Below are 69,359 nucleotides of genomic sequence, written 5' to 3'. Positions count from 1 at the left end.
AAAGAGAAAGGAAAGGAAATAGGAAAAAAAAAAATAGTTTGTAAAAAATTATGATAGTGATTATTATTTGTTGTATATCAATTGGAATTCCAACTAGGACGCGGGTGATTCTGAACTGTCGATTGCATTACGACTTGAAATTCTAAATATCTAACTATAAGATTTCCAGACTTCTCTACAATTTGTGTTTTCGATTTGTATGGTTAAATTAGGGTTTTGGTATTGACTATTGATTATGACAGCATATTTAATTGTAAGTAACTTCATAAAAAAAAACAATTTACTAATTAAATTTAACATTTTTAAATGTACCTTTCCTGTCAAAAGAAGCCAGAGAAGACCTTCGGGAATTGGTTCGCCTCCCTCAATAGCTGCCGGTAACACCTTTTGGCATTCAGGAATTGACAATCCTCTAAATCTAATACCCTTTTCTCACAGAATAAAGAAAAATTAGAGAGTCTTTTCCGCAAAAAAAAAAATGGCCTCAATTTTAACCAGAAAAAAAAAATTATGAACAAGATAGATACCTCCTCGGGGTCGAGCAAAGATGTCTCCCAAAGCAATCCAATCATTCCCCTCATTCCACCTATTACCTTCAAAAAATAATATGTTTTGTTAGGAAATAGCCGTAGATCTATGAAAGTAAAAAAAATATAAAAAATTTCTACTTTGGATTTACCATATCAGTAGTGATGTTGCCAAGTTGGACCTTGCCATATTCTGATTTTATTTTCTTCAACCGATCCTAGAAAAAAATAATGAAAAATTTTATGACATCCATTGCACAGAGAGAGAGAGCAACACCTTGGCAGCCACTGCCAAGTTATTCAAAAAAAAGAGAGAGAGAGAGTAAAAGAGACCTGTTGTTCAGGAATGAGTTCCTTCAATTGAGACTTCAAATCCTGGATTGAATCATATGTGTTAATTTTTTCAAACTATGACAAACATCAACCAAATCCTAAGCTGGTATTTTATTTTTCAAAAATTTGAGAATTTAAACACAAACCAGCTCCGAGGAACTCTGCATTTGCAGCCATCTGACAGAACCCAATGATGTAGTTTGTTCAGCCTATATTGCAAAAGCAAAATCATTAAATTTAAATTTAAATTTAAATTAAGACCAAGGGAAACAATGTTACACTTATGGCAACTTAACTATTATTTACTGAAAATCTGCCAGCTATAATACCTAATTTGCTTGAAGAAATTTACACAGATTTAAGAATTAAAAATAGTTATCATGGTACAAGTTTCATTTATTTTCAACTATGATTAAAGCAAAAATACCTAGGCAAAAACAACTACTCTTTAGTATACAGGATACAGCTATAATACATAAAAGTTCAGTTAATATTTCTAGCATCTTCATTTTTTTTTTTCCTGTTTTATCTGTGTGTGTGTGTGCATATTTTCATCATTTAATTTAGTTCTAGAACCTTATGGAAACCTTTTAATTATAGAGAAATATTGAAGATTCATCCCAATAGACCTATAAATTTTCAGTATCTAAAGACCAAAATAGTAAAAGTTCATGCAATTTTCACTAAAATTCTTCATTTTTTTCCGATTTTAAAAGTTTTGCTGAAATAGATCACTTACAAGGCGGGAGCGATACTTGGAGATAGTAGACAAAGATCGAAAGAACGCCATAGAAGTTCAGTCAAGCCCAATCAAACCCTAAACGAAAAGATTCAAACAAATTTCAACTAAAAAATCAAATTGGAGCAAACATTTGGGGTTAATTTATTATTTCTCACCTAGATTTGAGATGAGTAGAGAGAGAGAGAAAACGCAGAGCAGAGCAGCTTTTGCTGAAATTAGAGATGCCAACGGTATTTGCCTCAATTAATCAAATTTTATTGGAAGAGGTTAGAGAAGGGAAAGAAAGACGATGCAAAATTCGCTAATGGCTCTTCTTATGTGACCCTTGAATTGTATCACATAAGGTACCTTAAATTATAAGTTTAAATCAAGACCGTCTGATCTGTTTCCGCACGAATATTAAAGAATCCGGATATTATCCAACGGCAGCGGATTAGTTCGGATCAAAACGCAGAAATTGGATTACTTTAGGGATAATGGACTCTTACTTATTTGACCCTTGAATTAATAGCTCCTGAAGCCTAAGGGCATTTCAACTAAAAAAAAATTAATATTACCTAAGGTAACATAAATCCTATGTTTAGATCTGGACCGTACGATCTGTTTTGACACAAATATTAAAGAGATTATTCCATCTGATCTAAACTCAAAATTTGAGATACCACAGAGGATTGGATCTTGACCCTTTGACTATTTTCTTGGAAAGTTCATAAAAGACCTCCAAAAAGTTGGAGTTTTATTCGGGAATAGTAGGTTTACTTGGCGGCTAGATCCGGAGTACCACACACCGAGGGTCTAATATATTGGCATGCTGTTTTGGTTTCTTTAATTTATGGCGCACCAGGAGTAGTTGAGATTTCTACCATCTCTCATAAAAGTTGGGATTTTTTATTTGTTAAATTGGAAAAATGTGACACTTTAATTTTTTTTTTCAAGTCTTTAAATTTGACTTTGGTTTTCCATGTCATGGCTGGAATTACATAAATAAATAAATAAACAAATAGGACCAACTCTTCTTTTATTTTATTTTATTTTATTTAGGTGATGTGCTTCTAGTTTTTCAAAAAAAAAAAAAAAAAAAACCATATTTATACATGTAACTATGACTTGTGCTCCAAGAAATGCTAGGAGTTATTTTCAAATAAAATAATAATTTAATGTTTCTATTATTTTTAATGATTTCCTAGTCAAAGTGAGAAACTTCCACCTGTCATGTCTTGCAACAGCACAAAACTGGGATTCCAGAAGAACCGGAGAAAGATCAAAGGTCCCAATCGCACGAGTAAATCGGACGGTCACAAAATGCACATGAAAAAATAAATAATCAATCCCCCAATTAAGGGTGTTCATCGGATTCGGTTTAATTGGTTTAAAATCAAATCGAGTTAGTTTGAATTAAATGGTTTGATTTTTCTGATTAAATGGATCGGAATGGATTGGTTCTATTTATTTTTTTAAACCGGTTTCATTATTCAATTTGGTTTAAAATTTTAAAACTGGTTCGAAGTTTTTAAACAGGTCTCCCGACCGAATCAAACATTTAAAATAATTCAAAAATTACGACATAATGTATATTGTTTAATTTGTTTTAAAACTATTTAGACCAAACCGAACAATTTTAACTCCATCTTAAAATAAGTTTCAAAACGTTTACAAAACAATATTTATTTCTATAATTAATTTTTTATTTTGGTTTAACTGAACAAATTGAATAAAAATTTTACAAGTTAATTTTAGTCTTAAAAAAATCCGAATCCGATAAACAACACCAATTGTATCAATGGATCAAAAGGAATTTGTGGTTCAAAGCCCATTGGATTTACGATTCAAAATTTAGGCCCAAACCTTGCAATTTTATAAAGCCCAATTTTCACGTCTAATTTTATGTGAAACAAACAATTGAATCCAATGGGCCCACAAGTTGACATTAAAAATTTATCTTTTTTTAGGGTAGGAGAATTACAAGAGAAAAAGCGGGTTTTCTAATAAAAAAAAAAATTCGAAATTATGTATTTTTCTCTAAAATTTTAGGATTTAAATGTCTTTATTTTTTGTCTTTAATTGTTATGTTTCTATATTTAGAATTTTAATAATTTAAATCTTAAATGATAAAATAAAATTGTTAGATATAATTTATAATATTCTCTATAAATGTCTATAAAAAAATAATATGTTTCAATTTTGTTTATATATGAATCAATAAATTGAAAAATCAACGTCCAGAAATTGTACACATCAATGCATTGTTATAAGCTTTTGATAACAATCAAAATAAAGTTGAAATGTCATAATTTGTTATGAGTGCATAGAGAAAATGATATAAATTGTATATAACGGTTTTATTTTGTCATTTAAGATTTCAATTTTAAGTTATTAAAGTATAAAAATCGAGGGATGATTGAGTCACAAAAACAAAGACATTTAAGCACTCCTCCCAAAACTATAATATTATTTTAACCTTTGTAAATTTTAAAAATTCGCAAATTTATCTCATTAATTATCTTTTATATTTAAGCTCATTTTAAATTTATAAACATTTCAAATTTAAGAGAAATGTTCGCTCTTCTAATTAATCATAGATGAAGACAAATAATTTTTTTTTTACTTGTAATGCACACGTAGATGCATACTTAAATAATACTGTGTAATGCTAAAACATATTAATGCAATGAGAGGAAAACTTTATAATATATTAAAAGGACGTATTCAATTAAAAAAAAAAAAATACTAAGATGCATTTTAGTTTGCTATTTACTCGAGACCCCAAACAACCATTATAAATAGAATTTGAATCATTGATAACGAATATCTCGATATAATTTTGATATTATATTATATTATATTATATTATATTTTCTAATTAAAGTAGAAAACTTATAAGAAATAGAAACGGTTTTATAAATATGCCGTTTACCTTATATATAAAATAATTGCAAAACAAATTTTATGCAATTTATATCAAGGCAAATACAAGTTCCATCATTTTTATATGTTTGATATAAATAAAATATATATATATATTACAATCAATAGATCTAGCAGGGTAAACGAAGTGGATTCGAAGCAGATAATACTGATGCCAAATTCGGATTCGTCTTTCAATAAATGAATACGAATACGGATACGGATAGTAAACAGATGTCAAAATTCAAAACAAAACCCGCCTTAAACAAATACAGATACAAAGCAGATAATTTACAGATATGGATTCGAATACGAAACGAATAATTATCGGATAATTGAGTCATATAAACTTTACAATACAAATTGTAATTAACAAAATGCAAATATGGCAATTCTTCTATTTAAATAAACTTTCTCATATTTAATAAATTTAATAAACTATAAGGATATATATGTAGAAATAATGGAATCCCACAATTTACCAAATAAACCAAAAAAATTCCCACTATTTCTTTTTTTTTTTGAGTTGAAATAAACCAAAAAATTTACCAAATATGTAGAAATAAAGGATATATATGTAAAAATCCCACTATTTCTAAATAAAACAAAAGGTGAACAATGGATGATTGGATGGATGTATTTGTGTGGGCCCCACGAGGAGAATCTCTGCACCTCTACTCAATAGTGGCATTAATTTCTCTGAACCTGATGAACAAGACAAAACAACAGTATATGATTTATTCAAACTGTAAGAAACTAGTGGATTTATGCATAAGCTCTAAGTTAGATGAATGTCCTTCTTGGAGAGCAACACAAGTCATGGTACAATGTTTGGCACTAATTAAAGAGCACATGTCACCTATGCTATGCTAGAAGAGAAGCTTTAAGTCAGTGTCATGAAGGAAGCAGATCACCTGCCCCTCGGGGTGCAGGAAAATCCTGCCCCCTCAGTCACTACGGGGTGGGGCTGGGTGGGGCCGGGTTTAGAATTTAGAGTTTATAATTTAGGGTTTAGGGTTTAGGGGGTCCACCAACAGTGACTCTGGGGACAGGAAATTCCTGCCCCCAGGGGGCAGATGATTCAATTCCGTGTCATGAACTTGCAAATTGAGTAAGACAAAACACAGTTGGATTCAGTATCTATCTCGGGTCTGAAGAATTGAGAGAAAATTTTCAATCATAGTAATTATAATATTTAGATGTACGGAAATAGATATAGATAGAGTGTCTGGTTTTCTATCAATATAGTCTGATTGTAGGCAGGGAACTATTTATGGATCTTGATCAATGCCTTCGATCCATAAATAGTTGGATGAATGTAGTACCACTATTACAAATTTCAACCGTTTTAAAAAATAAAATAAAAAAGATGGATCTTGATCAATGCCTCTGATTCATAAATAGTTGGATCGTTCTCACTGCCTACGATCTTACTATATTGGTTGAAAACGAGGTACTCTATCTGTTTCCATACATCTTAATTTTATATAAGATAGGGAGCGCTTTTAATTAATAGTAACGAATATTGGGAATATGAGATTGCGGTACGCCAAGTATATAATAATTCGGATGTATGTGAATTCGAAACTATTCTCTTTATTAAATTATAAATTATAAATTAATTCGAAAACTATCCGGATCTATTTAACCCAATAATAGGTAAAAAAAATTATAAATTAATTCGAAAACTAGTAGGTAAAAAAATTATAAATTATAAATTAATTCGAAAACTATCCGGATCTGTTTAACCCAATAATAGGTAAAAAAATTATAAATTAATTCGAAAACTAGTAGGTAAAAAAATTATAAATTAATTCGAAAACTATCCGGATCTGTTTATGTTTAACCCAATAATAGGTAAAAAAATTATAAATTATAAATTAATTCGAAAACTATCCGGATCTGTTTAACCCAATAATAGGTAAAAAAATTATAAATTATAAATTAATTCAAAAACTATCCGAATCTGTTCAACCCAATAACAGTAACAGGTAAAAAAAAAACTTTTAACCGGATAATCCAGATCCGTTTACACCCCTAAATAGATCCCATCACAACTACTACATGATTAATTTTGTAATTTTTTTAATTCATAAAAAACTAGAGAGCCGTTGACGCAGCAAAGTCAATATATTTTCTCCATATTATTTATTTATTTATAAACGGCTACAACCAGAGCCAAGTACCAACTAGGCAACCATCGCAATCTGTCTCTCTCTGGATATGGTCCTCACAATGAGTTAATTATAATATATTGTACCATACATAAATATAATATATAATTCAATCCTAAAATTAAATTAAATTAAATTAGATGGTACTCATACAATAATGAACCCAAATTAATTAGGAAATCGGATTTCCTGCCCTCCGGTGCAGGAAATTCCTGCCCCCAAAGTCACTGTGGGGTGGGACCGATTACTGTTAAAGAATTTAACTACTGTTACTATTTTTAAATGAGCGCACATCTGCAGTGACTCTGGGAAAAAGAATTTCCTGCCCCCTGGGGGGCAGACGATTCGGTCTCATTAATTAGCATTATGTAGCCAAAAATCATACAACAAAGTTTGCATAATTGCTCATCTGATCAACTAGATAAAGTTCCCCAAAATGCCCCCCTTGCCAACAATTTGAGTACATCACATTAATTAAAAGTATATCCATATGTGACTTTTTATTTGGGAAAAATAAGTTAGTTGAGAACAACATTCTATTGGTATGCCCAACAAGTTTTATTTCAGAGACAAAGTTAAATTTTTTTTTTTTAACTATGGAGGTCAAACGTGAATAAAATCAATTCGTATTTATTACCATACATTATACTAAATCTTAATACAGACATAATCATGTATTTATACTTCAAAAGTTTGATGTTTAAACTTTTTGGTGCTTAAAATTTAGTTACTGGTTTTTATATATTGTTCCGTAATGTGCTTATACTTAATTGTTCTGTGTTTATTAAACTTGAAATGTCTGTGGTCTTTCGATGCACGGGTGGACTCAAATGGAGTCAGGGGGCAACTGCCCTCTGGATTTTGAAATTTTATAGATATCTACATACCCGGGCCAATTTTGTCTCTTTAGAATTTTTTTTGCCTTCTTCTGGAATTCTAATTTGTAATTTGGGTTAAATTTAGAATTAAAATTATAATAAATTTCTTGAATTTGAATTGGTAATTAAAATTAGAAATTAGAACATTTTTTAAATCTAATATCCGATTAGCTTAGCTATTTAAATCCGATTTGTTGTTTTTTTTTTTGTCCTCCCCACGAAAATCCTGAATCCTCCTCTGTTTGGATGTTAAAGATTATGACTAATTAGGTTTTCTAAATAAGTTTGCTTTGAACTGAAATTAAATTTGTAATGAAGTCTCCGATAGAAAGAGGTTGACCTAGAAGGATATTTAAATTATATATGAGATATTTAAAAAAAAAAATTATTGGTATCATCAAAACACAAAAAACGAAGACTTTTAGACAATAATGGTATTTTAAAATCATCAACTAGGAGTCTAGAACTATAAAAAATTACAAACAATTAACTAAACATGCACAGTGATGCCAACCACATGACATCATAATCAAAGTGCAAGACAGCTGAGAAACTGCTCATTGTTACTAGATGCTGTTTTGTCGTTGAGTGGGTCTATGGTACTATGCATATTACGGGTTGTTACTGTGCTACGGCTCTATATTCGAGTTTTTAAATTCTAATGGTCGATCCGAATCGTTCATTTTGTTCTCCATATTAATATGTTTTTAGAAACCAAATTTTACATTTTTTTTTTTAAATTTTACTATTTTTTTAGATATTTAAAAAATCACTTAATCTGAAAATTCTGGACCATCCAAAAATAGTGATTTTCAATAAATCTAAAAAAAATATTAATAAATCCAAAAACAGTGATTTTTTTAGACGTTGGAGTGAGTGAGTCTATGGTACTATGCATATCACGGGTTGTTACTGTGCTACGGCTCTATATTCGAGTTTTCAAATCCTAACAGTCGATCCAAACCATTCATCTTGTTCTCCATATTAATATGTGTTTGGAGACCAAATTTTACATTTTTTGAAATTTTTTTACTATTTTTTTAGATATTTAGAAAATCACTTGATCTGAAAATTCTGGACCATCCAAAAACAGTGATTTTCAATAAATCTAAAAAAAATAGTAATAAATCCAAAAACAGTGATTTTTTTAGACGTTGGAGTGTATCTTTTCACCTAACTTTTTCATCATTTTTTCATACTCCTCTGTCTCAATTTTTTGATCAGTAAAGATAATTAAAGCCAATTTTAGGATAAAGGTATTAATAACATATAGTGTTGTGATTTCATAGTTTGTATGTCGTTTAAGGACAAAGCTCATATGTCAAAATATTTACCCTATATTAGTAAAGATGCTAAAAGATCATATAATAAATACTTAATTAAAAAGTGAAAAAGATATTAATTAACAAGGAGAAAGTTGAGTAAAAAAAATTAAAACAATACATGTATAAATAAAGATCATCCCAATTTTGGCAGCTGCTTGCAATTCAAAAAAATAATAATAATAATAAAGATCTAAGTCTTTAATTTCTAATTAAATAAAAAAATTATTCTTTTTTTTAGAATTAAGTCTTAGCTTAATTGGTTAAGAGTTAAGACATTATTTTCTTCCTGGAGGATTCATGTTTGAAATCCAACTTGAACTGTAAATTATAAAAAAGGTAAAGATTTTGACAGAGCAGTTTTCATTCATTCAGCGTACGGACAATAGAATTAAAACATCACTGTATATGATCCGTGAGGTACATGAATCAAAAACTGCTCTGTCAAAATGTTTACGAAAAAAATAATGATGCTGTAATATCTTATTTTTTAAATGGAGTTTCATATACTTATACAGCATATTGACTGCCAGCATATGAACATATTTCAAATATTCAATAACATACTTTTTTTTTTTAAAAAAAATTGTTAGGGATATGAAATTGATGATATGACATCTTTTATTTAATAAACCTATGATTATATTAGTATCTTACAGTATTTTATTATTTTTTAGTAATGTTTTTTAAAAAAGAAATTCTATCAAGAGTAATTTTCAAATTTATAATTTTTGTCAATTTTAATTTCAAAATACTATTATTTATTTAAATTAAAATATTTTCTTTTAAGAGTAATTAATTGTAAGATTTTGTTTTTCTTCTTTATGGTGCTTGCAAATTTAAAGAGATAACTCTCCGATCAAAGGGGCAGAATAAAAAAGATTTAAGCTGAAGGATTGAAACATAAAATACATAATATGTGACAATTGGGATCTGAATTCTAGTATTCACCATCACAAAGTGAAATTTTAATCATTAAGTTACATGCTTATATATATTTATGACATTTTATAAGGAGACTGAATCATATAAATAAATACTTATAAAATCAAATTTATTTAATTAAAAAAATTTAATTTATGAAGAAGAGAACAAACAAAGCATTACTCAAATGGGATTTTCTAAACTTATTTATTTTATTCCACTATTCCTACAATGCCAAATATATATATAAGTGGGAAACAAGAAACCTTCTATTATACTTTAACCAATATATATATATATATATATTGACTTTGATCTTGCTTGACGGATGTGTTAATTAAACATCATTATTCGTCACGTAGGAATATACTAAATATGCTAAATTGCTCTTGCAATGCATATTTTTTGTAAACCAATTATTAATTAGTTATGTAGCGCAAGGGTGAAAACGGTATGGATAATATTCGATCCGTATTTAAAAAATTTGATGCGAATATCCGATATCTAAATTTATGTGTAGGTATAGATACTTAATTATATGTTTATGTTTCAATTATTTGTATCTGAATAGTATATATATATATATCATATATTTTAATATATATTACAAAAAATTATGTTATTCACCGTTATAATTAAATAAATATAATGAATTTTAGTATTTTTTTTAATATTATTTTATATTATTTTAAAAAATATCCAATCTGATCTATATCCATCCGTTTCCGTATCCATACATGTATTTTATTCCACTATTCCTACAAGGCTAATAGGCTATACATGCACGCCAAATATAAGTGGGAAACAAGAAACCTTCTATTATATATATAGAGATGGGCTATGGTGCATTGCAATGCATAGGCCATGGTGTGCATTGGACCATAAATCACCGATTCAAAGTCCAAATGACCGATCCAAACCGTTCATCTTGTTCTCCATATTAATATGTGCTTGGAGACCAAATTTTACATTTTTTGGAATTTTTTTACTATTTATTAAGCCACTTTGAAAATCGCTGATCCAACGGTGACTGTTTGGAACAGTAAAATCAGAAGCCACCGTTGGATCAGCGATTTTCAAAGTGGCTTAATAAATAGTAAAAAAATTCCAAAAAATATAAAATTTGGTCTCCAAGCACATATTAATATGGAGAACAAGATGAACGGTTTGGATCAGTCATTTGGACTTTGAATCGGTGATTTATGGTCCAATGCACACCATGGCCTATGCATTGCAATGCACCATAGCCCATCTCTATATATATATATATATATATATATATACTTTAACCAATATATTGATTTTGATCTTGCTTGACGGATGTGTTAATTAAACATCATTATTTGTCACGTAGGAATATAATAAATATGCTAAATTGCTCTTGCAATGCATATCTTTTGTAAACCAATTATTAATTAATTAGTTATGTAGCGCAAGCCTTTTAACTAATAAATTATTACTAAATTTCATATCTTAATTACTACTCAGATATATATATGAAGAGTGCTATTTTGAGGAATTTACATCCTCTCTATTATTGAAAATGAAATCCTTTATAATTAGTGGATCTAGACTGTTTCTTTTAACTTGGCATGAATCTCAAAGTCTAATAATATTGCTCTCTCCGTTAGTCCGAATTCCAAACCGATTGAGATTTAATCTCAAACCGTAAAGTGAGAGAGATCCGTATCTGGAGGATATGAATCCTATTTTGAGAGCAAGAATTGTATTATTAAGTACTAATAAAGAAAATAAAGAAAGTAAAAAAAAATGCAATACATGATTAAAATGCATAGTAACCAGAAAATGAAAACAAATCTTCAGAGCATGAACTTTACAATGAAATTTATGATTTTATTGTGATGCAGAATTTAAATGCAAGTTTCCTTTATTTGAGTGCATGTTCAAATATGTAGGATAGAGTATAAAACAAATTATACCAAGAGAGAGATTGGTTAGTAATTCTTTAATTTTATAATCTTGACAATCTTGAAATTTTTTATTGAGTTTTGAATAAAATACTATTTTTGGTAATTATGCTAGATGTGATTTTCCAACCCATTTTATCTATTTATTCTTCACATTTGTATGTTACCATCTCATTATCTTTTTATCAATTTTTTTTTTAGGAAAAATACTTTTTTTTTCTTGCAACAAAAATATTTTATGTAAATTTAAAATTTGAAGGGTTTGCACTTATGATAAAGGACTACAATTAGCGACCCACCTTTACATATTAAAACTGGAAATAATTGATTTGTTTGATCTTAATTAAATATGTTAAAGTCAGCCGCCAAAAACCAATAATTGATTGGACAGTTTTTTAATTTTATTGATTTATTTACACATTATATCTATTAATAATATATAAAACGAATGTATATCATGTCAAGCATTTCAAGTTTCTAAAATTATATAGTCCAAATCCGGATTTTTATAATTCGGAGAAATAACTCTGGCATGCAATATGAATATATATAGAGAGAGTTGAGCTGTGGTAAGTTGCGAAGTAAGGATTTTGATTTACTTTATGTTCATATTTTTTATATTAAAATTTTAAAGAAATTATCCGAACCATTTAACATAATTTTTGTATTGAAATGTGCTAGAAGATCAAATTTTTAATTTTTAAAAAATTGTTTACTATTTTTTAAAAATATTTCAAAATCACTATTTTTTTTAGTCTAGAATCCATTCAATAACAACGAGTTTCTACCTATATAAAAAAATAGTAAAAAAAATTCTAAAAAAGTAAAAAATTTGGTCTCTAAGCACATTTCAATATGAAATATCATGTTGAGCAGTTCGGATCGACTATTTGGTCTTTCAAAACAGAGATATGAACGTAAAGTAAAATAAAATCCTTACTTCGTAGCTCATATTTTGTTAAAAAAGAGGTTCATCATAATCATTTAGAATAAAAAGCGGAGCGTACGAATTCTAAACCAAATTGGATGATTCTGAAATCCATACAATGCACAAATTATATAATCAAAACATCGTTATATATAATTTATGCGATACATGAAGCAAAAAGTGTTATATTAATATATTGGGTAAATTTTGTTGGAGGTTACTAAATTTTTTTATTTGTCTCTTTTTAGTCACTCAACTTTGTCATTTGTTTCAATCAAATCACTTTATACTTTTTCATTAGTATTTTAGATATAATATGCTCATTCTGTTAGTATTTTAGACGGAATATGCTCATTACATTAGCATTTTGGACGGAATGAGTATAAACCGTTAATATTTTGGACATAATGGAAATATTCCGTTAACATTTTGAACGAAAAAAATATAGAGTAACTTGATTGTGATAAATAACAAAATTTAGTGATAAAAAAGGACAAATCAAATTTTAAGTGCCTCACAATTTAGTGGTCTCCAGCGAAATTTACCCTAATACATTGATGATTGATCCATTTAGATATCATCCAAAAGAAATAGAGAAACTAATTAGAGTGAGTCTATGGTACTATGCATATTACGATTTGTTACCGTGCTACGGCTCTATATTCGAGTTTTCAAATCCTAACGGTCGATCCGAACCGTTCATCTTGTTCTCCATATTAATATGTATTTGGAGACCAAATTTTACATTTTTTGAAATTTGTTTACTATTTTTTTAGATTTATTGAATATCACTGTTTTTGGATGGTCCAGAATTTTCAGATCAAGTGATTTTTCTAAATATCTGAAAAAATAGTAAAAAATTTTCAAAAAATGTAAAATTTGGTCTCCAAACACATATTAATATGGAGAACAAGATGAACGGTTCGAATCGACCGTTAAGATTTGAAAACTCTAATATAGAGCCGTAGCACGATAACAACCCGTGATATGCATAGTACCATAGACTCACTCAACTAATTAAGCAATGTATTGGGGAAAAAATAATAAAGAAAAAGGAACATTGACTTTAGAGCCAACAAATTTGGGGATCTAATAATAAGGTGACAGCTTTGATCTTTCTCATAATTAATTAATTGAACACCTTAATTAATTTGTTAATAAATTTGTATGGATAGGAGGAAACTGGCCTACCTACTACGCCTTAATCAAAATTCAAAAGGAAGGTACATCTTTAATTCTATATAATTTAATTAATGAATTAGTGTTAGTGTACACCATGACTACAGAGTGATTGATCATACATGTCTATTAATTAGCACTTAATTTTTTTTCTATAGTATTACAATTAATTTGTTTTTTCTAAAAATAGCCGTAGGCCTAGTAATACTACACATATATACTATATATTTTTGATCTATTATATCCTAATTATTTTAATGAATCATGTAATAATTAAATGAAGTACACTGACAATCGTTATGATGATTTGTTTTATGTTTACCAAGATCTTCTATGGTAATTGTTACTTATTATTATTATTGTTAGAACATATGCATATTTTTTATGCTTTATCATTGTTGTCTCAATCAAAGATTTAAATAGCGTTTAATGCGTCATAGAGGAATGGATAAAAAACAACGCCATGCTCATATAGGGCCGCTATAATGCCGATAACGCCGTAGCTTTTATAATCTGAAAATGTTATAGTGCGCTATTTAGAACTTGGTCTCAATTGTTAAAAGTTTCTCATTTATACAAATTGCTCCATCTCTCAATTTTTTGTCTTCTTATTTTAGATGGTTTAGAAATAATTATTTTGTACCTATCTAAAAAAAAATAGTAAACTATTTAAAAAAATATATAAAATTTGATCTCTAAACACATTTTATTATGAAGAATATCATGTTAACCGGTACGAATCGACTGTTTGAATTTTAAAAATAAAGATAAAAAATGTGAGACATGACAAAACATGGAAAACATGAAGCGTTTTAACCCTCCTGATCATAAAAATAATATTGTTATAATTTATATTAATTAGTGAATATCTTCTGTAGAAAAAAAAAAACTATATAGTACTCAACATAAGTACCAACTACCAACTATCCTAAACAGTAATACATATATACAATTAATTCTCTAAACTTCTTGAGATTGGTATCTCTTATTTTGCCATTTAAAGTACTATTATCCCTTAAATTAATATAGGTGAATATGGATCCAGTGCAATACCTATACCTGATCCGCTGATCGAGTACAATTAGATATGAACCATCAGAGCAAATCATGAAATGTGTATTGTATTAATTATAGTTGAAAATCATGAAATACTAACCATCAGAGAAACGCACAATTAAAATTCTCACTGTTTAATTATCTCATAAAAAAATGTTTTCATGCACTGCATGTTCCTTTTATATTGGTAAATTTTTTAACAGAGAAGTTTTGACTTCATGCAGTATATAAACTATAGAATCAAAACAACAATATATATATGGTTTGTGCACTGCATGAAGTCAAAATTACACTGTTAATATCCTTAACCCTATATTTTGTATCAAAACCACAACAAACCTTTTCTAACCATATTAATTATTCTCTTAACTAATAGATAAGGTACATAAATATATACCACGTGCTAATCCGCAAAATGCTCTCATTACCAATTAACCCCCCCTAGATTATCGTTTTAGCCCCTATATATATATAATTCCATTTCTCAACAGTCCCACCAAACATCTCTCTCTCTCTCTCTCTCTCTCTCTCTCTCTCTCTCTCTCTCTCATAACTATACATAGACCCCTTCTCTCTCTGTCTCCAATCTTCATCCATTCAAACAACCCCTAAAAAAAAGAAAGGAAAAAAAAGAAGAGAAGAACATGGAGGAAACCATCTCAAACCATCAAAGCCGGCATCGACAGATCAGCTCAATACCGTTGCACCACACTTCTCGCTCCATATCAAAGCTAAAACCAAAGATACGTGTTGTCCACCTAATCGCACCGGAGATCATACAAACCGATGTCACGAACTTTCGTGATCTTGTGCAAAAGCTCACCGGCAAACCGACCATCAACAACAAGAAGAGATCCAAGAGTTCTGCAAACTCAAACCCTAAAATAAAGACGCACCAAGAACACGACATTGCGATCCATGACAAAGTCGTCAAAGAGGAGAAAATTAATGTGAAGTGTGAGGATCAATGGATGAATAATTATGAGGGGAGCTCAAGTGGAGGGTATTTGAGTTATTTAGAAGAAGAAGAAGGGGAAGTAGAAGGATTCTTTCAACCTTCATTTTTTGGTGATTTATCTTCATTATTTCATGTTAGTTCCTAGCAATTGTTCATTTTTTGAGGAGATTTCTATCTACTTAATTTGTACCATAACAAGAATATCTTGTTAATTAATTTGCCACCTCTTCAATGAATCAAGAACTAATTTGAAGTTTGGGTGGCTAATTAATTAATTAAGGGTAAAATTATGATATATAGTTTCATGGTGTTGCTGCCTGTAATTAATTAATCCTATTCTGGGTAATTTGGTTTAGTATTTAATTAGAAGGATTGGATTTGTAGATTATTTGGTTAGTTTTGTAGATGGATTTGTTTGATTATTTGATGTAATATTTTCTTTTCTTTTTAATTTTTATTTTTCTTGCAACTCTCTGAAAATGTTTTGTGTATATAGAATGTGATCAATTTATGAGCAATTAATAAATGTTTATACTGTAGGAAAATCTCATATATTATGTTGTTCTCCTTAATTTGCAATGTTTTGAAATAGCTTTTGCAAATTTTGTTATTCATATTTTTTTTTTTGTTTTCCCCTCAAATTAAATCATATAAATTTGCCTGAATTAATTAAAATCTACCAAATTTGTTATTTTTTTTTCTGTTATTTCATCAGTTTCTATTGTTTCATTCTTTGAGTTTATGCTTTATACTATCAATTACATGAACATGCATGGAAGTTCACTTTTTTTTTCAATGAATTTGGATCCATGTTTTCTCAATTTTGATGAGCTACAATTTCATGTTTTGTTTCTTTGATTAATTTTATACACACATGGGAAGCATATTTTTTTTGTTAAATATGTACTTAATTAAATGATAAGCATATTTTTGTTCTAGAGACTTAACAAAGCAACAAAAAATTTCATTAAAACGGTGAGATATTTTAAATTATTAAAAGGGCCTTTAATTAGAACCTCACTTTTCCTAGGCTCATCATCAGCACATGATATTATTTTTATAATAAAAATATCGTAGGTGGCACATATATATTTCTAAATTCTAACAACAGAGATTTTTGTAACTACATAAAATATTAATATTAATGAAGATTGCGTTTGGATCGGAAGAAAAGAGCTTGAAATAAAAATAAATAAATAGTTGAGAATGATTGATGGCAACAAGTTGATTTCTATTTTATTTAATTAAGACGTGTGATGGTAACCAACAATATTTAGAAACGAAAATTCAAAGTTGTCCGTACAATATTAAAATTTTAGATTAATATTTTAACTTTGAAAGTTTTATAATATTGTCTGCATATACAAAACCAAAGTTATTGCAAGTTTCATGAAGTACATATCATGTATCTTGTTTGTTCTTTTTTGTGCATGGGAGAAGGGGTCGATGACTAGTGATACAAGTTCATTATTTTTGTTCAAGTAATAAATCATATATATTATGTAATTAAACTGTACCCACACCTAGAATAAAAATAAAATTTATGATCAAATTGATAATTTAATAGTATAAAGTTTCGCTTAATTGGAGTATCAGATCTATCTAGAGCAGATAATGAACAATACTGACAAATGTTTTATCTAAGCTGAGGCTATCTATAAAGTTTGTGTTTGTAATAAACAATAGTTACACATTTGACCATCACAACCTATAGTATAGCGATTATCACATGGTAAAATATGTGGCTACAATATTATACTTAATCTAAGATTTTTAATGATATTGAAATATAAAATATATATAACATATAAATCAATTTAGTTCTCTCCAATCTCTCATTTTGAGTATTACATATATAGAGAGAGAGGGATGGACTACTAAACATTGCAATGTATTGGCTCTTTTGTGCATTATAATCTGAATTGTTGAATTCTTTTTAGGATTTGTACAGATCAGCGATGAGATTAATTTCCAATTTTCGGAACAGGACGTCTCCAGTCCCATTTTTTCTCCCCAATCCAACATTGACGATATTCTCTCTCTCAGAAAGAAAAGAAAAGAAAAAAAACCAAGTCCGAGCAAACCCCTCCGGCGACTCCTTGCCGGCCTTGTGCCGACCCTCCTCCGTCAAACATCTCGTGCACATCTCTCCATTTTGAGCCTGATCCTCAGCTTCGCCTCGCCTCGCCAACGTCCCAAATCTCCCTTCGTGGATCTTCAATCGCTCTTGCTTCTTGTCTTTCTCGCTTGTCGCTTTCCTCGTGCGATTTGACTTCTATTTTTTCTCGATACACCTCTTTTTTTCTCGTATATACTTTTTTGATTCAAAACCCTATTGTAAACCTTTTTAATATTAGTTGTTTTCTTAACGGTAAATAAAAAAGTACTTTTCACCAGTACTTAATCCTAAAATTTTCCAATAAATGATCAATATTTTGATAAAGGAGATTTATATATGAATGTAAAACAACAACAATAATAATTATGTGTTTCTTGCACACTTTCTATATGTTCTCTCACACATTTTTATATCAACATGATTTTCGTTGTGCATTCATTTCAAAATTATGAAATGAATGTGTATAACCTTTAGACTTGAGACATGTTAAAAATGTATTGACCTGAAACTCACACCAAGTGAATGATTGTTGAAAGAAAAATTATATGAATATGATAGAAATATTTGTAAAATTAATTGTGCCCCATTCTACATTTGTAAACTTTCAAAAAGGTGTAAATTCATGTTCAATTTTTTTGAATATTTTACATATAAAGGATTCAAGCATATGTGTCAACATCTCATTGGTGCAGTGCAGCGATTGTTAGCATGCATGCCTCTCATATATTGTTTAATTTAAAGTAATTTGGTATCAATATTAGATCTGAGGTAATTTCACCATTAAGAAATTCTTCATATATAGATTCGAACAAGATTAATACAAGCAAAATATGCTTTTACAAAACAACCCAATGATGAGTATATAACTAATACTATATATGCACTAAAAAAATGTAAATATAGAAAATGTAGATCCGAAACATTGCCCATGTACAAGACAAAGCAATTAAATATGTTATGCAAAAAAGGTATCTTACTTATAAAAAAAATATATTAAGCTTATAATTAAATTGTGGGGTCGAGCAATAGCAGCCACCCAACTTGCAACTACCAAATATTTATTTTAAGCCAGCTATCATAAATATTTGGAAAATTTTGCTAACAAAATAATTTTTAAATATTTGAAAGTTTTTGTTAGCAATCATGTTTAACGAAAAAGATAGCCATCAGCATATTTAATTTTTATAATCTGCATTATAAAATAATTTCAATTATAGAGAACTAACTTTTAATTAAGTGGTTAATTAAGATGTTCTTGTTTTGTATGAGAGGTCGCAAGTTCATCTAATTAGATGATTTATTGTGAATATTGAAATTGAGATATAACTAATTTCATTTTCAAATCTAAGAAAATCAATTATGATGGTATAAAATAATAAAACCACACGTCAATATTAATTAAAAATTGAAAATACTATATTTAAATGAGATGGGTTCGAATACCTCGTGTCTTTCATACTTTATCATAACTCATATTTTGTATTTTCATTTTCAAAGTCCAAATTGTCGATCCGAACCACTCAACATGATATCTACTAAAATATATTTGGGAATGATATAATTTTTGGAACTTTTTTATTATTTTTAAGATGGATACAAAATCATTATTTTTGAATGGTTAAAAAAAAATAATATTGTAACTATCATAAGAAATAGTAAAAAAAAATTCAAAAATTTCATTCTCAAGTATATTTCTGTATAAATATCGTGTTGAGCAGTTTGAATCGACAATTTAGACTTTAAAAATAAAAATATAAAGTCTAATGAGATATTGGACCCTCCTCCAAAAACATATTCAAAAGAAACACAATATAATATCAAGGCAATTTAACTAATTTAGCTTGAATAGTCGTCAAATGGATCTACTAAGAAAAGAAATAATTGTTCAATTAAGCATTTTTTAAAAAATAATTACAGGGAGAATTTGCTTAATATAATCAACTAACTTATCCTGTACCCAACGATTCTGGCAGCATCTATAAGTGCCAATTTATTTTAAATATTAAAAAAATCATTCTGTCAAGAATAAATTTTTTTTCATCAAATATAGCAAAAATCAAATCATTAATTCAGTTCAAGTGCGCGATGATCGAATTAATGGTTTTACCCATCCTTAATTCGTCACATCTTTACACGAATGATGACAATAAAAAAATAAAAAAAAAAAGATTTCATGCCCCTTTTCTTCTTCGATCCTTCTGCAATTTGTTCCAAAAGCGATAATTCAATCACTTTCTTTTCTACGCGATATGTGTTGTCAGTGATGTCTAACCTTACCGTGAACTGAATAATTAGTTCGGTTCTCTACCAATACTAAGAAAGAAAACCATCAATCTGTTAATCGATTTTTTTTTTATATTTCTAAAAGAAAAACTGGGGTGAATTCTTGGAGACGGTTAACAGTGCTATTAATTAAAAAAAAATCAATTTCTAATTTTCTTCTGCAAATAGAAGAGCTGTTTCCATTCAAGTGATTTTATTATTTTGTACATCAGTTTCCGAAGCATTTCTTGTCAACATTTAAATTATTTTGTACACGAAGTATGATTAAGACGTCACTATGATGACGTCAGCACGCAATTTGATACATAAAATATCATTTTTTTTGTGCAGAAAAATGAGAAAAATATTATTACTCAAATCGTTACGGCAACATTATTTAAAAAAAAAAGGGTTAATTTTTAAGCACTTATTAATTTTTCTTGAATCTGTCAGAAAACTTGAATTTATCTTAAATACTCCTTAAATTGATGTCAATCTTTCTATTTTGCTCACATTGTTAATTTCAGATCATTTATATATTTTTATTTCCTATTATACCTTTATGTTCCTTCTTTAAACTTTTTTTTGGTAATAATTTTGATCTTCTCTATCATAAATAAGAAATAGAAGATGTCTTCAAAGATGTAAAAAAATTATCTCCAAAATGAAAAGAAAAATAGACATACTGCTTTTAACATTTAGTTTCACACTGATAGTTTAAAAAATATATTCTCCATTGAAAAGTGAATAAGAAAAAAACCAATAATTAAGTTTCGTTTAAAAAAATGAATGATTCACAACTTTTAAATATAAAAGTTGAACTGTCCATTTTTTTTTATCGATTTATATATTTACTTCTTTAATTACAATGACCCCATTTAGCAATATTTTAATAATGATAATAAATAACACAAGAAAGCCAAGTCATAGTAAAACATCAAATAACATTGCTATTTGCCAAATTTTTATCTTTAAAGAAAAACAATCAATAATGGAAACACAAAAAAATTAATGCAACTTGCACATGTATTACAATTGCTTAATTCATTTTGATATTAATTATTTTTTTATCATTATTCTTTATTACATGTTTGTCATATTAAAAATTAGATTTGAATAACATACAAAAAATATTAATAAAACACACAGATTTTTTGTTTTGATATTTCCCATTAGAAGGGTTTTGCACTGGAAAAAATATTAAGTATTAGGTGCAGCAATTATACTCAAGAAAATAATTCTGTAATTTCATTAGTTTTCAATTTGCCTTAAGTATAATTGCTGCACCTAATATTAAGAAATCATACTAGTTCTCGTTTCAATTTGCCTGAAAAAATATATATTATATGTGTATGTTTTTTAATTTCAATCTTCCACATTAGAAGTGTTTTGCACTATTTCTGAAGAATTGAGTTGAAGTGAATGAGAAGGTAGTTGATTATCTCTGCTATATGGAAAAACAATGTTTTGAATTCCATGTATTTTATATATAATAAATTGTATAGTTGTTAAAAACTAAATAACATTAAAAGATAAATATAAATAGACCAACACAACATATTTATTCAATCATTATAATATAATTGTTCGTTTAAATATGTATAAACATGATATTTCAATGACTCCAAAATGCTTTCACTATGCTTTGACATAAACATTGCATGATATACTCACTAGATCATCGGGTTTTTTTTTTCTATAATAAAACATAAAATGGATTATTTTATAAACTTTAAAAATGCATTTAATTATCTTTTAAAGAAATCGGATTTGAGCTCAAGAAATATTTCAAACTATTATCTTGGAATAATTACATGGGAAGCTCTTGCACACCTGATAAAAAACATCCTCAATATAAACATTTTTATTACTTGTGCTTGATGTTTTCATAATGCAAATCTAGCTTTAATTTTATTTTTCAAATTATTTAATATTATTTAATTTACTTTTTAATATATGGTTGATGGATTTTAACAACTTGAGTTATAAATTAAGTAACAAACTCTAACCAACCAAAAATAGCTTCAGTCTCATGATTATTTGCTAATTACGAATTGATATTTTAATAATGATAATAAACAATACAAGGAAGCAAAGTTGCAATAAAACATCAATTGCTATATTTGCTAAATTTTTATCATCACCAAAAAAAAAAAAAATCCAAACACAAGATTAAAATGCAACTTATAGTGCAAAGCCATAGAATCAAAACTGCTCTTTAATAAGAGGTGATTGGGTTAGTGCACTGCACAAAGCCAAAACTGCTCTGTTAAAATCTTTACCCTGTTAAACCATTGTCAACGTCAACAATACTAGTAGACCCCTATCGGCGAGAGAAGAAAAAGAAAATTAAAAGGAGGAGAGAAAAAAGATGATTTTGATCGATAATCAACCCATCTCCTTTGCCAATTCATCATTGCAGTCTCAGGTTTGAACAAATTTTACTTGGTTTGAATCAATTTTTCAATTGAGAAGTTTATTTCAAAGAATCATGAATACAACAATACAAATGCCAAACTTTTTTTTTTTTCATTTCTCAATTTCATGCAGGAAAGGGAAATATTAGATGTATTATTAGAGAACCCAACACTGTTATCAGCCTCCAATCAGTTCAAATCTGAACAGGAGAGAACCATCTCTGACAGTGGACCCCACATGAAGAATGTCTATGTGTTCCAGAGAGAGTTCGCCACTGTCGACCCGGCACTAGTCCATGTAAGATTTTCCTCCCTTGAGAAAAGAAAAAAAAAATTGGGGTTAAATTGGTGAATTGTGAGTCTATAGTATATCATACTTCTAATTGGATGGTTTCCGAGGGCAAATTGGTCATTTCTCTACTTCTGACGCTTACACTGTGCCATTTAGTTATATGATAGTTTAAGCGTCAGAAGTAGAGAAATGATTCATTTGCCCTAAAAAACCGACCAATTAGAAGGCTAGCATTTTTTCTGAAACATGCTACTAGTTTAAAATAAAAGGTAAAATAGGTACTTTGTAAATTTAAAATGAGTTCTAAACATGAAAATGGATAAATTTTGTGAGTTTTTGAAGTTTAGAAGGGTAAATATGATATCTTGAATTTTAGAGGGGAAAATATGTAATTTCCAATTTTTTTAGGGTTGTACATGAAATTCCCTCTTGTTTATTATTATTATTATTTTTTCTTTTACAGACAGTTGGAACAGATGAAGCAACTACCTGTGTCGGCTTAGTAATTCGCAACAGAAACAATGGACTGTTAGTCATAAACCCTAAGCTTAGCATTTTATATATTTAAAAAAAAATGTAAATATGACAAAAACGAAAGACTTATGTTATGATGTTATTTTATTTATTGATTTAGAACAAGCGTAGGCCATATTGATTTTCCAAAAGTTGTCGATCAAGGACTCAATCAAATGGTACAATCAATTAATGATCCTGAAGCATTTTTAGATGTATGTCATTCTCTCTCTCTCTCTCTGAAACTGATATCTTTCTCTCTCCTCTTCTCTAATGTTTTTATTATTATATTTCAGGTTTACCTTGTTGGTAGTTTTGATGATTCTCCAAGTAAAGTATGATTCCATCCAGTTTATTAACCATTAAATTTGTTTTTTGAATTGAAATCCTTCAAATTGGTCTATTTTGCATGGATACCAGTATCTGTACTGGTACCAGTTTGTTTGTAAGTTAGTGATATAACACAAGGTTTAATTGCTGTAAACTTCTAAGAGGGTATAGTTGGAATACAAAGTACTAAGAAAGAAATATTTTTCTCTTTTTTATGCAGAAGGGGCATAGAAGGAAAACAAAAAGCGAAAATGGGTATTCTTATCCCTTATGCCACAAGATAATAACGGCACTTCAAAACAGACCTGAAAAGTTTCATCTACGTTTGTTGTTTGTTTTGGGGCATAATACCGAGACGGATTCAAATGGGCATGAACGTCCGATTTTTAGTGGTCTTTCGGTACGTTCAGTTGATTTCAGTACCAGTATTTACCAGTAAAAATGAATGGGGTCAATTGACCCCCATTCACTATACATGGTGCTGCCTCTGCTCTGACATGAAACCTTTTTTTTTTTTTTCATTTGTTGAAACCCTAAATGCATGGGTTATTTATAAATAGGACTGGTACTGTAAATATGATACAAGTTGTGCTTGTATCCATACCTTATTTTATTTTACTTCACCTTCTATATTGTACCAGTGTTGTGATATGACATGTAGGTGGAGACTAGAACAGGCCAGGTATTGCCAGCATGCTTTGAAAACGGTGCGAGGTCTCCAGATGAGATTGTCAGAAGGATACTTGTCGGTGCCTCTTCTGACGATTTGAACTTGAGAGGAAAGCTACTAGACATATATGATACAAGGCGTGACAATTTCACCATCCCTTGTGTCAAATGGTACAACATCTTATAGGATTATTTCATTAAATGACTAATCACCTTTGAAAACTTTTGAATTGAACATACCAAATTGTTTCATAGAATTCATACATATTTGGATAGAAGTTAAGGGACCAATTTGGTAGAATTTAATTGGTTGCTTTTCCTTCAGACTTGCAAATATTGAACTGTAATTTTTTTTTTTTTTTTTTTTTTTTGACTTTACAGGAAATTGTTTTGGAGTGAGTATGCATTTGCACAAAGCCAACTTTCGGATGAAGAATATCTCTTGCAAGGCTCTACATCTCCTTTCGCCGAGCCGCCTCACTTTGTAGAATGCCAAAGAAGGTTAGTAATCATGCATTTCTTAATTTTTTATTTGATGGTGATGATATTGTCATTGTAGTAAATTAAAATTTGATGATTTTTTATTGTTAGATATACTTTATTTCAGAGTGAGGCTATGGTACTATGCATAGCGCATACTAGTCCATTCTATGGATCTATATTATCAAATTTTAAATTTCAAATAGTCAATCCAAACGACACAACATTATCTCAAAATGAAAATTTACTTGGAGGCCAAATTTTATATTTTTGAGAATTTTTTTCTATTTTTTTAGGTAGGTTAAAAATCACTACTTTTTGATGGTCCATAATCTTTTAGATCAAGCAATTTTATACACATCTAACAAATAGTGAAAAAATTCTAAAAAATGTAAAAATTGACATCCAAGTACAGTTTCATACGGAAAGAGCTTATGTTATTCCTTTATTTGATATGGTAGGAAAGAGAGATACTTAATTGAGCATCCGGATTGGAGATATACGTTCCCTCGAGGAGAACCACGTGTCTTTCAAAGAAACAATGATGGAACATGGTTTAAATGTGACTAGTCACATTTTTTTTTTTTTTTGTTTCTCTTTATTTTGCTCATGTGTGCAAATACATGAGAAAAGTGAGAGAATATCATCTCCATCCTTCAGATTTGATTTGGAAATAGGTAGCAACTTATTTGGTGAACATTGCAACCTCTCTCTGCTTTGAATGTAAACTTGTTTGCTTTGCTTATTTTTTTTTATTTCTTCAACATGACTACTAACAACAGAATTCATGGTTTAATTTATATTACTAGTTGAATAAGGGGCATGCATGTTGAACTATTGTGATGACATGAACTCACAAAATCTCTGTTGAACTGAATATTGATTAAGACCCAACTTATTCTGACAATTCCACAAAACAATTTGCTTAATCCAGCCAAACCCAATTTCTTTTTCCTTTATCAGATCTGCATTGCATATCCTATTTTAATGAAACTGTAACGCACTAGCTGAAATGAAACATCTTCGAAACAGTAAACCTAGATTACATGAGAAAATTTCAGCACACTTGAGACTCACCTTGTCAGCATTGTTGCATAATTCTATCATTGAAATTTAAAATAATTCCAATGCACAACTGAAGGTATAGAGACATGATATAGGCTCAATTTTAGTTTGGTAGCACGCTTTATTTCTCAAGTAATATATGATTATTAATATGCGTATCGGCTGTAGTATTTAACCCTTTATACAGCTAAATATCAACTATGTAGGAAATTTGTGAATGAAAATCAGCTCAACAGTTCAACATTTCAAATTTTAGACAATCTGACACAAACAATCCCTACCCGTTAACCCAATAAACCGCAAGAAACATTCAAAGAATATCCCAAAAAATTCAAGCACAAGTCTAATGATATTCTACCTACCATTACAAATTGTAAAACTCACACTACAATTAGACAGCATAATCCAAGAATAATTCTCCTCCCTTACTCATCAAACTGTACCGGTACCGCTCTGACGCAATTCATTTGCTCCATGTGCAAAATTACACTTCTCACCAAATGTGCAAACACCCTTTGCAAAATTGTCACACAATTTTGTTTTATAATTGTTTCCACCACTACCTGCCGTGTAGGCCCCGCCTGGTCCTCCTCTCCCTTTCTGCCCTCCACTCATCATGGACCCACCACCACTCACATTAAAAATCAATTCTCTCACCATCTCGCTTGCATGGTTTATCTGATCAAATGTTCCCTCCAGTTCAATATTTTTCAAATTGGGGTCTGATTCGTGATCACGGATTGCTAGCTTGGTACCTGTTACTCTACAAATTTGTTTCGTATTTATCCCTCCTTTTCCTATGATTGCACCAGCCAAGGAGGCCTCGACACTTATCTTGGCTGTTGCTGACATGCCAAAGCTTCCAGGTGGTGGGGCCCCACCGCCACCTGGCATTGGCCCAGGAGCAACCATTGGTGGACCCGGTGCGTAGTCATGAGGGTTTATGGGCCTGCCAAGGTCTCTTTCTCCATGAGCAAACCGACATTTGTCTCCATACTTGCATCCCTCAGCAGTGCTATACCTATTATGTTTATTAAATATTAAATTAAAAACAATTTACTATTAGATTTAATTCAGCTTAGTGTTCTTCAAACTGTTACACTGGTCAGGTATAGGGGTGTCAGCAGGTACAATACGGGTCGGTTTTAAACAATTTCATACCCATACCCGTTAAGAATCGACCTTACCCCTCTCCTACCTTTACCTGTTAAGAATCGACCTTAAACATTAATGTTATCAGATAAAGAAACAGTATCGGGTAGATAAAGGGTAATGCTAATATAATAATTAGTGTTATTACTATTAAATAAACCATTAAAACACATTAAAGGGGCATTGTCCATGCTTCCTGTAAATACATTTTATAAATTGTAAGAGTTAAGCCCTATAGGGTAACAGATAAGAAATCTTCTTTACCCGTACCTGTTTTAGCAAATAAAACATGAGAAATATACCTGCTACAGAGTTTTGACTTGACGGCTGGGGAATTGGGCCCACCAAGGCCTGCTTGGAACCTTCCAGAAGGAGCTGCCTGTGGGGCCATGTGGTGCTGAGCTGGCACAGCATAATTGTTCATCTGCAGCACTGCATTGTATCCGCCTGGCACATGGTGCAGGAAATGACATCCGTCTCCAAATGGGCACCCAACCATACTACATTTTATTACATTTTCACAAAAGGTCAATTATAATCACTGATGGTACCAGTTCTTATAGTAATTTGGTACTGTTTCGGTAAAGTTTGATAGCAGTATACATTCCTCTATTAAGGATCTCTGCTTTGCTTTACCAGTAAATAATATTTGTTGGTTTTGTCTTGTGCTTTCTTGGTTGATCAATGTTTAGTTGGGAATCTTCGATGAATAAGAAGACAATATCATTTAAAATAAAAAAATTAACCAAAATACAAAAAATCGTTAGAATCCGAAAATTACAAGAAGCTCTCCATCTCGGCTTGAGTTATTATTGTTCTATGAAAATGTGAAAATTTAATCTTAAATGATTAGAGACTGTAATTAACCAATTTTAATAGGTTAAAACTTTGAACCTGAAAAATTTAGTGCAAGGCTTCGATTTGCTTCCCACATCAGTTGCTGTTCCATCAAATTTACTTATTAATAATCAATCAATTTGTTCTTCTCCAAATTTAGGATGATTTTCTCAATTTTACTCATTTTAAATTTGGATAAAATGGATATTACCTGTCAAAGAAAACAAAATATTACAAACTTTTCATACCATGTCAGAATTATGTATAACATTAAGCTGAATTTTTCATTTTTAACCTTAATTCTTGGATAAATTGGACTATTATATAACCTTAATTTTGCATTACCAGTGAAGATGAAATGGACCTTACCAGTCAAGATGAAATAACCTTAATTTGGATAAAATGGACCTTACCAGTCAAGATGAAATAACCTAAATTTTTTATTTTAAAAAAAAAACAATCATTATCATTATGGCATTAAATAGAAAGTTCACCATACTTAATGTCGAACTAGACACAAATAATTAAATATTAAAAAATGTGCACCTAAAATGTCGCTTCCAGTATAGTTTTATAATGTGACGAACTCAACATACCTTTAAATTCAAAATCTTGACAACCTTTTCTCTCTCAATATATTTAAATTCAAAATCTCGATATACTATTTACTGCTGCATAACTTTTGATAAACTCTTTGAAATTAAAATATCGAAAATCCACTCAAACACGAACTTTACGAACTAATCCAAACCTTGAGCGCACGAGGATCTAAAACTTCTCTACGGTCATAAAAATAAACAAAAAAAAAAAAATGGAAGCAACAGATCTAAATCTTCAGAACCCGAAGAAAGAGCTAACCTTTAGTCCGCTTGGCGCCGCCGTTTGTCGCCATTGGCCTCGTCCTCTTGCGGCTGTCCATGATTTCACAAAGAGAGACGAAAAACCCTAAGTCGAATACTAGGGTTTCTACCGACAGAGAGACAGCGCGAGAAAGAGAGAGAGAGAGAAAGAGAGATTTGACTCTGTTCTCTTATAAAAGCTGACGATTGACGCGTCCGATAAGCATCGGACCCAAATAACTACGTTACCCAGTCCTAACCGTCCGATTTACTTCGTGATCCGTGATCGCTTGATTTACACGAATATTGAAGCGAAACACGGATCATAAAGTATATTGGACGGTACGAAGTACCATGCCCATCGGACGCGGTCCTCACTTTGACGAATAAGGATCCCTTATAATAACTAAACTTTTTGGTTTGGATCTGGACCGTTCGATCTTCTCTGCACGATTATTTAAGGTTCAATCAAAGGTCAAAATTTGGGTTACTCTAGGAGATATGACGCAGATGTGACGAGATAATTAAGGAATTGTCGGTTTTACACTATGGCCCTTAAACTTATCTTAAATTCTATAATAATTACTAGAGTAAATTTTGGGCTGTATGTGCAGGAAAAGATTGAAATCTCGTCGAAGACTACGACAGTCATAAAGCCCAAATAAAATAAAAATAATTTAAGGCCCAAATAACAACCGAAAGAACTATCAAGATGTATTTTCAGTTTATTGAAGCCCAAAAAATAGGTCCCAGGTGTATCATATACAAATTATACAAATTTGGTCGATTTGAATCTCATCTCTTGTATTAAACGTGTAGATATTTTGATCAGCCGAAAGATATAATTAAAAGATGTAATTTCGAAATGAATATCAATTTTTCGATCCAATTTTGTTCGAATCCTAATTGAACGTTCCAAATCTAAACTCAAAATTTGAGAGAAAAAGCAAATAAAAGCCAAAGGAAAAAAGGATGATATCAACTCATCTCCCGCCAATTCATCATAGGTTCTCTTCTCCCTATCTCTATTTTTCTCTCTTGAAAATGGTTTGAATTAATGCAATGTTTTAAATGCGGTTTTGTTTATACACACAAAAGATCATTACATAATGTATATACGGTATATAGTCGTAATCGAAGCAATCAAAGACCGCTACATACTGTATATACATGTATACTAGCATCGTACCCGTGCGTTGCAACGGAAACAGATTATTTCATTATAAAATATTATAAAATGAAGAAGATCAAGCGTTTCATTATTTCATTATTTGCGTGACCTTTTTGAAAATCAACCGTTCAAATACGTGCTGCACAAATCTCAAAGCAATAATAATACTGATACGACACGATACGAATACGGCGATACGACAATTTTCAAAAATGAAGGATACGATACGGCTATTAATATATATATATATATATATATATATATATATATATATATATATATATAGGATTTGGCTAATATGCTACGGGTAGCTAAGAGGCCTCCGTGCTACGGCTCAATATTCGAGTTTTCAAAATCCTAACGGTCGATCCGAACCGTTCATCTTGTTCTCCATATTAATATGTGCTTGGAGACCAAATTTTACATTTTTCTGAATTTTTTTACTATTTATTAAGCCACTTTGAAAACCACTGATCCAACGGTAGTTTCTGGTTTTACTGTTTTGCTAAGCCACCGTTGGATCAGCGGTTTTCAAAGTGGCTTAATAAATAGTAAAAAAATTCAGAAAAATGTAAAATTTGGTCTCCAAGCACATATTAATATGGAGAACAAGATGAACGGTTCGGATCGACCGTTAGGATTTTGAAAACTCGAATATTGAGCCGTAGCACGGAGGCCTCTTAGCCGTAGCACCGTAGCCAAGTCCTATATATATATTTATTATTTTATATATGATATTTATATAATTATAATTTAAATCAAATTTGTAGAGAAAAATAGTTAAATACTATATTTATCTACAAGATAACACATGTGAACTCTAGTGTAGTGGTAATAATTTTGGCACCAACAGAACCCAATTGGGTTCCAATCCCGCCTTCAGCAGAAAAAAAAAGGGTGCACGGTGCACAGGCTCGGTCCGCAGGCGCCGTGCGTTGTTCAGAGGCGCGGTCCACGGGTGCGGCGCGCGGTCTACGGGCGCTGGGATCATATGCGGCGCGACCAGTACATGCTTAAGTGTTGAAGCACATAATTTGGAAAATTCATCTATGTGCGATTTGGAAATTGAAACAGTAAGGTTCTCGATCCTCCCATGTACAATCAGCCAATATCTCGACATGCAGCACACCCACATTAATTATTCTTTAATCAAATATATGGTAAATCACATGCTTAATTAATATTTAGGTCACACAAGCCTTTCTAATTTTACTATAACAAAATATGGTTAATATTTACTTCTTAATATATATTTTGACTGAAAATAATTATCCTATTTTAAAGAACGAAGTATAGAGAAATAGATGGAAACTAAAAAGAGGGTTGTCTAAGTAATATCACTCGTGAAGCCTCTGCCCAGTACAGGATATATTCACATTATCTATTTTTATTATTAATTTAAAATTTGTACAAGTTTACTCTTGACTTTTGAGATGGATGCAACTTGGCACAGACATCTGATGGTAGCAACTGCCCGTTCGATCATCAGAAGATCGATCGATCGACACAACCTAATCTTAAGTCTTAACTGGAACCTTAAATAATGTGAGGTTATGGGGCTCCACAGGTGCTCTAAAAATAACATTTATATAATTAGGATGACCTATATATCTACTATATATATATATTAAATTATACAGCCAAAGTTAGAATGCATCTTCGCAAATCTTGTGAACAAAAAATCCTAATATATATATAATGTCCTACTTAGTATCTATATATATAGAGAGAGAGAGAGACTTCAGCCTTACTACATATATATATAACTCATCTTCTATAGACCAAAGAGTTCATCGATTCTCGATTTGAAAGAAATTGTCATGGATTCTGAAGTGCATCATACTTCGATATGGTTTCGGTTATTGGTCTTGTCGATCCTGTCTTTTATAAGCATATATCATGCGATGATTGGCATGTACTGGCAAAACAATCCAGAAATGCTAGTAGCCTTTCAATTTATGTATAATTCTGCTGTTGTATTCCTGTTGTATTGGGAGCTGTCTCTGGAAAACAGTAAGCAGAAAGAAGCTGAGAAAATGGAGCTCCCAATATGTACAGCAAGTATGGAAGCAAACAAAACAAAATCAAGATCTGAGAAGGGGAGATCATGGATCAGGGATATGATCTTTGATTTTTTGAAGGTGGTAATAGCGATAGCTCCGATGGCTTTCCCGGTTTCATCTGTTCTTGCTGCTGCGTCGCAACAGAAACTATCTGAGCATGATGAAATCAAGTATTTGTTAGGGCTTGGGTTATCTGCTGTCTTGATTCTTCAAACATTTTTTTTCGTTAGCATTCTTCGTGCGAGAGGATACCGATCCATCTTTTCATGTATATAATTAATTATTATATATATTTATTTTGGCATAAGACATTTGTTTGGAGATGTTCTCTTTTGGTTGCTGCTAAAGAAGGTTTTAAGATTTGTTGGAGATGTTCACTAGATATGAATATGATCGATAAAATATATTTTTGATATTTTCATGCATTAAAATTGCTTAATTCATTACAATATATATATATATATATTTATCACTACGGTCTCCATTAAGAATTAAAATGCTCATTATAGAGATGAGGTTGAATAATGCTGCAAAAAATGTATGCTCTTTTAGTCAATTTATCAGTTTGTTATTACTCATTCAATCTTTTCTTAATGAATCGCAATATCAAAAATTGAGTTGCCATGGTAAGAATATCTATTTAGATAAAACCAATTAATTGTGATAAATAAAAGCCTTATAAAATTATTTCAGTGACCTCATGAAATAAGTAATTATGACATCGTGCAGCAACAATTAATTAATCATGGTGTATCATTCTCTCAAAAAAATCATGTATATCATGATATATACTTGTATAATTTTTAAGTATCTAGGATTAGTTTAATATATTTCTATATATATTGCAACCCCACATTTTTATTACACCTATAAATATCCATCATAAAAGCATAAATTAGATATTTTCTCATCCAAATATAAAAAAATAGTTATTTCCCCATTTAAATTTAACCGTTTAATTAATAAGTAGGGTTTAAATGTCCTATTAATTGTTTATGTGGTCCAATCATGCTTTACATCTTTATCTATGTTTTAAATCACTCAAGATGATCTTCATATTAAAATGTATTTGCAGATCAAATTTTATATTTTTTTTAAAAACTTTTTTATTATTTTTAAGATAGATAGAAAATTACTCTAGAATCTTCTGAAAAACAATGATTTGTACCCATAAATAACTAATATTTTTTTCAAGAAAATAAAATTTTTTGTATTCAAGCACATTTATTTTGGAGACCATGTTGAATAGTTCAGATGGACTATTTAAACTTTGAAAATAAAAATAATAATGTGAGACATGATTTGGGATACAAAAATAATAGAACATTTTAGCATTGCTCTTAATTAATATACCAATTATTCAATTTTACCACTTAAAAATATAATTTAATAAAATAAAGACAGGACCACATTATTTGGACGTATAAATTTGCTTGTCGATTCTGACGGGAGAGAAACATATGTACATTTTCTCAAGAGCAAAAAGAGATTTCTACCTCAATCAATAAGACTCGAATTTAGATCAAATTCTGGTACTCCTTATTATATACAAAAGTTAGCAAATTATTCACAAATAATTCGAATTTGAGCACCCACAAATCATTCAGCGAATAAAACTGGGTAATCGCGAATCTTATTCGAAATAAATCATCACTCCATCAGATGCCTTTTTGGCCAAAAATTTGCATTTCCTCTTTCGTTAGCCAAAAAGTAGAGAATCAAATAATGAAATAAGAAGTTATATTACTAATTGCTCCTGGTGCACCGCATTAAAGTTCATCAATTCATACTCAGATCATTTATATTCACAAATATATTTTAAAGACAATTAATGTGTAACGAGTTCTTTTTAGTGTCACCAATTCACCATCTTGCTCTTTACATAATGCAGTAAGAAACGTACAGAAAATCATACTTGTGAGATTAGCTGGATATATAGTTAAAAAGCAAAACTTAACAAGCAATTTTGCATGAATATTCTTTCCTTTTTAAGATTTTACACACAAATTATTAATGATTCCAAAAACCATTTTTTGACAAGTATTTTTTAAATGTGGTGTATTGCAAAATTTAAAAATAATAATTATGAATCATTTTTGAATTATATTTGAATTAAAAAAATATATATTCTGCCAAACATTCTCCGAATCATGAAGTTGTCACTATGCTCCTTATTATAGAGCGGAGTCAGAGCAGGGACTGAACCAGCAGAGCATCGATCAATCTAGCTGCTATTGTATTTTACTTGTTGGTTTTATTTGATACATAATATTGAGAAATGGGTATATTAAATAAAATAGTTAAATTTGGATGTAAAATAAAGTAATTTTTAAATTTAAACGAGAAAATAATTTTTTTTTGAAAAAAAACAGAGGTCAAGATTCTATTTGATTGATAAATGTTTTGATACAGAAGTTATGTTACAAAATAAGTAATCTGAAAATCATAAATAAAAGTCTACGTAGGAGCTCCCTCTATAAAGCAAAATATAAAATTGAAATGTAGTAAAATGCATAATAAAGGAATGTTGTCTGTTGTGCCTCAGCATCCCTTCACCTCCCCCTGTTTGCTGGTACTTGCGTGAGCTTAATTCCCATTGCTCTCTGATTTGCATCATCAATTCCGTTACCATGGTCTGTGTATCTCTGAACACCCTTGCACATCGTTCTCTCCCTACAATGAAGTGCACAATCAAGAATAGTGCTGAGGCATTCTAATTTGATATGCTGATACCATAATAGTTTGAATTATTATTGATACTTCACAATCAAAGAATAAATGCCTGTCCGTTTCTGCTTTTGTTTTGCACATGAAGCATCTATTATTGATAAGAATGAAACCTTTTTTTTCTAAAGTTGTCTATCGTCAGAATCCGGTTCTGTATCATCAGCCAAACAAAAACTCTAAATCTTGGAGGTGCTCTTGTGGTCCAGATGCTCGATATATTGGTTGCTATTAAAATGGTTCGTCTTTGATGGCCATGTATGCTGACTTTACCGTGTATGATCCTTTCAAAGTCCATTTCCATGTTGCTTCATCTGAGGCTGTCACAGGCATCGAAAGCGCAACGTGTCCTGTGAGAGTTGTGAGTTGCTCTGCTGCCGCGCAATTCTGAGATTGGGTGCATGAGTTGATGCATCAAATCTGAGTTGATCGCCCCTCCCAAAGTCTGAGTTGTGTTTTGCTCATGGGAATATAAATCTGGAAGTGTTGAGCTGATAATACCTATTTCCCAGCTAGTCGTGGTGCCCAAAACTGATGCTCATTCCGAGACGAGGAAATACTACAAGAATGAGACACTTTTTGCGAGGATAAAAAAGTGACTTTTTGTAACGGAGTACTGTCATTGTTCAGCTTTTTCTTTTCGCGACGATACTTTTCGCGAGGGAGTACCGTCATAAATGTACTTTTCCCCTCGCAAAAAGTGCCTGTTGTTGTGATATTTAAACCTTGCTTTTATATATGATGGATATACATCTAAATTTATCTTAAAACTAGTTATTTTGATCGATTCAGGACAATAATGGAACTCGGTCAATAAAATTGGTCATTAAAGACGGAATGAGTTTTGTTTTTCTTATAAATAATTAGTTATCTTTATCAATTTATTTGGATTCCCATATCTCTCTTGTTTGAATTGATATTATAAATTTTAAAGACGGAGTATGAGTTTTGTTTTTATAAATTGAGGGATCCACTTACATCATTTTTTAGTGACACTGGATTGCACTTTATATTTTCAAAGTCCAAATAGTTGATTTAAACCGTTCAATATAAGAGATATATTCAAATGTATCAAATTTTATATTTTTTTTTTACTATTTATTAAGATGGGTATGAAAATTCAATGGTATGAAAACAATGATTTTGTAAAATGCTTAATAAATAGCAAAAATATTCAAAAAAAAATATAAAATTTGATCCGCAAGCACATTTAATTATATCCATTGTGTTGAACGGTTTGGATTGACTGTTTAAACTTAAATGTAGAATATAATTCAGTGTCACTAAAAAAGAGTGTAAGTAGACCCCTCCTCATTATAAATTAGTTCTTGGTATGTTTTTCTAAGGTTAGTGATTTATAGCTAGCCAACTAACGATTGTATTAAAAAGTTTAAAATTGTTACAAGACCAGGGGTACCTGGTCTTTGATATATTGTTTTCTTACATTTAACATTTCTGTCAAGTGCAATATTATTATCAGATCATCCCATTAATTATCTTAATTTTATCTTCCCTGTAAATTACAAAGATTAATTTATGGGTCAAAGTAGTTTCATGTTTTGATTATAGTGTGCATTTTTATGGCTTGGATTTGTATTTAGTAATTCGAATTGGATAATTGTATTAATTTACAAACTTTATATCTTTAATATTACAATTCAGATTGAATTTGTTTGTTATTCTTTTCAATAGATAAAGTGAATTTTATTGTCTTGATTCTCCACAATTATTATCAATAAAATTATCCAAACAGTTCAATAACTTACATTCCTTGCATCAGTTATAACTTCAATAAAATTAAAAGGGTGCAAAATTGAACTGTTTCATTAACAGTTCATTTAAAATGCTAATTCATTTGCTTTCAAACATACAAGTAATTCACTAGATAATTAATAAAATTGATACCATGTAGACGTAAAAAAAAAAATCGGATGAGTACTGATCAAATTAATTTGTAATTAATTAAGTCAAATTAAATATTTAACATTCTTTATTTTTTTTTCTTCTATTATTTTCCCCAATAACATCATATATATATATATATATATATATAGAGACAGAGAGAGAGCGCAAAACTAGGGTGTGATGTGCTCACCAAGAGAGCGATGTTGGTGAGCTCAACTTCAAAAGTCTATCGGAATGACTTCAAACTGCGAATCCAATTCTTTGAAATCCATTTGCTTCATAAGTAATACATGTACATACAAAATTTTAAAAGTTACAAATTCATTTAGTACAATGTCAAGCGGTCAAAATATGTTGAAAAATGAATACACTTATAAAAGGTTCATAGTTTTGACCTCTTGACCTTGAACTAAATTAATTCAAAACTTCTAAAAAAATTTATGTACATGCATCACTCATTAAGTAGATGAATTTCAACAGTTAGAATTCATCGTTTGAGGACAATCTAATAGACTTTTGGAGTTGTGCTCATCAATCTCTCTTGATAAGCACATCACACCCTAACTTTGCTCATATATATATATATATATATATTAGAACAAAGAACGACCATAACAAAAGAGGGAGAAGAACACCAAGAGATGGCAAATAGAATAACGCATTTCACCCATCCAGAGCACCAACTCCTCCTCACCTACAAGACAACCAATTTTACCTGTGATCTCTGCAAAGCATCTGGCTTTGGCATCCGCTACCGGTGCAATGCCTGTGATTTCGACCTGCATGAGAGTTGCACTACCTATCCCAATACTCTCTCCTTCTTTGCCCACCCATGGCACACACTGGTACTGGCAAAAGCCTCAGCCTCAACCGTTGGTAGCTCTATCTGTGACCTCTGTCATGAGCCCGTAAACGGGTTCTACTACCAATGCAATTCTTGCAGCTTTGACCTACACCCGGTCTGTTCTCTTTCCTCGAGGGTTGTTCATACTAGGTTTCACCATCACCCCCTCACGCTCGTGCCAACTACTGGCAGCTGCTCTGCTTGTAAAAACAATTTGACGGTTTGGACATACCGATGCGGCATGTGTAAAGTGAATCTCCATTACAAATGTCTGTTCACTGGCAATTAAGGAAGATGGTTCCAGTGCTGTTGCTGGTATACAATAATAAGCATACATGGTGTCAAGATAAGTATGCGAATACTTTAATGGATATCATTTTATGTTGAGTTTTTTTTTTTTTATGGATTCTGTAAATTGCTCTGATTTCAATTAGTATAGGTTTCATCTTCGTGCAAAATCATGAAATTTTAAGTGATCTTTTGGCTTAATTAGCATACTATACAATTGAAGCGTATTACGACCTTTCTTTGCATGGTAGGACATCTCAGAAGTCTCAATATCCCACACAACACAACAATTTAGCAATTATATGAAAACAAAATATTAATGGACAAAATTTGTGACAGTGCTTTTAAATTTATAACTCGGTTGCACTAAATCGGATTACAAACGCATAATTCTATCGAGTTGTATAATCGAGTGTCAATCCGCAGAGAATAAGGTCTGGGGTCTTGATTAGCACTATAGATGTTTATCTTTATTTTTAAAGTTTAAATAGTCGATCAATACCACTCAACATGATATCTATATGAAATTTTGGATGACAAATTTTTAATTATATTATTCTTTTTACTATTTTTTTATATAGATACAAAATCACTTGATCTAAAGATTATGGACCATTTTCTAAAGTATTGATTTTCTTCCTATTTTAAAAAAAGTTAAAAAGAATCTAAAAAGAAAATTGACCTCCAAACACATTTTCTGAAGTATATCATGACGAATAGTTTGGATCCACTGTAACTTTGAAAATGAAGATATTAATCTGTAGTATGAACACATAATACGCTTTTTATAAACCCTCCTCAATCTGAATTGAAATAAGAGACTAATTATGCGCTCTGTATTTATTGATTAATATCTTCGTACTACATATTAATATCAACAATTTTCAGATGTATTTGGAATTTAGAAGGAAAAATATGGTATTATGAATTTTAAAGAATAGAAAATTTTGAAAATTTGAAAAATATGCATAAAATTTTAAACAATAAATAATCGAATCCCCTGAAATATAATTTTCTCCTCCACTCCGTTTTTGTTTTTTATTATTCGTCTCTGTTTTTCCCATCATTTCGGAAAAGGAGTTCAGCTTGGGTCCGATGTCCATTGGACCCAAAGTGGTTTCAATGGGTTCGCTCACCATCGGATCTGCTTTAGGATTCATGCTCGCACTTTTGTGTATGCTTTAAAATTCGTGCGCACGAATTTTAAAACAGATCTGATGGTGAGCAAACCCATTAAAACCACTTTGGGTCCAATGGACATCGGACCCAAGCTGAAGTCTCGGAAAAGAAGTATGCTTGGTTCTTCTTCGATGAATGTGTTTTGCTTCTTTGGGCTTCATTCATCTCATTCCCCTATTTTTGGGCTTTATTGTCAACAGGCCGAAATTTAGCAGAAATAGGCTTCTCTTTTCTTTTTCTTTTCCAACGAATAGTTGTGACATGATGGGTCCCACCTGCTGCCAGTGATCCCGAACTCGTGGACTCGTGGTTGTATATTATGTATCGTTTTATTTTCTGGAAACATTTTTTATTATCAATTTGACGTTTTAACATCTAATTGTGTCATTTATTTGTACGCATGCATGATGCCTGTGGTCGGTTATATATGCAAACCTTTATGCCTATATATCAATGTTACCCTGATACTCCAAGGAAGCAATCGTATCCGTGTCCGACACGTATCCGACACCGACACGCCTCCGACACGCGTCAGACACGCCAGCTGGCGTGTCAGGTGAGCTGGCGTGTCCCTAAAGCCCTGATACGGTCTCTGACACTTGGTTTGACCTGCCGACACGGATTGAAAGCACGGATACGGTCGGGACACGGTAAAAATAAGTTTTCTTCCCCTCTGCTCTACAACACTACGCAGCAAAAACCAAAAAAAAAAAGGGCTTCTCTCCTCTGAGTCGCCGACTGATCCAAACAGCTATCTCCGCCTCAGTACCGAGTCGTCTGATCGACTGATCCTCTCTCCGCCGCCGACAGCTATCTCTGCCTCCGACAGCTATCTCCGCCTCCGGCCATCTTTCTTCCGCCATCTCCTCTCCGCCAACAGCACTGTCTCCTCTCCGTCTCCTCTCTCTCCGCCTCCTCTCTCTCTCCGGCCATCTCTCTCCTCTCTACTGCCGGGTAAGTTGTTTAACCACCGAATTGATAAATTTTTCTGGTTGTTGTCAGATGCATTAAACACTGTCCGATTTTTCTGGTTATTACACTGTCTGAATTGATAAATTTTTCTGGTTATTACACTGTCCGATTTTTCTGATGGCGATTTGGCATACATCAATTATCAGATGGATCTATTAGGTGAAGCTATATCAGTTAATTTGGGTTAATTAGGTGAAGCTACATCAATTTGATTTATTGGAATTTAGGTTAATTTGGGTTTGATTTGAATTGATTTGAGTCTATTTGGATTGAACTTGTGATGAAATTAGTTTCGTATGTTTTCATACTATCTCAAAATCATAGGTGTTGTTATGAATTGTGTGCATATTACATGGCAAATTTTTTTTTTTTTTTACTTATAACATGAGTGTTGAATTAATAATATAATTAAAATAATAAATATATAATAGCCGTGTCGTATCCTCTATTTTTGGGAATTGCCGTGTCGCCGTACCCGTGTCGTGTCCGACACGACACCCGTACCCGTATCCATGCAACATAGCTATATATACTCTTCTTCTTTTTTATTTTAGCTGAGGAAATAAGTATACTGAGTAACTAAACTTGTGTAAAATGAAATCTAGAATTGTCAAAACCTCATCAATATTTCTAATATATTTTGTATTAATAAAAAAATCATTATGCTGACTTAAAGTCTAACACAGTTGCAAAAAAACATTCAGTATGTTACATAAAGTAAGAGCCATAAAAAATAAAAATAAATAAAGATTATATTTATAATCTCCATTTTGCATCTGTGGATGTCGACCAGACTGCACAGATTATTATTTTTATTAAAAACAACAACACATGACATCCAACAAACACATGAATACTACACCAATTTTTATCCAACCGCTGAACGTTTGGGAACGAAAATCGCAACTATGTGAGTGGTTGTGCACAACAAATTTGCCAAACTGAGAAGCTCAATGAGAAGAATATTTTTGTTAAGGAGATTCATCATTTCTAATTTCGTTGATGGCCAAAATTAAAAATATTGACAGCAGAAAAATGCTACAATAAATGCAGCAACTATTTTTCTCTCCTTTTTGAACCTGGAAATTTAAACAAACAAAATTAAAATTAGAAAAAAATATCTCTCTAGATACAAGTAACAATGATTTATCAGAAAAAGATTTATTAACTATTTTACTACCTTTGAGAAAATGGAGTAAATGACCATAATTAATATTCAAACTAGGTGCAATGAGTAACAACCCACATTTATTGCTAATTAATTCCTTTCAACATTAATTTAAATCTTAAACCCTAAACTCTAAACAAAATAAGAAAATGATGTGATATTTGGCATGTTTCATTGCAATACAAAAATAGGCTTAAAGATTTACCTACAAAATTTTAAGAACTTAATTAATACTAAAAAAATTCAATTAACTTAATGGATCGATCTACCACTTTAATTAACCAGCATTACATATAGGGCTCTAGATTGGACTTGTATGTAATTTGATGCATGCAGTATAACTACATGATAGTTTATGCATCAAATAATATTATCATACCTTTCAAGCACTTCAATAATGATTTTCTCAAATATCTTAATCACTAAAACATATTTAAATGTCATATATATTAGATATAATTAATTAGAAAATTTCTAGCAACTTATTAACTTTGAAACCAAAAAAACAAAAAAATGTATTCATGCTATATGTTACGTTAAGAAATTTTTTTTATATAATAAAAAATTAAATGAGAATGTTTAAAACATAATCAAAATTTTTGTTGTTGAACTAGGAGTTGAAAATTAAAACAATTATAACATAACATTAGTCTGAAATTTCGAAACAGTCAGACTTATCAAATCTTGAAATTTATACCTTACATAAATTAAAGATTTATTAAGAAATATGGGGATTTTTATATACATATCTATATATGTATATTCTTCTTTTAGTAATATCAAACAAGTGGAGGGTCTATTTTGAAAAATGTCCAAAATGCATGTAAACAATTCAACCCTCTCTCTCCCTTCGTTGCTCCCTTGTGTGTTTGCTGCCAAAAGAAAGAGAAGGAGAGATCATCTTTTCTCTCTCAAAAATCCACCAAGAAACCTTGAGAAATTGAAGAAAGAATGGAAATTGTTGAGAATCTCTCCTTCTAGTGGCCATCTAGCTTCTCCATTGGTACTCCATTTCTCTCCTCTCTCATCAAAAATCTGAATTTTATCTCCATTGCTAGGGTTTTGCTCAAATCTGAAATGTTTGTATAAATGATGAGTAATCTATCTCCATTATGCTTCTAGGTTGTTAATTTAGTGATTCTCTTCTCAATTCTATCTTAATCTTGATTTTCTATCTTAATCTTGATTTTCTATCTAGGGTTTGGTTCAAATCCGAAAATTAGAGAAATATTTTGATTTGTCTAGTCTAATCCAACAAACAAAGGTGTTGATTGGTAAGTTCTTCTCTCACTCTCTTAAAATTTGAAATTAATTTGGTGTTGATCTCTTTTCTTTGTTCCCTCTTTTGTGTATGGTGATAATTAAACAAAGTCATAATATTTTTGATGAAGTGCTAATATTGTCTCCGAAAGGCCTAGTATTTATTGTGTATGGTGATAATTAAACAAAGTCATAATATTTTTGAGGAAGTGCTAATACTGTCTCCGAAAGGCTTAATATTTATTGTGTATGGTGATAATTAAACAAAGTCATAATATTTTTGAGGAAGTGCTAATACTGTCTCCGAAAGGCTTAATATTTATTGTGTATGGTGATAATTAAACAAAGTCATAATAATTTTTGATGAAGTGCTAATATTGTCTCCGAAAGGCTTAATATTTATTGAGAAAGGCTTGATCATTTATTCCAAAATGGATGATACTGATTGAGAAAGTCTCTATATTGATTAGAAAAGTCTTCATATTAAATCGAAAGGGATTTTAAATCAGAAGGCTATTAAATAGGTCTCTTTTCTTTGTTCCCTCTTTGGTGTATGTTGTTGTTCAATTGGAATCCTAAAAGGTGAACTTTGCATATTCTATGATGTCCAACGTATTGAATCAAAATAGCAAGTGTTGATGAACAAACTTGATTTACCATTAAATTCGTGACTGCACAGTGGACAGATTTTTAGGCTGATTAAGGAACTAATTTGAATGGGCAATTCTAAATCATTCTGGACAAACAAAGAGTCTAGTTTCTAGTGGTTCAAGTTTCAAGTTGTTTGGAGTTTCCTATAAAAAGTTATTGCCGTTTTAGTAACCAAGGGTCAGAATTTAGGGCTGCTGTCTATAATTCTGTTTTTCATTTATTTTGTATTCTTGTTTACTCTTCCTCCAATAGCACTCTCTAATTATAACATCAAGAAGGTGGATACAAAGTTATATGGATTATGTTAAGGAAAGTGTAAAGAAAATAATATCACTCAAGTAAGCATAGCAATCGTCGAACAAATATTGAATTAAGTATATATGTTGATATAGGTGTGGACTCGGTTGAGCAAGATTTTGCGGGACCTTTCGAGACGTCCGAACCATAGGTGCACGATACATTTTTCATAATCAGGTGCGGGGTTCTTGGACTTGTTTGATGTTTCATTTTCAGAAATTAAATTATCTTTTCGATTGTCATGTTGTGTGATTGATTGTTGCATACTTGGAATTGTCATGTTGTATGTTTGATTGTTGCATAATTGGAATTATGTGAATTGTGTGCATAATACATCTAAAACCGAATTGTTGTGGTATGATTGATCTGCATATTTGTATGGTTGTCATTTTTATTGTTCTCTTATGAATTGACTATGGATAAATGTCACCACAAATTGATGATTGTGAAATGATATGTGAATGAAATGGCAAGGTTGAGCTGTATCAGCTAACTTTGAGATGATATGTGAATGAATTTGCAAAGTCTGCAAGCTGGCTTTGATCCCAGGATCCTAATGGCCTTAGGTGAACGGTCCTCGAGATATCCCAGTACCGGTTGGGACGAGGGGTGGGTGACTATATATATATATACATGTTGATTGTGATGGTGGGTGACCTATGTGTGACGTCTGTGGCTCGGGGGCATTACCCTACGTGGTAATGCATTTGGACGGTCAATTGACTATGACGATATTCTGATTTATTTCATGTGAATTTTCATTATATGACTTGGAACCAGACTTTAGTAAATGGTTAAGCCAAAGCATTTATAGATGGGTGTCAGATAAAGGGTCCAGCTCGGTGGGCCATCTGTAGGTGCCAGTAACCCTACAGATGTGGGTTTGATAAAGGGTCCAGCTCGGTTGAACATCTATAGATGCTACCAGCCATAATAAAATGAGTTAGGCCAAATATGTGTTTGTTTGAACTTCATCTTGAAAATTCCTTAAGTTGTTTTTCATTCGATTCTTGTTGTCAAGCATGTGCATCCATATATATATATTGTTTGTTATAGAACTGCTAATGTGATTTTGTATGGATTTCATTTTTGAACATGGAGTCTGATTGCAAGTCCAATAACCTGATTGTGGCAAATTTCGCACTGAGAATTTATTCTCACCCCCACCCTTTGGGTTCTTTTCAGGTTTAGGTGCGGCTGATCCTGGAGAGGCACGCGAGTAGTTGGCCTGTGGTATATGACACCATATTACCTTAGCAGTTATTTTGTTATTTGACTAGAGAGGCATATCTTGTTTTGCTGTATAGTGCTCTCTATGTCACACCTTATGGTTGGTATCCGTACGAGATACATTTTGTATGATCTACTTGTACCAGACATTTTGTACCTGAACTATATATATATAAACTGGTTTTATGTATTTTATTGTGATGTGATGAAAATATTGTAATTGCCTTGTAAGCATACATGGAGTTGTATGCTTACGGCGGGGCCCTGTCACGCCTCGTGGCCGCGGGGTGTGACACTATATGATATGATCTATGTGTAAGAATCATTTTATAAATAAGACAACACACAATAATCATTTATATTGTGCACCTAAATATTATGTATAATCATAGTGTTTCTATGACTATAAAATTTCTTCATAATTATAGCATTTTCATACTCAAAGATGATGATCTAATTGTTAGTACTTGGCCTAGTATAACAAAATATGAAGCTCAAGATCATGTCACATTAGATTACAATACAATATATCTATTGGTACTTATCTACTCAAAATATGAGCAGACTAAATATGTAAATTACAACTAATTAAAACAAAACAAAATCCTCATTTTGACAACTCATTGAATATGTACCCAATACATAGAAGGTTTATTCAGTAAAATGTGACATTATTTCTTGTTAGAATGGTTAAATGCAAAAGAAAATAACATGTTGAACTTTCGAGTTATAAGTTATAACTGTTTTAAAGCGTACCCAATACATAAGGTTTATTCAGTAAAATGTGACATTGTTTCTTGTTAGAAGGGGTCCGGCCATTTTTATTAATATCCTTAAAAAAAAGAAAAATTTTAAAAATAACCTTAAATTTCATTTTTTATTAAAAATGCCCCAACCGCCAGGCCCACGGGCGGCCCAAAACACAAGTGGACCGCCCGTGGCTGGGGCGCTCCATACCAACTAGCGGAGCGCCCCTGGCTGGGGCGCCCCATTGTTTTTTTTTTTTTTTTTTTTTTTAAAAAAGAGAGATATTAGTATTTTGATTTGAATAATTTTGTGAAAAAAAAGTTTTCTTATTTAGAGTGTATGTGATGCAATATGGTCCTACGCATGCTTCACGAAAAGGGGTGTAACTTTTGATCCGTCCGTCGGATCGTGCTGAAATTTTGACAGGAACTCCACAGCCCCAAATCCAAACTAATTTATTTTTCAATCCGATCCGACCGTCGGATGGCTCAGATTCGCGATCCGAGTCTTCCTTCATGGAGTTTTGGGCCGTTCTTTATAATTTTAGCGTTTTCAGGGTCTTTTATGTATCTTTTATGTATTTTCTATTCTTAGGGTTGGTATTTAAATAGAAGTCATGTCTTTTGGCAGGAGTTAGTTGTGAATGTATTCAGTTTTATCAAAGAATTGAGAATCTGTGTGATCTCAGAACCAAATCTATCTTTCCATTACTTTTTTTTTCAATTTCTTGATCAATTAGTGCATCAGTATGCCAAAAAATAAAATATTTGATATATTTACGAAGTGATGTCATAAATTTTTATAACTTTGATTATTTTTATTTTTATTTTTTTGGTGAACTTTGATTTTATTTGTCAGTTGGATATCACAAGTCTAAATATAACACTAATTAAGAACTTGGCCTTTATTATGGTTTTTATAATATATGTATAATATAGACATATAGGCACATGCACATGCACATGCACATGCACATGCACATGCACATGTACATATACAATATACATATACAATATACATATACATATACAATTCATATACATATACAATTCATATACATATACATAGTAACAAAAAAAGGTAGAACATTACAATTCATGCAACATATATATATACAAAGCCTTTTGTACATGCAATCTCATGTAATAAAACATAACATATACTCCTCTGGATCCAATACAATTTTTGTATAAAAGTTACGTCCTTACCACTTAGTAACCATGTGATCAAGGTTTGGCCCAAAATTCAGCAAGTTGGGCTCAAATTGCCAAAATGCTTGGTTATGATCTAGTTTGGACCGAAATTTCATACAAACTAAGGCGTATTAGATCCAACATATCAAAAAAGGAGCTCCCATGTGATCTATGACATGACACCCCTTGGTTAAAGGTCTCCAACATATTGCATCTCCAAATAACATTCACCAACATATATATATGTGCATACATAATAAAAAAATAAAAATTCTCAGTTAAAATTTTCGTTCAAAATTATAAGAAAATATTTATACATAAAATTAATTGAATCTGTATAACTTTTATACGAACCACTGAAAATCAATTTCGTAAAAAAAAAATTATTGCATATTATATGAATTTACGATATCACTTCATAAATATATCCAAATGTTTTATTTTTTGGCATACACTCTAAACAAGAAAAAAATTTCTTCAAAAAATTATTTAAATCAAAATACTAGTATATATGTATATGTGTATGTGTATGTACATGTATATGTGTATATGTGTATATGTCTATATGTATATATTATAAAAACCATAATAAAGGCCAAGTTCTTAATTAGTGTTATATTTAGACTTGTGATATCCAACTGACAAATAAAATCAAAGTTCACCAAAAAAATAAAAATAAAAATAATCAAAGTTATAAAAATTTATGACATCACTTCGTAAATATATCAAATATTTTATTTTTTGGCATACACTCTAAATAAGAAAACTTTTTTTTCACAAAATTATTCAAATCAAAATACTAATATCTCTCTTCTTTTTTTTTTAAAAAAAAAAACAATGGGGCGCCCCAGCCAGGGGCGCTCCGCTAGTTGGTATGGAGCGCCCCAACCACGGGCGGTCCACTTGTGTTTTGGGCCGCCCGTGGGCCTGGCGGTTGGGGCATTTTTAATAAAAAATGAAATTTAAGGTTATTTTTAAAATTTTTCTTTTTTTTAAGGATATTAATAAAAATGGCCGGAAGGGGTCAAATGCAAAAGAAAATAACATGTTGAACTTTCGAGTTATAAGTTATAACTGTTTTAAAGCGGTTGAATCGATTAATCTGCAAATACAACAACTAATATACCGTTGATCTGAAACTTTATCAAATTAATATCTGGTTTAATTCTGATAATATTGCTTTATATTAAAAATAAATTTGATTCAAAACTTTTTTTTAAAAAAAAAGAATATTTAACGGTCATGATCACAAATGTCAATTAATTTATTTCTACATCGTCCCCATATCATGCAAAGGGCGTGCCTGTCTTGATCGGACGACTTGCATTTTGTTTCTGCTTTTCTCGAATTTTTCAGCAGGAACATATAATTATGGCCATTATATGCAGCGAGTCATATTCAAAGTTAAATGGGTAAAGAGGCAAAACACAACACACGAAGCAGATGTTCATTCAATCTAAAATGTCTCGAAATTTTTATTATTATTAATTAAAAAAAATTGAATCTTATATCCTGTTTGACTTTTTTTTTTAAATGCTCAAACTGCAATTTTAATTCACGGTTTTAGGTCTCAAAATCACAAATTTTACTTGTGGTTTTAGCCCTCTCAAAACCTCAAAACAAATTCACGGTTTCATAAAATCAGAAATTAAAATTGCAGTTTAGATCTCAAAATAGATTTTTTTTCATGAAACCATAAATTAAGTTCACGATTTTAGGTTTATTTATTTAATTTTAATTAAACATAAAATGTTATAATTTACTTTTTTTAATTATTTTTTTTGAAATATTTTATATATTTCTTTGAAAATAGATGAAATGCTATATAATTTGATTTATTAGAAATAATGCGACAAATAACTCTGATGAATATTTTTAAGGCCGGATTTTTGCAGCCATATGAAAAATTAAAATATATCTTGGTGTGTTATTGGAAAAAATATATAAAAATATTTTAAATCCGAGTTATTGATTTCAGTTCAAAAGTCACTTCTAGTTAAATACATAAAACATTGTGGTCCTATTTTAGAAAAAGTAACAATTTTCTCAGAAAAAAATTAGATGGAATTATTTCTCATCAACTTTTTTTCAAAATAGATACAATATCTTATAATTTAAATGTACTAGAAGGATCACAATATTTTATTTATTTACTTAGAAGTGACTTTTGAACTAGAATCAATAACTCACATTCAAAAAAAATAAAAATTCTAATAACACACAAAGAAATATTTTAATTTTTCTTACAATCGTAAAAAATTCGGCATGAAAAATGTTGATTTGGGTTATTTGTCGTAGTTTTTGTAATAAATCAAATTATATAGTTTTTCATTTATTTTCAAAGAAATATATAAAATATTTATAATATTTCAATACAAAAAAATAAATTAATTATAATATTTTCTGGGTAATTAAACAAATCCAAAAAAAACTAAAACCGTGAACTTAATTTCCGGTTTCATGAAAGAAAATCTATTTTTAGATCTAAGCCTTAATTTTAATTTCCGGTTTTACGAAATCCATGCGGTTTTGAGAGGGCTAATACCGTAAATTAAATTTGCGATTTTGGGAGCTAAAATCTTGAATTAAAACTGCAGTTTGAACATTTTTCGAAATCTTGTCAATTAGGGTGTTGAATTTGTTTTTTTGTTTTTATATTAATAAAAAATTCAGACCAACCTTCTCCATTCCTTGTTATTTCCCATAATATAAGGGTTAAATGCATAATTTACCATATATATATAGGGGTCATAACTGTCACAGACAGGTGGAGCCCAACTTGGTCACAGAGAGGTTATGTAGAGAAATCTGCATGGGAATTGGGATCATACTCAGACTGGCTAATCAAAACCAAATCCAGCAACATCTTAATTAACATGAATTATAAATTTAAAAACCAAAATTGAAATGGCAAGATAGCAGAATCGAACATCAAAATACTCACCAAAATTGAAACCACTTTATTGCCCTAATAAAGATAAATTAATTGTTTGTAAAATTCACATTATGTCACCCTTTGCTTCATTCATTTTAGCCTTAAAAATCCTTAATGCTTCTAGTGCCTAATTGAATTTGTACCAAACCATTATTTTACATACCAGCAAGCATTAGTCTACCTAATTTATTGATATAAAAATTCTTATTCCAAGAGCAAATTAAGCATGCAACATACGGATTTATTGATTGATTGATTGATCATTACATTGCTTAGAAGGTGTTTATAGAGCTAATTAGCCATTGTGTTGGCTAATTTGCTACTTGTAGGGTTTCCTAATTATCGAAATCCTAATTGATCTATCTGATATTTATTCTATTGATAATAATAAGAAGAAAAAGAAGAAGAAGAAGATAAACTTACAAGGAAATATTGGTAAATTGCTTATAGCATATGATATGCTTCAACACGAATATTAAAGAGACATGTACATTCTTCTTCGGACCGGATTGGTCCGGATCTAAACTCAAAAGTTGAATTACTTTATAACTTTTAATGAAAGGACAGTTGTATACTAATGTGTATATAAGATAGAAGTATCTTTCAAATTGAATATTTATTTTATAAACAAAATATTTAAGGAAGTAAAATTTTATAATAATGTATGATAAGGAAGTTAATGTCACCTTTGCTCTTTATAAAAATTACGTCAAACTTATAAGTTTTAAAATATTGCTTGAGTGTATTAACATCATAAAATCATGTTAATTAAGCCTATTGTTGGAGCGTTTGTTCCTTGTACCATATTTACAACAAAACCCAACATACATCTCATATTAGGATCTCATAAGATCTTCTTTTACAACAGAACCCATAACAAATATGCATCCTTTGCACCGTATTTACAACAAAAACCCACCATATATTACATATTTGTCCCTGGAAATAAATCTGCTGCGATCCTACAGGATCGCAGGGTCCCTGTGATTCTAATATCAGTCGTTTATATATTTTGAGATTCGTGCTCAAAAACTATCTCTTTTTAAGATTCCCACATTGTAATAAATGAAGGGTTGAAATTGAAATCGCAGGATCCTGCGATCTTGTAAGATCGCAGCACCTTAGGTGCAGTCGCACTTTGTGTGACTTTTTTTTTTCTGTCCCACTAGGTGAGGGAAAAAAAAATCTTTTAGAAAAAAATGTTTGAAAGTTGGGTTGAGAGTGAATCTATGACATGGTGTGATATGATCAAAGTGTGATTTTTTTTTCTTTTTCTTTTTCTCACTAGGTGAGAGAAAAAAAAATCTTTTAGAAATAATTGTTTGAAAGTTGGATTGAGACTTGAGAGTGAATCTATGACTTGAAAGTTGGGTTGAGACTTGAGATTCGCGCAGAACGTATTGCAACGGTTGTCTAAAAAGTCACGCAAAATATGAGATATCTCAGAGGATGCGAATTCATCTATGACATGGTATCAATATGATTAGTCAGATATAGCACTGGTCCAGTGGACCGATACCGGTAATAGTTAATTTTTTTTTTTACAAAAACCAAGGATGTGACATGTGAGTCATGATTGGAACACAAAAATTGTAACACCGTGAACTTTTAAAATTCAGATTTAATTAAAATAATAAGTGGTTAAATCAAATAATATATATATACGTATATACGAAATTAGTGACGTGGATGGTGAAAAATAATTATACGATTAATTGTGTTAAGAGAGAGGAGCAATTGGAGTTATATAAATCATTTAAACAATATCGAACAAGTGGAGGGTTTATTTTGCAAAAATACCACTTACAAGTGGGGGCCCCTTGTCATTCCCTCCTCTTTCCCTCCTTCCTTTCCTTTCCTGCCCCCATCTTTTTTTCTTCTTTCCTTTGTTTCCGCCAAGAGAGAAAGAACGAGAGAGAGAGAGAGTGAGAGAGAGGCACCCCGGTGACCGTATTGCGCGAAAACGGAGATTTAGGAAGAGGAGCTCAAATCTCGCACATCCATCCGTTCCATTGGTAATTCCCCTTCCTATTTCTCTCTCATTTCGTGATTCCTTGTTTTTAGGGTTTCGGTGAAAACCCGTAGAATCGTACCAAATTGATTATTCCGTGCCTTTGTTGTTTCTAAAGTGTAAATTGATTGATTTCGTGTTCCAAAGTGCAACCAAATTTCCAAATTACGAATTTTCCCAAAAAAATTGATTAGGGTCTAAATTGCAAAAGTGCCGGAATTTAATAAATTGACCTATGTATAGATCCTAACGAGCACGGCTAGCGGGATTGACGAGCTTACCGAGTCGCGAGATCGCGGACCCTCTACGTGCCCTACATAACCAGGTGCGGGGGTTCACGGGATCTGTTTTGGGGTTTATTCGTAGAACTAAATAACGGTGCATATTATTATATTTATGTTGATTGCTTGATTTAAATAAACTGTGCATAGCATGTTGAATCTCTGATTGAAAGCATTTGTTGCCGCATTGCATTAATTGTGATATTAGTGTAATTGAATTGTATAACTGTTATGATTCTCATGTTGGTACGGTTTATCGATTGTTGATCTGTCGTTTTGAATAAGTGAGTGGAACCACAGTATGACTTGGATTGATTGTGTGAAGTGAACAGTGTATCATAGTGGAAAGTCTAGCTAGCTACTAGACTTTCATCCAGGATCCTTATGCGCATCTGGAGAATGGCCCTAGTGAACCCAGTACCGGTTGGGTAAGGGAAGTGCAGTGTAATTTTAGGTAGAACTGTGGTTCAGTGGTTCAGTGATTCAGTGAAAGTGTCGGTGATTCTTTTTGAGAAAATTTATATTCTGTTGCATATTAGCGGAATATGCACGTGCATATTTTAAGTGATGAATTGATGAAATTGTATGACTTGAAACCAGAAATTAGAACTGTTAAGCCGGAGGTGATCGATAGTTGATATCTGTACCTCATAACCAGACGTATATATATTATATCTGTGAAACCAAATCTTTCTGGAAATCCGTTGATTGATGTTGATGAGATGTGAATTGAAATCCGTTTGAATCTATTCCCGGTACATGTGCATTTATTATTGTTGGTGAATAATTAAATAGAAGCTCTATTGCTAGTGTATTTAGTTCTGGTGATGGATTTCGCACAAATCCAGTAGCCCTTTAAATTCCGCACTGAGAAAACGGATGACAGGTTTTCTCACCCCCTCCCCTCGGGGAATTTTTCCCTTGAAATTGATATGTGCAGGTAAACGCGAGTGAAGTGGGACTCGGGCTCGACACGTGAGTTTAGGCCGGGCTAATAGGTTATGTCAAACCCTTTTATGTCCATTTTGAATGTGTAGTTGAACCCGTAGTCGGTTATTTTGATGAATAGGTTGTTATCGAACCGTATTATGTTATAAAACCCTAACGGTATGTTTTAAATAGTTGTTATGATTTAAATGTTGAAATTGTATTTTTAATGTCATTAAAAGGTCCAGTGAATGGGGAGTAATTGTTTAAGTATACGAGGATTTGATCGGGTTTGAAAACGGGGTGAAATTCCACGAAAATGGGCAAAGGAATGAAAAACAGTACTCTTATTGCGGGCCGCAATAACCCTATTGCGGGCCGCAATGAGAGCAGATAGAGGGAAGTTCGCAGGCTGACTTCCAACCAGGTCATTGCGGGCCGCAATGACTTTATTGCGGGCCGCAATGAATGGAGGCAGAAGTGCTGTGCAGAGGCTGGGAATTTTGGAATTTGTTGCGGGCCGCAATAAATTCATTGCGGGCCGCAATGAATGGAGACAGAGGAAAATTTCAAAGGCTGGAAATTTTGGGAAGTGTTGCGGGCCGCAACAGCCCTATTGCGGGCCGCAATGGGGATTCTGAAAAATGCTGTTTTGAGTATAACTTAGCCAAATTAAATCGGATTTGAACCAAACTTGTTTTAAATCAAATCATATGATAATTTGACTAATCTGGACCGTCGGTTAAAGGATTTTCATGCAATTTGACTTCTCCAAAATAAAATTTTCCGGGCTCTATTGAGCGGTGCTTCGTAACCTCAGACAACGCTCGCAGGGGGCTGCCGCCCCCCCTGCCACCCCCCGCATACTAATAGAATCGGGCCCACACACATAAACATAACAATATATATATATATATATATATATATATATAAATCTACATGAACAAAACCGTATTTTAAAACAAAACTGCGCGACCCCCTGTTCCGGGGTGTGACAAAAATAATGAGACATTTTAATTCTACTTTTGTAAATATTAGGCTTTAAGACTAGAGATGTCATTGATATTCTTTTATGAGTGAGTCTATGGTACTATGCATATCACGGGTTGGTCCGTAATACGGCTTAATATTTGACTTTTCAAAATCTTAACAGTCGATCCAAACCGTTCATCTTGTTCTCCATATTAATATGTGTTTGGAGACCAAATTTTACATTTTTTTAAATTTGTTTACTATTTTTTTAGATATTTAGAAAATCACTTGATCTGAAAATTCTGGACCATCCAAAAACAGTGATTTTCAATAAATCTAAAAAAATAGTAAAAAAATTTAAAAAAATGTAAAATTTGGTCTTCAAACACATATTAATATGGAGAACAAGATGAACGGTTCGGATCAACCGTTAGGATTTTGAAAAGTTGAATATTGAGCCGTATTACGGGCCAAATCGTAATATGCATAGTACCATAGACTCACTCTTCTTTTATTGTTATGATTATATTGATTTATGTAGTATTTTATATACTCTTTTTATAATTCAGTAATTTATAACAAAATTAATTTATTCAGTATTTTATATATATTTTTTTATTAATAATTAATAAAAAAATTGATTAATACAATATTTTATATCGTTGTATCTAATTAATAATTGTATTTCCACTTGGAGAACAGTCACATGAAAAAAATAATGAGTAAATTCCTGGTATCGCCTTCGCATCATGGCTACAAATATATCTGATGATGAGCTGTGTAATTTCTTTTTGAAATTATGCATTTATGCTTTCCAACTTTGCTGGTAAATTCTTTTCTTATGTATATTTATTTAACAAACTTGATGGTAAATAGCTCACGATTTATTTTGATACCACAATAATTTTATAGGAGAAAAGTTATCAAAAATTATTGTTGCATTCATAATTGCAATTTATTGGACATTTTGTCTATACTATTAATAATTGTAATAAATAACCCATATTTGTCGCACAAGTACTAGTGCTATGATACCGATAAATTGTTGATATATAGTTTTTGTTGGTTTTTATACAATATGACTACAAATTACAATATTTTTACGGTTTATTTAAAATAGGCAACATGATATTTTGATAAATTTAATAATCATCTTTTTCAAAAATTGATTTTCTCAAGTATCTTACAGGTATGCAAGAGTTGAGTTTGGAAGAATATGGTTTCATATTTATGTTTGAATCATTGGATTTGAAAGATTCATATAAATAGGCAGCACAACATATTCAATCATTATAACATTTATATTTTCCATCTAAATATGTATAAACATGATGTTTTGATGACTACAAAATGCTTTCACAATGATTTCAAATATATATTGCATTACCTCAATTTATAATTCATGATCATCTCACGAGATTATCCTTTTATTTTTCTAGAATAAAAAAATGGATTATTTTATAAAATTTAAGGTTCGTTTAATTACGTGTTAAAATGAATAAGGTTTGAGCTAGCGCAAAATTCCAAATTATATTTTTTGGGTTTTGACAATATAGATTTTGGAATAATTTCACCTGAAATTTATTCGTTCCTAATTATTTATAGAGGGCTAAACAAAGCAATTTTATAAACACTATGATTTTGTTCCGGTAAAGCCCAAAATGTCTCACTCATTAAAAGACATCCTCAATATGAAATTTTTGGGTGCGTTTCAATGGGGCAAAAAATAGTGCTATTCCGGAATAGTGACTATTCTGAACAACTATCTTATATTTGAATGTGTTTCGATTAGTAAAAGGGACTATATATTTTTTGTTTGTCTTTTTATGAATTAGCATGCTATTCTACTAACCACTTTTTAAATGTTGAGTTACCTCACCGTCTCAATTTTAAGTTACCTCACTATATATTCTCACCACCAAAGCCTTTAACCAAACACACCCATGTGCCGACCAAGAGATACTCACCGGGATAAAATAATTTGTGTTGTATGTTCATAATTCTTTTTTTTTTAATTATATTATTGTCTTTTCATCTGTCATAAATAGTTTTAGTGTTATATTTCAAATTATGCAATGCTATTTTATTTAGTTTTAATATATGCTTTATGGATTTTAATTAACAACTTTGGTCTTAAATTACGTAACAAACTCTAACCAAACAAGAATAATTTAAGTCACATCGACTTGGAAAGGATATATAACTTGGTTATCAATAAACGTTAAACTATTTTAGAAAATCATATTAATTATTAAATTAAAATTACTTGAGATTAACGCAAGAATTAAACTATTTTAGAAATAACAATATTTTTTTATTTGTGGTACGATAATTAATTACATCAATGCACATGCAACATTATTTTGTATAAACAAGCAAGAATATTCTTTAATCAGAAGGAATCAAAAGAAAAAAAAAATTCAATCATTGAAATCTCATGATGACACAATTTTGAAGAATCTCAATAAATTATTTGCATTGACAACATGAATTGCTGCATATATAGTTGTAATTTTCCATGTGTCTAATAAACGAAGGGGACGAATCGGATTGATCTGGATTCTGATTAGACGGTTCAGATCTAAACATAAATATTATGTTACCTTGGTGGGTTTGATTTTCATATCCTCGGAAAATTGTCAAGTTTGTGCCTTTTTGCTCTCCAATCTAATAATTATAAATTAAATCTCATACGATAAATGCACACTTTTATTTAAATTATTAGATGCATGCATCTTGATAATTGTAAAAAAATAACCAGAACCTTAAAATTACTAGGTACATTCAGTCTAAATACTAGACGCATGCATTTGGAATAAACAATAAATGCATCTTAATTTTAAGAAAATAAGCATTAATGTGTCAAGAATTTCAAAACAGGGATATCGATGTAATAGTTTTGGAAGTAAGGATCAGATCAGAAATATTTCATTGTAAGAAACTCATAAAATAGAAGGGCCTAATTGGAAATTATAATATGGTCAAAAACTTTTCCCAGAAAAAGGAATTGCCAAGATACGGACGCGGCGGACCGCAGAAGAAATTAAATGCGAACAGCTGTTGTATTCCTTACATATCTTCCTTACACCAAGTACATAGAAATCTCATACACCTAAAGGCTAACACATTGACCCACAATTTCAAAATCCCGGATTCCCGGTGTATAAGTGTGAACGGTGATAACGGTCAAGTCAAAAGAGAACATATTCTAATCGGTGTTTCAGTAGCGGGACCCAGTGGTCAGATGTAGTCAAAAGCACTTCTCATCCGATGATTCCTTCGGAGCATTTTTTGGTTGCACGAGTGGCATATTATTTAACATGCGCCGTACTAAGATATTAAGTTGGAATTACAATAATACTTTTTGATTACCATCTCCTAAAGGCTACACAGAATGTTCAATTCTCAAAGTAACCTGAAATTTTTGACTTTTGATATCGTAATTTTGACTACAAGAAATTTTTTCTTTTAGAGAAGTTATTAAATTAATTATATCTTATAATTTTGACTTTTTATCTCGTAAGCAATAAGGCTTATGAAAACGAATTGAATGAAATAAATATACATGCAAATTTAAATGTGCTACATGTTTAGTTCTAATGGTGATTGCTCTATCTAATGGTGATTGCCCTATTTATTTATTTTTACTATCAAATAATAATAAATTCACATTGCAGATTTGGAGTTCTTTATTTGGCAGTTTTCTCAATACGAGTCTTGTTTATATATTGTTTGAGAAAAATGAAAGCGTAAAAAAATAGGAACTTCGCAGACTAATTTTATTCAATTAAATATACAACAAAAATTAAAGTTAACATATTCTAATCTATTAACATTTTACAAACTTAAAAAGTGTAATAAAAATAGAAAAGCCTCCTTTAACCTTTTCCATTCTATTTCTGTTACCTTTTCCCAATAAGGAACTGTTATAATTGTATTGGAGATTTATAGTGGGATATACAAAGGAGATGAATAGCATCCTTCCATATATGGAATTATGCTGTCGGACTGCAAGGACAAATATTTTAACAGAGAAGTTTTAACTTCATGCAGCGCAAGGCCTGTAAAATCAAAGCAGTGCTGCGTATTGTTTATGCGCTGCATGAAGTGAAAACTACTCTGTTAAAATATTTACCGGACTGTAATGCGCTAGGTTCATGCAAAATATTTTCCCGCCGAAAAAAGGCATAGATAAAAAGGGAGGGTTCAAAAATACTCCTCTCTCTCTCTTTCTTTTTCTCGATTCTCGAGCTCTCCAATATTCTCTGAGACCGTAACCCTAGTTTCAAATTACTATCTTTCTCTTCGATTCGAATCGCATGGCGGCGACGGCGACGGCGATTGCTTTCTCTTCTCCGTCGTCTAATCTCTTCTCTACCAAAGGTGGCGATAAGGCACCTCGATTCGTGTGCTGTGCTGCTATTCCTTCTCAATCAACAGTGAGTTCGACTTACTTTGATCTTTCTCTGATTATTTTGTATTTGATGATGATTTTGATCGTGTATTTATTGTTTTGGTTTGTTTGTTTTTGTTGTAGAAATGCGATATTAATAAATTGTTGCAACTCCCAATAAATGGGAAACCTAAATCAGTCGAATTGAGCAGTACTGGCACGTGTCTCAGTTTTGAAACCCAACTGCTTGACAAGGAGGTGAATCGGAATACTGACAACCGGTTGCGGGTTTTCTCTGGTACCGCTAACCCGGATCTTGCAAAGGTGGTTACTTTTAATTCTATCATGTAATAATTATTTGTTAATACCTTATTGCTGCAAAATTGTTAATACTTTAGATTTAACAGTATTTAAGATTAATTCTTTTTATTGGTAATTTGGAAAAATGTAGAAATTAAGATCAGAAAAAGTTTGTCACATGTTTGTCTGAATTTTTTGTTATCAATTTTACAAGTATTTCTTTAATATAAATTAATTTACATACACCAACTGTAGGGTAGTGTGACCCAATACAACCTGTAACATCTTATTTCTGGTAGTAGTTACATTGGGTTGGTTCGGGGCAATCCAACCTGACCTGACCTGGTTTTGACCAAGGATGTGACGTAGCCGTTTGCCTACCCAACCTGACCTGGTTTTGACCAATATTTTAGATCTAACATGATATGTTCACTAATGTATTGCCAATTTAACCTGACTGGCAAGTTGTCGGTGCCAAGCCTATAACTCATTTAAAGTTGTACCTGTCAACAGGGGCCGATTTACATTTGCTAATTGGGGGTCAAATCTAAAAACCCTTTAAACTTGTACTTTAGATCATAATATTAAAGATAAAATTGCTGTGTATGCTAAATTTGACCCCCATAGATTAAAATCCTACCTTCGCATCTGACTGTCGGAACCTTTTTTGACCCAAATTAATGACCTTAACCGGTGTCCAGATTTGAGAAGTTTGGTAAGTCAAATTATTCGAATCTGAGTCGATCCACACGTGCCTTCACATACAACTGAACTGTAATTTTACATTATCTAAAATTTCAATAATTGTTGTGTTGATAACAGGAAATAGCATGTTACTTGGGATTGGACCTGGGGATGATAGACATAAATAGATTTGCGGATGGGGAAGTGTATGTGCGACTGCAAGAGAGCGTCAGGGGATGCGATGTATTCCTTGTTCAACCCACGTCTCCCCCGGTGAATGAAAACCTAGTTGAGTTACTTGTCATGATTGACGCATGTAGAAGGGCATCTGCACGATCTATTACAGCTGTCTTTCCCTATTTTGGGTACGCTAGAGCAGACAGAAAGGTATATATGTTACTTACTACAATTTTTTTGCAAATTTTAGGATGAAGAATGATATTAAAATCAGCAATGGCCTGCCATTTTCTTTTAAGAGTGAGGCTATGGTGCTATGCATAGCGCATATTGGTCCGTACTGTTGATCTGTATCTCCATTCTTAAAGCCCAAAGAGTCGATCTGAACTGCTTAATGTGATCTCCATATGAATATGTACATTTTTTTTAGAATTTTTTTACTATTTGTTTAGATAGGTAAGAAATCATTTGATCTAAAGACTCCGGACCATCCAAAAGTAATTATTTTCTACCTATTTAAACAAATAGAAAAAATATTCTAAAAAATATAAATTTTCCCTTCAACTGGTGTGCTTTCGATAGTATAGCAACATTCCGTGCTATGGCCTTCAAAATCTATTGTATAGGTTTCAAATGATGAACCCAAACCCTTGGAACCAATCAATTTCACGAGTGATGCTTTTACATGCAAAGTTTATTAATTTTCGAATTCGTTTGTATAAAGTCAAAAGGTCAAAGATGATGAAAAATGAGTGCATAAAAATTATCTTATAAATCTTCATTTTTTGACCGATTGACTTTATACCTAAATAAATTTAAAATATTATATAAACTTTGCTTGTAATAGCATCTCATGTAAAATTTATCAGTTTCAGCGGTTTGGATTCGCTATTTAAAGCCTATACGATAGGTTTTCAAGGCGATAGCACATGACATCTTGTATTATCAATAGCCAAATTTAAATTCTTCTTTATTATCTGCTGGTTTAAAAGCACAAAGATTATATAGTAGTTTTGCACACCCTTAATAGGCAAGGGAAGAGTGTGATTGATATCTGAAAGTTTCAATTGTTGTATCTCCTGTTCTGATCAATTTCTGTACTAAGCAGGATGCTTCTCATTTTGAAAGCAACATATAATATTTTGCGAGCTTGCTGGTATACATGAGGTGGGCCCTTTAGATTTGTTGAATTGTATATGTACCAGGCCTGACCAACGGAGCCTAGTTGAGATTCAGTGTATTCTTGCAAGCTCTGATACCTATCAAAACAAAGTTGAATTGTTGTAATCTTTCACATGTGCATAAATATCTAGCGGTTTTGACATAATGGGTCTCATTTGCAAAAATGTATGCATTTTATGTTAATCTGATGATGTAGACGCAAGGACGGGAATCCATAGCAGCAAAGCTAGTTGCAAATCTGATAACTGAGGCAGGAGCTAACAGAGTTCTTGCATGTGACCTTCATTCAGGTCAATCCATGGGTTACTTTGATATTGTTGTTGACCATGTTCAAGGCCAGGTATATCAACATATTTAGTTGTACATATTTCTCCATTATTCCGCTTTTGACCCTGATAAAATATTATTTAGGCAATTTTTGTTGTTTCTTCTTCTACACAAGAAATATTTAGTGTGCCCCCAGAAAACATCTCAAATCGATAGTTATAAGGAACCCATGCATTTGAAAACTAGACCTGTAAATTCTGTTCCATTTTTTGTTGAAAAGGTGCATTGATGATATTGCATATGCCTTTTAGGATGTATTAATGCATAATATTTTCGGGTTTTGTAAGGGTAAAGTGAGTATCAAGGTATTGCAGACTTGCATTAAAAAAAAAAAAAATCAATGAACATGAATCTTGTAAGATTGATTCAAATATATTATGTATGTGCATTTAGCCCGTGATATTGGAGTACTTGATGAAGAAGGTAAACCCAGAGGACCTAGTTGTCGTTTCACCAGATGTTGGCGGTGTGGCGCGGGCTCGTAGTTTTGCCAAGAAATTATCTGATGCGCCGCTAGCTATTGTTGATAAGAGACGTCAAGGCCATAATATGTCTGAGGTAAGGTACTTGTGTTCTCCATTTTAGAAGGACTGGAAATTAGAACTATTTCGCAACCTTTTATAAAAAAATTTAAGTTATGTAGGTTATGAACTTGATTGGAGATGTAAAGGGAAAGGTTGCTGTTCTAGTAGATGACATGATTGATACTGCAGGTAAGTAGAAACACTTGTTGTTTTTCATAATATTTTGTGAATTTTAAGGTATATTTTTATTTTCAGAATAAGCCAACTTTTTTTTTTTTAATGGCATGTGTGTAATATATCCCATATTTTAGGCACAATAGCAAGTGCTGCGGCACTATTGAAGGAAAAGGGAGCGAAGGCTGTCTATGCTTGTTGCACTCATGCTGTTTTTAGGTACTTCAATAATTTTAACAGAGCAGTTTTGACTTGAGGCAGTGCACGGACTATAGAATCAAAATAGCGCTGCATGAAGCCAAAACTGCACTGTTAAATTCTTTACCCCTTAATATGTCCAGAAGCACCTAATTGGTTCTGCTTCTTATAGGCTTGAAGTGTTTTTTTCCCCTTGTGACCGACTGATCTATTAGTTGACCAATGATTGGGTTCCTTCACTTGATAATTGAAAAAAATAACATTCGATGTCAAATTCTTTGGTAGATTTGTTTTAGAAATTGTTCATTTGTTATTTGGATAATTCTAGCATCCATCCAACTTTTATAGGGATGTAAGATTTATCCACAGTAAAAAAATTGAAGTTAAAACTTTTTTTTCCCACCTCATGCATTGATATTGAGGAAGGAAGGGTATTTTCGTCATTTTGTGAAGTAATGAGAAATGGAGGGTTATGTTGAATACACTTTGCTATTTCAAAATCTTGTGAGGGTATACATGAAAATCACCTTATAAATATATAATATTGTGGCACTTAATGTATGAATTACTTTGTGCAGCCCTCCAGCAATTGAGAGGTTATCAAGTGGTGTATTTGAAGAAGTTATAGTCACAAATACAATTCCGTTATCTAAGCAAAAGCAATTCCCTCAACTGACGGTGCTTTCAGTTGCAAATCTACTTGCTGAGACGATCTGGCGTGTCCATCGAGATAGTTCAGTTAGCAGCATATTTCAGTAGAAAGTTTATTTATAAACTCGTATTAAATTATTATTATTATTACCGAAAGACGGCAATTCTTGAAATTGTGGGTTTAGCAGTTGCTTAAATAAAGAAAGGCTAACATGATTTGATATGATCTGTGCAGTAGAATAAATGAGAGCTTTGATCTAGCTAGTGCATAAATTTTCTTTGTTCCTGCTACATGTTCATGAATCATGATTCAGTAATATATATATATATATACTTTAATCATAGTAACTCATTCGATATTTACTGGTAAGAGCATGTTTTTACAGGGATAGTAATTATCTTAAAGGTTTCTCTCTGTTTTAGAAATGGGTACTTGAACTGACTTTTATTTTGATTCAATCTAATTACACAATTATCATTGTATTAAGACACATAAAAGTGATTGATGGAGCAGACATACAGTGTCATGACACACATATTTACTTAATCAATTTTTACATATATGTTTACAATTTGAAAATAAAATAAAAATAACTGATCATTCTTGAATGTAAAACAACTTATAATTCATTGCCTTGCAATTCAGCATTTGAAGCATATTTTTTGATCATGTGGATCTCACGCTTTTGAAATTAGTTAAGTATATATTTCACACATTTTGTATGCTCTAGCATACCTTTATTGGTTCTAGGGTTTTGAAAACTATAACTATGGGAGTAGAATATTTTATGTGAATTTAAAGAATGATTGACTTCAACTAAAAAATAGTGATGAACCTATATAATTTATACTCGCAAATTATCGAGATGATGCAACCTACGATACTACTATTATTCTAAAAAAGAACTTATTACAAACATTTATCTAATCATTCTTCTCTTTGCCCCGAACAGTTAAGACATTCCTAATACCTAAATTTACCACCACCCTCTCTCAATTTCTAGTAGTACAATTTGAAACCAGAAATACAAAGCTCGTGTTATTACAAATGACGCAATTGATGCCCCGCATCGTGACTACTTAAGTAATTACTATCTATGCTTATGCCATATGATATTACAACAAGTTTGTCATAATCTTTCAAAAATACAGAGAGGTGACTGCACTTGTTCTACATATTCAAGCAAGAATTAATATTACAATGAATTCATCCCTCAGCTTCTATTATTTTTCTAAATTCCAGTGCATAGTAATGCACTTAGTACCCATCCACTGCTCCCTTCTCTCCTCCAGTTCCACCCCGAGACCGCAAACTTAACCTCCATCTCTCCTCCCAACCCCTCCATCCCTGCTCCAAACCCCAGCTCAAGGCCACCTCTAAAGATCTAGACATCTCTCTGCTAAACCCACAATGCCGCTCCCTCAAATCCCGTTAATTAGCGTTAGGTGAAACCCTCTGTGGCATCTTTCTCATCTCCTTCTCCTTGACAATAGCCGAGATTGCGGGTTTAGCTGGCTACGATTATGTTGTAATAGACATGGAGAACATGCCCAGGTGACATCTCTGAAACATCGCGACAGTCATGGCCCCTGACATCATGTGGTACCCCTCTGCTTCAACATCTCATATGGGTAGTTTTGCATGGAAAATGCACCCAAATACACTGATTGTGATTGACCTCACAGTTTTACATCTAATATCTCATTTCGGCTTCATTCAACATTCCGGCGATTGAGAGTGTGAACGCTGACGAGATGGCAGCGTCCTACTATTGGTTCCGGCCACATGGTGTGCGTGAGACTGCTCATACTGTTGTAAGAGCATCTACCTATGGGTTGGATGATGCAAAATTGCCCATCTGAGATGCTGAAGCATAGGGGGTACCATATGATGTCAGGGGTCATGAGTGTCGTGATGCTTCAGAGATGTCATCTAGCATGTTCTCCATGTCTATTACAACAAAGTCATAGTCGGCTAGACCCGCAATCTCGGTTATTGTTCAGGAGAGGAGAAAGATGCCGTAAAGGGTTTTGTCAAAGGCTAATTAACATGATTTGAGGGAGCGGCAATGTTGGTTTAGCATAGAGATGTCTAGATTTGAAGAAATGCCTTGAGCTGGGGTTTGGAGCATGGATGGAAGGGTACTGGAATTTGGGAGGAGAGATAGAGCAGGGATTTGAGGTGGAGAAAGGTGGGGAGGTGGGTTTATGGTGTAGGGGGTGGAACTACAAGTACAATCTACATTTATAGCCACATAATATAAATTATAACCACCTAATTAACTAACTAAACTTTTGTTAAGAATCCTAATCAATAGATTCAAGCAAATCTCCATAATGATAGTACTCTTGCTGAGTTCTGCATACCTGAAATTACAAGCCTTTTCTCTCTCTTTATTTGAAGGAGTAATTGTCCATTTTTTAAAGAAACCTTATTACTTTATGATTGTATGTTGTTGTTTGTAGATCAGTGTTGTAAATAACAGTATGCGATTATCGGACGGACATTTTGTACTGTCAAGCGATTAATTGAAAATAATCAGAATAATTGATCAATTAATCAGATAAAAATCCGTATCAATTTGATTATCACCTACAACTAATCAACCGATTAAATATCAGCTTAAACGGACGTTTTTTACAACACTAGTGTAGATAGTGTACAGATAAAGAAGCCTATAGAAGTATCTCACCAATAAAATGTAGAGTATCTAATGAATGAATTCTATTGAATCTCAGCTTGACAATGAATCATTTTTCCGAGAGAATTGGTAATATTTTCTTTTAATATACCATTTGTTTTCACAAACATAGTATTTAGTCTCCTAGAACCTGTTGAAGGGTGTAAAATTATGCATTTTACATGGCATATTTCGTAGAATATTTCAGGTGGACTTAAAAGGATGATTAACTTGAACTAAAGAATACTGACAGAATATTTACATCCTTCCCCTAGAAGGGGTCTGATAGTGTGGGCCCCACAAAGGGTAACCGGTCCAACACTTTAGCATCACAACCACCCCTATTTAAGTTGCCTCTCACTCTATTGGAAAGCGTGTCCTCTGCGGAGTTTTTCCGTGCAGAGCTTTTAATCTGGTCTATTTGTTTCGGATCGGACGGATCCGATTTAAAGCTCCGCAAATTTTGATTTTTTTTCAATTCGGACAAAATCTGATCTGTTCCGTCCGATCCGAAACGAACGGACCAGATTAAAAGCTCTGCACAGCTCCGCACGGAAAAACTCCACAGAGAATACTAATTGCACTCTATTGGTTCGACCAAACCCATACCCAAGTTAGTCTGATAAAGTTAGCAGTTAGCACTTTTGCAATGATACCATTTTCACTCTCTGATTCTGGAATGCGTATCCTCTGCATTAACTCAAAAAGGAATCTTTTAAGTTAATGAATCTCAACTATCTGATTTGAAACGGAGCCAATCCGATCACTGCTTTTAATATTAGTGCGGATCTAATCTGCACGAATCTTAAAACAGATCAATTGTCAGAATTCATTAACTCAAAAGATTCCCTTTTGAGTTAATGCAGGATACGAATTCCTGATTCTGGAACGGCAAATTAGCTGTAGCCTTCCTATTTTGCTGTAGCCAAAAATAACACTCTTAATGGTACTCTTATTCGCAGATGCAACCAACTATCTCTTTCTCTTATCTTATTGATTTAATTTATCCCAACTGCTTCATTGCAACATCTACGGTTCAATTTCAAATCCCATACCTTGAAAAAAGAGATATCCCCATTGCTAGTTTTAAATTTAACTACGTAATATTACAATGAGAAGATAATTCTTACTTCAAATAATATTTATTATATTTCAATGTTGAATCAAATCGAATCGAATCGAACTTAACTAAGTTCGAGTTCGAGTTCAAACCAATTTTGAACCGAACTGGTTCAAAATTGAAGCAGGGTTTCGAACAAAAAAGAAGAGTTCGAATTTGATTCGGTGCGATTCGAATCAGTTTTGAAACGAACTGGTTCGAAATTAAAGCAAGGTTTAGAACTAAAAAGAAGAGTTTCGAACTGAGCCAAACTCAGTTCGAGTTTGATTTGAATCAATTTTGAACCGAAATGGATTTGATTCTGTTTAGAACCGAATTTTTTTTTTTTAATCGAACTCAATCAAATCACGATCCACGAGCATTTTGTGCACCCCTATCCATGATCAAGCTCACAATATTATTTTTTGTACAATAATTAGTTTCACGGACAACGGAATGACTACAAAAATCTTAATTTATACTCCAAAAAGTCAAATCTTAATTCGCTTTATATATCTATTCCACATCGACAATATTATTTTCCATCTAATTTTTATTTTTTTTCTTATTATTAATTATAATCGGATTACTCGTATTAAAATTCGGATGAGTTGATCAAATTCCGTTTACTTGCTCAAAAATAGTAAATTTTGAAGAAAAGATGAGGTGAATTAATAATGTATGCAAACTCAACGATTTTTATCACCGAATCGAAATATAAAAAAAGTAAAATTTTCACCCTCTAAATGAAAATTAAGAATTTATCAAAAAGAGATTAGTCTGGGCATTTGAATAGAAGGTTACAGTTATCATTTTTACATGCAGTAAAAAATTGAATCAGTTGCATTTCAAGACTTGTATCGACCTTCAAGAAGATCATTATGGACAAAAGTGCCAGTTGTAAAAAAAAAAAAAAAATTAAATTTGAAGTTTAAACGCTTGAATGTAGTAATTTGAATGATAGATATTAGAGGTCTAAATAATTGAGAAGCTGTGTTCCAAGAGGTGTGTTGAGCTTCTAGAAGTTCGTTGTCGTCGAAAGTACCAGCTATAAAAGAGGAGAAAAAAAAAAACTTAGATTTGAGGTTTAAATACTTCAACGTTGTAGTTTAAATAGTAGTCATCAGAGGTTTAAATAGTTGAATAGCTGCGTTCCAAAAGAGCGTACCAACCTTTTGGAAAGTCGTCGTGGTCAAATGTACCAGCTGTAAAAAAAAATTTGTTCAACTTAAATTTGATGTTTAAATGATTGAACGTAGTAATTTAAATAATAGACATCAGTGGTTTAAATGATTTAAAATATACACTCCAAAAGGTGCTATGGAACTTCTAGAATGTTATCCTGGTCAAAAGTAATGGATATAAAAAAAAAAAAATCTATAAGTTTGATATGAGGTTTAAATGTTTTATTGTGGCAAGGACTGAGATTTAAATGCTCGAGATTTTAAAGTGCTTATGGGCTTTACTTTAAAAAATAACTTAAAAGTATTTCTTCATGAATTATTTGAAAGAGAAAATTGAGTAGAAAACGTTCGTATTTTTGGATTTGCAAAGTTCATCACGAATTATCAGAAAAATAGACAAGAATGATCAGATGAAAAAAAGAGTATGTAAAAAGAATCTTTTTGTTTTTTTGCTTGAAGACAAAAATAGTTAGAAGTTGATCGAAAATATTCAGATTCAGAATTTAAATGCTAGTAAAAAAGTTATAAACATAATTTTAAAAGCTTATATATAAATGTTGAAAATGAAAATTAAACATTAAATACTTGAGAGACGCGCTCGGAAATTTTTTTGAAAGACAATGATGAGGCTTTCTTAAAATACAAACTCTATAATTTTGTTTACTTAACATTATGTCAATATGCATTAATGTTGATCATCCCTCATTTTACAATCAATATTTAAATATACTTCGCGTTCATAGTATCCATCGGGCAACAAACTTTACAATTTAACTAATCGAATGATTAAAAAATAATTATTTATTTTGTAAAGTGACAATTTACATAATATTTTTGAATTACTTGAAGTGCTTCATTAGAATTGATAAATGTTTAAGTGCTTAAAATTCCCATCGTTTATTTTTTCTTCTAAAGTTTAACAAAAAAATAAAATTCAAGATTTGTAAATTTCATAAAAAAATAAAAATCAACATATATGATTTATATCATTAATTTTTCACATAACCATGCAAAAAAATATTATTCATATATGTGGATTTTTTCTTTCTAACAAATCTTTTTAAGTTCGATTTATAACCTATTTTAATGATAAAACGAACATCTATATTTTTTTTACTTTTTATTTAAATAATAGTTGTAATATTGATAAAGATATCAACAAATAATGAGGCGATGATACTACAAACAATTCAGCCTGATAATTTTTTAAAAGCAAATTTACATTTTTAAATATTTTTCGAATATGAAGAAACCATTGATATAAAAATTTAGACCTTCCTTATTAAAAGCTCGTAAAAAGGTCTTACTTTTTTTTATAATTTAGTTTCTTACAAGATTTATATCATAAAACTAAATTTATGAAATTGACAGTACAGCCCAAAACCAAATTTCATCCAAAAAATTAGATTGTAATGGGCCTAAATTCAAAAGAGAAAATTGGGTCCTAGATATCCAATTCTATGTAATGGGCCGAAATCATGTATGGAGGTCTGATTTCTGATTTATTCTCTAATCTGGGGGGGGGGGGGGGGGGGTTGGGGAGAACTGCGACCATTGATGTATCTAATATGCGTTTCTTGTTGTTCTGTGCCATAATTGTGCTGTTCGCCTATTCTGTGACAGAACCAGCTCCACCGTGTCATTTTTCCCACTCTAGTCATGATTCATATATAGGGGTGTCAATGGCACCCTTTTACCCGTTTACCCGACCCGTATCGTATCCAAAAATACGGATAAGGGTAAGATTTTTTTTCGTTAGCTAATCTAGTACGGATAAGGGTAATGTTTTTTTTTTGTTATCTTACCCGTTTTTGTATAAGATAATTTTTAAAAAATAAAATTATATATAAATATATATTTGTATGAAGATGATACATGATACAATAAAATTTTTGTATTTTATTAAATTTTCATAATACAAATTAGTTGTATTCATTATTATTTTTTTTTATTTTGAAAAATGTTTTATCAAAAACATAAATCGAAATGTTAATAGCACATTTTTATCCGTTTACCCGATTACCCGACCCGTACCGTATTTGAAAATACGGGTAAGGGTAAAGATTTTTTTTCGTTATCATAACGGGTACGGGTATGAAAATATCTCCACCCGACCCGTATCGTACCCGTTGACACCCC

At 31.4% G+C, this 69,359-nt stretch overlaps 5 protein-coding genes and 1 pseudogene across 6 annotated transcripts in view; 4 read left to right on the top strand and 2 right to left on the bottom strand.

Moving 5' to 3' along the window:
• ATCS (Citrate synthase family protein) overlaps positions 1-1,890 on the bottom strand; it is a 6,731-nt gene extending 4,841 nt beyond the window's left edge. The window contains exons 1-7 of the mRNA XM_078297982.1: positions 1,758-1,890; positions 1,600-1,677; positions 1,007-1,069; positions 861-902; positions 680-745; positions 528-593; positions 313-426 (exon numbers count right to left, since the gene is read on the bottom strand). Of these exons, the coding sequence (XP_078154108.1) occupies positions 313-426; positions 528-593; positions 680-745; positions 861-902; positions 1,007-1,069; positions 1,600-1,650 (402 nt within the window). The 5' untranslated portion in view covers positions 1,651-1,677; positions 1,758-1,890. The remainder of the gene's footprint in view (positions 1-312; positions 427-527; positions 594-679; positions 746-860; positions 903-1,006; positions 1,070-1,599; positions 1,678-1,757) is intronic.
• A 20,579-nt stretch (positions 1,891-22,469) lies between these two features.
• LOC144549461 (protein N-terminal asparagine amidohydrolase family protein) lies at positions 22,470-25,630 on the top strand. Its single transcript, XM_078298205.1, has 9 exons — positions 22,470-22,662; positions 22,785-22,949; positions 23,407-23,471; positions 23,578-23,671; positions 23,753-23,791; positions 24,007-24,186; positions 24,448-24,626; positions 24,837-24,956; positions 25,397-25,630. The coding sequence occupies exons 1-9, from the start codon at positions 22,606-22,608 to the stop codon at positions 25,503-25,505; spliced, it is 1,008 nt and encodes a 335-aa protein (XP_078154331.1). The 5' UTR covers positions 22,470-22,605; the 3' UTR covers positions 25,506-25,630.
• Positions 25,631-26,218: 588 nt separating this feature from the next.
• Positions 26,219-28,997, bottom strand: LOC144549460 (zinc finger CCCH domain-containing protein 14-like). 2 transcript variants are annotated; one of them, XM_078298203.1, is made up of 4 exons: positions 28,848-28,997; positions 28,047-28,092; positions 27,455-27,652; positions 26,219-27,021 (listed from the first exon to the last, which is right to left on the bottom strand). In XM_078298203.1, the coding sequence occupies exons 1-4, from the start codon at positions 28,906-28,908 to the stop codon at positions 26,433-26,435; spliced, it is 894 nt and encodes a 297-aa protein (XP_078154329.1). In that variant the 5' UTR covers positions 28,909-28,997; the 3' UTR covers positions 26,219-26,432. The 2 variants fall into 2 exon arrangements, with proteins under 2 accessions (XP_078154329.1, XP_078154330.1); XM_078298204.1 differs by lacking the exon at positions 28,047-28,092 and having other exon boundaries at positions 28,848-28,982.
• An 8,335-nt stretch (positions 28,998-37,332) lies between these two features.
• On the top strand, positions 37,333-37,824 carry LOC144549343 (protein VACUOLELESS GAMETOPHYTES-like). Its single transcript, XM_078298050.1, has one exon. The coding sequence runs from the start codon at positions 37,333-37,335 to the stop codon at positions 37,822-37,824; it is 492 nt and encodes a 163-aa protein (XP_078154176.1).
• Positions 37,825-57,861: 20,037 nt separating this feature from the next.
• LOC144549484 (ribose-phosphate pyrophosphokinase 1-like) lies at positions 57,862-62,543 on the top strand. The gene is made up of 8 exons (XM_078298229.1): positions 57,862-58,085; positions 58,184-58,363; positions 59,162-59,410; positions 60,579-60,722; positions 61,103-61,267; positions 61,353-61,422; positions 61,545-61,626; positions 62,184-62,543. The coding sequence occupies exons 1-8, from the start codon at positions 57,966-57,968 to the stop codon at positions 62,362-62,364; spliced, it is 1,191 nt and encodes a 396-aa protein (XP_078154355.1). The 5' UTR covers positions 57,862-57,965; the 3' UTR covers positions 62,365-62,543.
• Positions 62,544-62,681: 138 nt separating this feature from the next.
• On the top strand, positions 62,682-64,119 carry LOC144549342 (uncharacterized; annotated as a pseudogene).
• The last annotated feature ends 5,240 nt before the right edge of the window (positions 64,120-69,359 follow it).

This window comes from Carex rostrata, chromosome 35 (genome assembly GCF_964058835.1).
Source record: "Carex rostrata chromosome 35, lpCarRost1.2, whole genome shotgun sequence".
Classification (NCBI taxonomy): Eukaryota; Viridiplantae; Streptophyta; class Magnoliopsida; order Poales; family Cyperaceae; genus Carex; species Carex rostrata.
Note: the sequence above shows the minus strand (reverse complement) of the source record. Positions and strands in the feature narration are given on the sequence as shown.

Bases quoted from the DNA above. Each gene is read 5' to 3' on its own strand.
- LOC144549343 (XM_078298050.1), top strand. From the start codon at position 37,333: ATGGCAAATAGAATAACGCATTTCACCCATCCAGAGCACCAACTCCTC.
- LOC144549461 (XM_078298205.1), top strand. From the start codon at position 22,606: ATGATTTTGATCGATAATCAACCCATCTCCTTTGCCAATTCATCATTG. The intron at 22,950-23,406 runs GTAAGATTTTCC...TTTCTTTTACAG, and splicing joins TCGACCCGGCACTAGTCCAT to ACAGTTGGAACAGATGAAGC. The intron at 23,792-24,006 runs GTATGATTCCAT...TTTTTTATGCAG, and splicing joins TTGATGATTCTCCAAGTAAA to AAGGGGCATAGAAGGAAAAC.
- LOC144549484 (XM_078298229.1), top strand. From the start codon at position 57,966: ATGGCGGCGACGGCGACGGCGATTGCTTTCTCTTCTCCGTCGTCTAAT. The intron at 58,364-59,161 runs GTGGTTACTTTT...TGTTGATAACAG, and splicing joins CTAACCCGGATCTTGCAAAG to GAAATAGCATGTTACTTGGG. The intron at 61,627-62,183 runs GTACTTCAATAA...TACTTTGTGCAG, and splicing joins TGCACTCATGCTGTTTTTAG to CCCTCCAGCAATTGAGAGGT.
- LOC144549460 (XM_078298203.1), bottom strand. From the start codon at position 28,908: ATGGACAGCCGCAAGAGGACGAGGCCAATGGCGACAAACGGCGGCGCC. The intron at 27,653-28,046 runs GTTCAAAGTTTT...AATAAAATGTAG, and splicing joins CCTTGCACTAAATTTTTCAG to TATGGTTGGGTGCCCATTTG. The intron at 27,022-27,454 runs GTATATTTCTCA...TAAACATAATAG, and splicing joins AAGTCAAAACTCTGTAGCAG to GTATAGCACTGCTGAGGGAT.